Source organism: Takifugu rubripes, chromosome 17, assembly GCF_901000725.2.
Source record: "Takifugu rubripes chromosome 17, fTakRub1.2, whole genome shotgun sequence".
NCBI classification, from domain to species: Eukaryota; Metazoa; Chordata; class Actinopteri; order Tetraodontiformes; family Tetraodontidae; genus Takifugu; species Takifugu rubripes.
The window spans coordinates 16,356,033-16,425,126 of NC_042301.1; the positions used below are offsets into that span (position 1 = coordinate 16,356,033).

Below are 69,094 nucleotides of genomic sequence, written 5' to 3' on the forward strand. Positions count from 1 at the left end.
TAAATCCATACTCGTCCCCCGAGCGACTAAAACTGTGCGTTTCTGTCAGTGTTCGCTCCCTGTTTCATCTTCTCCCAATGCCTTTTCACCATCAGCTGGTCTATTAATGAGCCAACATGTCCTCCCTCTTCTGTCTTGTCCCCTCCTGTGGCCCCAGTCCATACCAGGCAGCAGGCCTGTGAGGGTCTTTCCTTGCTTTTCCATATCATTGGTAATTGACCGGCTCTGGGAATGGAGGAGTAAAATGGCAGAGCAAATGCTACCCTACTGATGCAGCTGCTCCTAGCTGCCACGGCAACTGGGGCAGAAAATTAGGCCTATCGCTTTGTCACGATGAACACCAGATCTAGTTTTTCCTTTTTTACGTGAGCCTCTCCTCAATTATTCTGTGAGCCTGATGCATAATCCAACTGGGCTTTTTTACATGCAATAGTTTGATAAAGATACGCTCAGACACCCATAAAATATAGTTCAAAAACATTCAACCCAACTGGAGATCCCTGCTTAAAATTTTGCAAACAGTGGTGCAGCAATAGCATTAGCTAACGCCTGGGAAGCTAACTGGAACTGGATATTCTTCTGCAACGTTGGTTGCTGAGTTCTAAATATTTGTGGACGGCAGCAGCTACCATTAGCTTGATGAATTAGATATCTGTTCCAATATGATGGAAGGAGGCAATTGCTAGCTCCCTCAGCATCCACCCCTCCCCCCATCAAGACTAATTTGATGTGTGTACATGGGCAGAAAACAAGCTCCACAGGGTTCTTCACCCTGAACCTCCTGTTAGCCTCTCAACCAACAGCTCAGGAGCACCTGTCAAGTCCCCACAGACCAAAGTGAGACGCGTTGACATCGTCCCATTATTACCTGCCCAGCACCTGAAAACACCAACGCATGCTCCTTGCTCTACGCAGGGGCTGCATTCGATACATCGATTTCAGAGGCGTCCGCGCGCGTCAGAATGAGGTGTAGATGACCTTTTGTTTTGCTTGTTTACTCGTCGTCTCAATATAAGGCTCAACCTCTTTTATTCTCCCGGGTTCTGAGACTGGCCTGTCAGCCACACCGGATTACCGCTGGTGGGGGAAGGATTTACAGCAGCCTTCTGCAGCAGTGCCATGCTCAACAGCACGTTGCGCTTTATGATCACTGTGCACGTGCCTGAGACGACACGCGATGGCACAGATCTGTAAATATTTGAAACCGCTGCTTTTGTGAAATATAGAACACATGAATGAGAGCGCTTTAATGATACGAAGTCCCCCCGGTCTGATGAATGACAGCCACTGAGCTTCCAGGTATTAGCTGGCGCAGGGGCACGTCGTCGGAATCCTGTCGAGTTAAATCCTGTTATGGGAAATTTACTCACTTCTGTAATTCCCTGCATTTACTTTATGGTGTGCCTGTGGCTCCAGCATCAAACACCGGCCCAGCGTTAAAGTTGGATGATACGGGGTGGGGATATTCTCTAGTATATATTTTTAGGAAGAAAGAAAGAAAGAAAGAAAGAAAAAAAGAAAGAAAGAAAGAAAGAAAGAAAGAAAGAAAGAAAGAAAGAAAGAAAGAATTTCCTCGTCCAGTTACAGCAAACACTGCAAACCTCTCTGCTGACCCCGTTGTGAACTTTTAATTAACGTGGACTGAAAATGGAATGAGACTAATTACCGAAGCCTCGCGAAGACTTTCCAGAATCTCTGTTTCCCCTCAAACGTGGCTGAAGGATTTGTGATGCGCATCTGTGTGTTCTGACTCAGATGGTACAGTTTGTTTGGGTGTTAGATAAGAGAGAGCCTGTGCCTACTCTATGTGTGTGTGTGTGCGTGCGCGCGCCTCGGCGATAACAACGCTGCGATCAGGTGTCTGATCAATGATCTGTTCGTCACGGCGCCTGTTAATGAGCAATCAAACATTTTGCATTTGTCTTCAGTGTTTCCCGCATGGCTGCAGAATGAGTCACCTTGCTCTTCTTCCTGCTAGCGTTAAATAATTACGAGGGGGGAGGGGGGAGAGAGGGGGAGAAGTGGGGGAGGTTTTGTTCGATTGGCTAAATAAATGGCACATAGCAAATAAATTGGAGCTCTTTCTGGCTCAGGCTGTTGGACCTCAGCGCCCCCATAAATCACTCTGCACCTGACATTTCCTGTCCACACCAGCCGTCATTTCAAAGCCATGTGGTGGAATAAGCCGCCCCACTAGTGTCTTTTTTGGTTTAAATCACTTTATTTTTAATAGGAAGCGACCATTTTGTGACAGTAGCTGGAGAGCCGCGATAGATCACGTGGTGCACTTGACAGTAACGGCAGGTTACGTCAATGGCGCGGCAGCGAGGGTCAACCTCACCCGTTTACCTTGAGTGACTGAAAGGCCATCATTGGGTATAATGGCGCAAGGGAACTAATAAAACAGGCACCCCCACCTTACCAGGCGCTTATGTCATCGTTCACTTTTCCCATGGCATCATAGCAGTGGGACGTGGCACCTATAGGAGGGAGAAGCGGAATGGCCCAAGCATCCAACTGCACGCTGGTGATTTACGATACCGCGCACGCTCTCCACCTATAAACCAAAGTGACGAGCCTCTGAGAGGAAACTCACAGGTCACTGCTTCCTGGAAGATGTTCCACAACCATTTTTCATGACGTACCCCATATGTAGACGTGCAGCCCAGAGGTGCAGCACGGGAGCGTGGGCACGGATCCAGACTGATTAACTGGATCGAGGATTTCCTGAGAGCCCCTGTGATGGCGTGCACGAAAGTTCAGCCACGAAGGAGAACAGTTCATCCCAGTACAGAACCAGCAGTTAGGGGTAAACGTTCGGATTCATACAGGACACGCAGAATCTCTCTGTAGGGTGAAGTTGTATTTAAAACCACATATTCTGATTGATCTTATTTGTTCTCCTGGTGTTGTACTTCGTCGGACTCGTGCAAATTTCACACTGTAAAACTCCCAGTAATAATAAAATACTTGAATTTGGTTCATACACATTGAATGAGCTGTTTGTTACAAAGCTTCTGCAGCAACGTGGTGAAAAGGTTAAAAAAAACGGTACAAAATGGTCAGAAAAAAGTCCATTTTACCCACTCGGTTCAGGGGTAGAATGCACCCACACCCTCCTGCTCCGTCCCGCCCTCACCGGCTGCACAGCGGCGCGGGCACACAAACACACGCGCACAGCCGTCCCGAAGAAGCGGCCAGAGCTAAAAGATAAGGCGGAAGTGTGAGTGTGGACGCGCCCGGCTCTGACGTCCCCCGCCCTGATCCCGGAGGTCCCGGTGAAGTGATGCAGCCCGCAGGACCCAGTGCATCTGCGTGCGCGCGCGCACGTGTGTGAGAGAATTAACAATGGTTTGATCTGAATAGAGTCGGTACCGTGGATGGGAAGAATGAAGTTTGCGGTCGCCCTGTTGTGCGTCTCCCTGGCTGCGGTGAGGGATGCCGTCCAAGGTAAGACCCGCAAACACAACACGCACGCGAACTGTTGCGGGTCCGTCGGATGTAAACAAGACCAGGGGACAGTTGGGACCGTGGAACGGGGACGCTGATCAAGTGTTGCAGTCGTTGCAGGCGGAGTTCGCGCCCGGTGGTGACAGACCGACAGGGCAGAGCTTCCTGAAGGGTTCGGGCGGGATTCGGATTTTTCGTGTGTTTGTAATTGTGGAGTAAGAAGGAGGACAAAGGGACCGGGTCAGGTGAGAAGAGCCCGGTGATGATTTATTAATGTGGGCACAGCGCCCCCATGGGGTTGTAGCAGCTCCGCGAGGAGGACCCAGGACGCGGTGAGATAAATGTGAGAATAATGGGGGTGAAACCCCCGCATAATGAATGACGCACAGGTTGTTTTCCCCCAAACACAGCAGACTTTCATCAGCCCGACTTGATGCTTGATGAATCGAATTCTTCACAAACTCCTCTGTTTGTCAGAAGTGGCTTCAGCGACAGGGCCCCAGGGCCCCGATGTCCATGTTCACACCTGTATCAGTGTCTCTGACATCCACGGACGTGGCCGGCTGCTCCATGCACGCTTGCACGCCTGCTGACGTGCAGTGATATGGCCGGAAATGCTTCGGCACGGTAAAGTCTAGTGCGTCTCAGAGCTCCCTGTCAAGTTGCATTAAGTGGAAGAAGAGCAGAGCTGCAGCCGCAGTGGCTGAATCTTCCGAGCTGGAGGCTTCTCATTACTGTGAGAAGGAGGCAAAACCAAGTTGAACTGTCCTTCACCGACACGGGCTCCCCCGGTCCTCAGCTCCTCTCTGTCCCGCCTCTTGGTCTCACGGCTCCGGGAACATCCCGCAGCCGCTCCGCCGTTAACAGATGGCAGCGGCGCCGAGGTGATCGGACCCTGGGGTGTTTGAGATCAAGAGGGGGGGGGGGGCAGGGAGGGATGTCTGAACAACTGCGAGTCATCTGCGTGTCGGTATCGCTCACGCGCGTACACACACTCACAGACGTAAAAACGCATAGATGCGCGCACATGACATAAATATATTCCCCCATTCAAACAGCTTCTGCACAAATTCACATAGGAAATCCACCCCCCCCCCCCCCCCTCCAGACAGCGTGTTAGCCCCCCCAATCAATATCTGCTCCCATCTGCTCCATCACACGCACACACACAGATCGAATAGCCTCTGTCCCAGGGAGGAAGCTGCAGTGTTTGACTTCCAGCGTCTCAGCCGTCACTTCCTGGCAGCAGAATTCATCCTTAAGCCTGGAACAAACTGAACGTTCAACATGAGCACTGACGCAACGGGAGGCAAGCGCTCGGAATCTGCATTTATTGCACAGTTTCACGTTTGGGGTGAAGGCGTTGAACACAGAGGGGGTAGAATCCTGCTCAGTCTCCATGTGGGTGTGATGAGGGTGGTGTGCATGGGGAGGGCGACCAGCAGAGTGGGTAACAGAGTAACACACAACTCGGACCGGCTCGTGCTCGAGGGGCACGGGAAGTGACTCTCCCCCCTTGCTATCTGTTTTACTGTCTGTTCCCATTCCCCTTGCCCCAGTTAGGTTCTCCTTCTGCCGGTCTCCTTGTCTCTCTCAGGCACTGGAGGGAATTGCTGGAGGTCACTTTGTCTCCCTTCTTCTCTTATCAGCACTCTCCATTCCTCCGTTCCATTCCTCTTGTTTGAAAGGCTGCTGATTTAAACCTCTTTTTTTCCCTCCTACCGGCCTTTGCCTCGTTTCGCCTCACTAGAGTCTGTGCCAAATATTGTCCTTTCATGCAGCAGGACGGCCTGATCTCCGCTCCCCCACCAGCAAATACCACATAATGCTCTGAGCTTCTGGACTGAGCTCCAAGCGTTCTTGGCTGGCAGGGAGAGCAAAACTTCAAATTCTGGCACCTTCCCTCCTGTACGGCATCGGAGTGTTGTCTGGAAGGATCTACCAAAGAGATCCTGCAGTGTCAGCAGTGGATGGTGAAGTGGACCCCCCCCCACCCCCATCCCCCATCCCCCATCCCCCATCCCCCATCCCTCCCCTCGGCCTGAGCAGGAACTCTGGGTGCCCTAATGGGGCCATGGGGAACTCTGGGAAACTCTGGGTGCCCTAGTGGGGCCATGGGGAACTCTGGGTGCCCTAGTGGGGCCATGACCAGCCGTCAGTCTGGGGTTAGCGGAGTGTGTGTGTGTGTGGGGGGGGGGGGGGGGGGGGGGGGGTCCCTGTGCTTAACAACCACCGCGCTTCAGTGTAGGTGTACACCTGATAGATGGGGGGGTAGCTCGGTCTGTTGGTACATCCAGGTGTACCCCGCCCTCGCCCATATGTGCGCCGCACCCTGACCCCAAAAGGGATAAAGGGGTCAGGAAGAGGAGCGTAGATGGGTGGGAGCAATAAAACCCCTGTGACCTGCCAGCGCCTGCTAGCTCCTGACCTCTGCGTATTTGTTTCCAGCTGAAGAAGACTTTGTGTCACTGGCCGAACTGGAGGATTCCTTGTTGAGGAACCTTTTCAAGGGATACCAGAAGTGGGTGCGGCCGGTCCAACACGCCAACGACACCATCACGGTTCGCTTCGGACTGAAAATCTCCCAGCTGGTTGATGTGGTGAGTCTTGCATTACATTATTTGTATGGGAAGGAGGACGAGGGGTTGAACCGAAAGCCGGAAGAGAAGTCAATTCAATTAGAAGGATGAGAGTCAATCTGAAAATGAAGGACATAAAATCCAGAGGACAGCGTACGAGCGCTTCTTGCGCAATCATATTAGAAATATGACATTTTAAACTGTCTCTGCTTGCCCATATCTTGAGTGCCCTTGAGCTAAGCACCACGTGCTGGAGCCAGACAGCAGTATTAAAGGGATAATTCACATAAAATGAAAATTAGCCACAACCACCTTGTTAAAGCGCTCGAGGTCAAAGGCTTAATGCCCAATCCATGTAAGTGAGTGGTGGCTAATTTTTTTAAAAGTTAGAATCCCAAAGCAACTGTGAGGTGACGGCAAGCGGGAGGATGGAGAGGACAGAAGAAGAGGAAGAGAGCGAGGTTAGAGGAGTAGAGGCTCATAACAGCGATGGGAGGAGTGAGCTCATCAGGCTGAGAGGAACCAGGTCACATTTATTATTCACACAAAGGTCGCACACCAATCTGCTGGACATGGGGTCGCTGTTCAGTCTGGGCAGTGTTTTAGGGGGCCACCTTGTGGTGTTTAATCAGAAATGGATAATATTGCCGTCATGAATTACAGGCAAGACGTCAATTACCCAGAAGCCTCCTCTCTGAACGGGTTGAATTGACCATTTTCCATCGCCAACTTCCCTTTTCCACCACCTTAATTATCTTTTTCTGTGTACAAATAGCAAATCCACTGTTCTGTTGTCCTACAGGATGAAAAGAACCAGCTGATGACGACGAATGTGTGGCTGTGGCAGGTAACAGCACCGTCCGGCACACCTGAAATGATAGGATATAAATATTCTCTAATGTACTTGAGCTGATTTACGTTGGGTTGTTCATTTTAAAGGAGTGGATTGATGTGAAGCTGAAATGGAACCCAGATGACTATGGAGGCATTACTGCCATCAGAGTTCCATCAGAGACAATATGGCTGCCCGATATCGTCTTGTATGAAAAGTGAGTTACGTGTTGCTTTTCCACCTTTCCAGTTGTGGCAATAGTACATTTTAAACTAGATAAAGTAATCATGAAGTCATTGCTAATTAGCTGCTGGATGCTAACTGTATCTGTTTACAACGGAAAGAAACAGGCACTCTGATACAATGACTTAGCAAATATTTAGGGGGATTACTTTTATAAACCTGTAACCAACAATTTTAATGTAAAATAAGAAAACAAAATCTCAAGCAGTTTTTTTTCAAAATAAAAGAAAGTCACCTGAAAATAAAAACGAGGCACTACATTGTCAGTTTAACAACTTCAGCTATTCAGAAATTAACATATTATTAATGACATTAACGTTGCCTTCGTTGAACTGAGGTGGAGACGGATGAAGCTGCTCGGTCCATAAAGTTCACCGTAGCGTTCCTGACTGAACCATCTCATCGCTCAAGTGCTGATTCAACAGTCTTAACGCCCAGCGGCGCTCTGCTCTCCTCAAACCAATCTACAAAGTGCTTCATTCCAATTTTCACTCTTGTAAAAAACTATCAGTTAGGTTAGCAATGCTTAAGCTAGGAGTTTGTAGTCATTGCAGTGAGGCAGGATGGCACAGCGGTGATATATGAACCACTCAGGTCACAGGAATTAAGCACACGTTAAATATCAAATTTGGAAAAAGGTTTTGAATTCAGCAGTACAACAGGCTAATGTTAGCATATTTAGCATTGCCATCATGTGACGTAACAGGACAGAACGTCTCCTTCACCTCATTGTCCCCTCAGCGCGGATGGTCGCTTCGAAGGCTCCCTGATGACCAAAGCCATCGTGCGCTGGGATGGAACCATAACGTGGACCCCGCCCGCAAGCTACAAATCCGCCTGCAACATGGACGTCACCTTCTTCCCCTTCGACCGTCAGAACTGCTCCATGAAATTCGGCTCCTGGACCTACGATGGAAACATGGTGGACCTGGTTCTGGTGGATCATTACGTGGACCGCAAGGACTTCTTTGATAATGGCGAGTGGGAGATCCTCAACGCCACAGGAGTGAAGGGAAGCAGGAGGGACGAGGTCTACTGGTACCCTTTTGTCACCTACTCCTTCATCCTGAAGAGGCTGCCCTTGTTCTACACCCTGTTCCTCATCATCCCGTGCCTCGGCCTCTCCTTCCTGACGGTGCTGGTCTTCTACCTGCCGTCAGATGAAGGCGAGAAACTGTCACTTTCCACATCTGTGCTGGTGTCGCTCACCGTGTTCCTCCTGGTCATAGAGGAAATCATCCCCTCCTCCTCAAAGGTGGGTTTGCTCCCAAACCTTCCACAGTTCATCTCAACTTCTAATTAATCTTAATTGATTCCAGCTTTACAGATACAAGGTGCTACAATTTCCATACACGAAACAAGTTGTTTTTTCCCCCCCAATTATGTATGTGTATATACTGTACCTATAGGTATTGATAAGTAACCAGATTATTAATGATGTGTCACCAGGTCATTCCACTGATAGGGGAATACCTGCTCTTCATCATGATCTTCGTCACCTTCTCCATCATCGTCACCGTGTTCGTCATCAACGTCCACCATCGGTCGTCGGCGACCTACCACCCCATGGCTCCGTGGGTGAAGAGCCTCTTCCTTCAGAGGCTTCCACGACTGCTGTGCATGAGGGGGCACACTGACAGGTCAGTCAAGCAGCACCACAGGAGTAGTTGATGTATTCAGGGGAAAGTCCTACGGTCGGGGATGAGCATGAACGCACCGCTGTTGTCTATAAGTACAATAACCCACAGAAGCAACCCTTGTTTTCAGGTATAACTTTCCAGATAATGAGATGCGCAGTCCAGAGCCGAAGCCCCGCAGAGCCATAGGGAGAAGGGGGGTCCAGGGCCAGCAGAAAGGCCCCCTCGTAGGGAAGGAGGATGAGAATCAAGCCTGGCTGGCCATGCTAGAGAAAGCAACCAATTCAGTCCGCTACATCAGCCAGCACATCAGGAAGGAGCACTTTATAAGAGAGGTGTGTGTGGGTTTTTAGAAGGTCTCACCTGAACTGCTCCTCACACTGTCTTCCCGAAGGCTGACTGTCATCTCACTCCCCTTGTCTTTGTCTCTTCCTCTGCTTTTTACTCAGGTTGTACAAGACTGGAAGTTTGTGGCGCAGGTGCTGGACAGAATCTTCCTGTGGGCCTTCCTCACGGTGTCGATACTGGGAACTGTTCTCATCTTCACTCCCGCTCTGAAGATGTACGTCAGCACACCCTAATGCACACACAAATGCTCCAGCCGCCGATCTGCCTCCTCAAAACTTAATATAACACCACCCTGCAGCATGGATGACAGTCTAATAACTGCTGGAACCTGTATTATCTCATAATGGAGCTTGCATGCGGTGAAAACGAATAAAAGTTCTGGACAGGTTGTGCTGTAATAATGCGCTCATTAGTTACATAAAATGTTTCATCAATGATGAAACTTGATGTGTTGAATAAAGTATCACAGCAAACAAATACCACACACCTCATGTTTAACTGCCCAGTGACTATAATAAAAATGATTTATGGTGGTTTTCAGAAGATAAATGGGTCACAGTGGAAGTAGTATGTATATTTGTGTAGTATGTTTGTTCTCAAAAAGCTCAGAAAATTGTGCATGACTTCTAGTAAATTTGGCCTGTGGATTGTGTCTGTGTATCCGGGGTGTATTGACTGTGTTTTTCAGATCAGGATCAATAAAGAATTACTCAATTTCTGCCAACCCTAGTATGCCTTATAAAACCCTTTTCTTGACTGAGGTTTAATTAATAAAAGGCACACATAACTGAGATATGGAATGTTGGAATATTTATTTGGACTTCTGCCCAGGTTTATTACACGTACATTATGTGACATTGTGTTGTAGTGACAAAATATGGCCAGTAGATGGCAGTAAATATACGGCGCTGGTGCAGTGCGCGTGTCTGTCCAGAGGGGGCGCTGTTGGAGCAGATGCACTCTGAACCATCGACCTTCCAGTTATCGGCTGTGGTGTTTGCTCACCTGGTAGAAATAGTTACAGTGGAGGTTACTGAACACATAATGCTCTGCACTTTGGCAAAGTTTGGAAAACTAGTTTGAAAACATCCCCCTGTCTAACTAAAGAGGTTGCATTATCATTTTAAAAAAAGATAATCACTTAAGCAATATTTTGGAATATCTGGTGGCCATAGCACAATTTAAACACTAAATTTACCCATTATGTCCTAGTATAACAAACAAATCCTTAGATATGTTGACCTGAAAGTCGCCGTTTTGTCACTCAGTTGTAATAGATATTAAATATTTTTGTGGGACTAAATCAATACTTGATCAGTCTTTGCTTTGTATCCTGTAAGGCAATATGGAAGGGGGGTTGACCCTGGCTCTTCATGACCTGTGCACGTGTGTTTGTGTGTGTGTAAATAATAATTATTTCTTTCGCTACCGTTACAATATTTTGACCGTATGATTTTCCTACAATTTATTTCATTTTCTGTTGGTCCAAACTGCACTGACAAAACCATTTCTGACCACCAGAGGGCAGAAAAAGCAGCTTCTGAACACAGTTCTGACGTGGTCGCCTGATATTCGGTGGACTGGTCTGAAAACTTTATCCTATCAATGTGTGTCCTCAGCAAGTCTAAAATGTCTACACCAAATGCATTTTCTGCTGCTACTATCATTATTAAAGCAATGACATGAGATCAAACAGTCAATGTTCTAAAGCATCCACGCCATAACTCAGCCCGTATATTTAGCTCGGGGTTTCTTCTTCACTATAAGAGCAACGGAGCTCCGAGTGATCAAGGCTGTGATGTTTATGTTTTGATATTTATGGCAAGGGCTTGGGGCCAAAAAGAGTGTGAAAAGGGGTGGGTGCTTTTCATTTTGACACTAACATAGTGTGCAGTCACGGAGAGGCTCAACAACCATGCATAAACCAACAGACGCATACATACTGCTGCAGGCGCGGGGGTAAAGAAGCAAAATGATGGTGACAGTCTTCATATAACGCGTTGTTGAGAACGAAGCCGGAGGGGGGCATAAAGACGGTGGGTTTTACGCACAGGCCAAAGCAGAACGTGATAGATGGTGAGCTGGAAGTCACCGCGAGCGCAGGCGTAATGTCAGGACATGGGTGCAACACAGGCAGGGGCCAAAGAAAGGAAACAAGGGAGATGAGACAGAAAACGGGAACACGGAATATGCTGAGCGATAAAAACGCTGTTGGCTGAGAGGGTATAAAAAGGACAGTTGGTGCAGAAGTCAACATTAAGAGACTGTTAAAAGTGCTTGAACTGAATTTTAAATACTTTTCGCGGCCAAAACGCGGGGATGGAGCAAATGTCCCGCGTGTAAAGGATGGACATAAGAGGTAAAGTTTAAGCGTAAGAGGTGGAAGGTGACACGTCACATCCATCCATGAGTGGGGACTTTCGTCACTGCTAGTAAAGCAGGAGAATGAGCCCGAAATGACGCAGGACCCCCCTCCAAGGCTGGATGACGAAGCGGCATCATGCAAGAGGATTCAGCTGACAGGTGGTCGGTTGTCATCATCATCATCATCATCATCAGCATCAGCATCAGCAGCAGCAGCTTCACGGTCTGGAGACGTTGGATATTTTATATAGAGCAGAAAGGGAGGGGAGAGGAGGCGCAATAGGAAGTCACTTCTGAGGAGAGAGAGAGTAGAGAAAGAGAGAGAGAGGGACGCAGATAGAAGAAGGAGGAGGACGCACCAGCGGTCTGACTGAGCTGCAAGTTTGACATGAGCAGGAACTCCTGCCCCACCGCTGTCATGGAGCCCCGGAAACGCTCTGGATCTGTCCTGATTGGAGTTTACCTGTGGGCGACGTTCTGCTCTCAAGGTGGGTCACTAACAGGAGGTTCCTTTCCTGGAGCATGTGAGGACGCAAAGAATGCACAAAAAAATTTGTTTTTCTTTTAAGATTTAGCCCCGTGATTATGTTTAGCAATAATTTAAGCTAAATAAATGACAGTTTCTGTGAAAGTGCCGGGGCTGGCTCACATATACTGCACGTGAGTTGTGATCATCTGGCCCAGAATGCGCGGCAAAGGTGCCCCAGTGTTGATACAAAGCCTTTTGGGGCTGATTATCCCTTCGGTGTAATCCCCTGACGGTGAAGGATTGTTTATTGCGTGACTTTAGCGGAGTTGGGGGGAGCGTTAAACCACTGTAATATGTGTGAATCCTCTGCTGCTTCTGCTGCTGTTGGGCAATATTTACTCCTGCAGGAGGAAGGAACACGGAAAAAAGACACATTTGCTGCAACCTCATTCATTTCATTGTTGTTGGAGGGTCAGACGTGGCGGCGTTTACAGCTGCAACAGACCTCCGTTTCAACAAAAAAATTGTCGATGAACCCCCCCCCCCCGACCTTCAAAACTTGTGTTCCACTCACATCTGGGCCCCTCCAAGGTCTCATAAATCTAAAGTGAAACAGAATCTTGGTGATTTTATTTCATTTATTTGATTACGCCTGGGTTTACCAGCGCAGTGATGCCGAGGGGCCGCATCACACAAATAAAGCAGATGTTGTCCGTGTAATCACTGGATACCAACACATCTGTGTGTGTGTGTGTGTGTGGGGGGGGGGGGGGGGGGGGGGGGGGGAGAACGCACAACAAGACAAAATGACTCGAGAATTTATTTATCACTATTGCACCTTTCATGTGTCCTTGGGTGTTGGAGGAGCAAAATTAAGAAACCCTCAACACCAATAAACAACAGTGGCAGGAAAAGCTCCCCTTTAACAGGAAGAATCCTTGAGGTGGACCAGGCTCAGGGAGGGGGGGGGGGGGGGGGGGGGGGGGGGACCTGCTGATGGCCGGCTGGGCAGAGAGCTGGGAGAAAAGGAGGGAGGACAGGTAGATGAGAGACGAGGCAAAAATCATGCAAATGCATTAATTACAAGCTGTCAGTAGAAGAGTTGAGTGGGTCAGAGGGGTCAGAGGTCGGCAGGTCAGCGCACAGCGATGAAGTCGGTGATACTTGTTGAATGTTGAACGGGGGCGCTGGTTCTTAGGAGGGGGGGCTCACTGGCTGAGTTGAAATGTCCTTAGCTGTGAATGTGAGTGTGAATGTCCATCTTGATGTGTGAGCCCTGCCATGAGCTGCAGGGGCGTCCAGGCTGTGACGGGCAGCTCTGACAGGCTGCTGCCCCCTGCTGGTGACACTGTGACAGGTCGTTGGATGGATGCTTTCAAACACAATCCAAGTTTTATTCCTCCCTGAACAAGTCTGACATTCTGTTTGAGCAGACCGCTGCAAAACATTTTGAAAAATGTATCAGTTCTTTCCATCTCGGGAGTCTTTTCTCCATCAAAATCCCTCCAATTTTAAATCCTGTCTGAAACTTTCGTGACACTGTCCTCCTGTCTCGCCCTCAAGCCTTTTGTTTTGACGGGCACATCTTTAAAGCTTTAAAATGGGCCAGACTGACATTAAAAAAAACATTCCCACATGAGGGATTTAAGAATTTATTGTATTACAGCTGTTTTCTACCATCGTGCAGCGTCCCTTTGGGTTATGTTGGCTCACTCTTAAAGAACTGTGCTAACAACAGGATAAGCATTGATCGAGATAGCCGTATTACATCCCAGAGGTTGGAATAACTGAGCTACTTTCAGTCCGAATGATGTACAAGCTAGTACAACAAATGCTGACCTGGAAATACTCTTTTCAAACCTGTGACATTGGTTAGTTACGCAGGTTCAACAGGGAAAATGAGACCAAGTCTATAGAAATCATTTTGAAGCAAAGGAACATTTTCAAGGTGAGCACGCGTGTTTCTACTGCGGCAGTAAAAGAAACCCTGTTCCCTCGACCATGTACGTGAGCTTTAATGACCAAGCATGTTATGAGGCCCCCAGTGGGCTCTGAAATGGAAATATCAGAGGACACTAATGCAGTGAAGGAGATATATGACCACCTCTGAGGCTCTGCTCTGCGTCCGTCAGTACGTTCAGCGAATCTATGGAGGTTGAAGATCTGCGAGCGCTGGATTTATGGCGGGGAAAAACAACCGTTACATCAGAGTAGCGAGCAGATAGGGCTGGCACGTTTGCATATGTAAATCAGGAAACTGAAACCACGCGGCGCAATATTGCGGAATTTTCATAAGAATTTATTCAAACAAGATGGATGAGGATGTTTACATGGAACTGAGGACTTTTAATGTTTTATGGCGTCTAGTGAGTGTACGCAGCTGTTAGAAACTCTAAAGAAAGGCTACGGGAGTCTGGGTCCACCTGAGGCCATCAGACAAACTCATTCCCAGGAATTACAATTACCAGGGATTTATTTGTCTGGACTGTGGATGTGTTTTCACCGCACCTCAAAATTCTGGAAACTTCAAATCAGGCTGCTGGAAGGTTGGGGGAGTGGTTCTTATAACCTCCCTCCCTACAACACAAAGTCCTCATGAATGTTGCTTGTTGGGTGGGTCAGGGTTCTGAGATGTTCTGTCCTCAGAATGAGTCCAAAACCAACACTTGTAACAAGCAGTTCACCTGGTCAAGAACATACAACAGTTGACGTTCGATTTGCCCCAATTCCACATTAAATACATTCATTTTCGACTCTTTGTAATTTCTTTTCTTCACAGCTAAATTTGAATTCTTATGTTGCTCATTTTCTGCCCTCCGTATTCTTGTTTGGATCCATCCCAGGCGGCCACGGCGGCCCGTTCCAGAGGAAGCTGTACCACGACCTGATGGTCAATTACAACCGTCTTGAAAGACCCGTCCTCAACGACTCCGCGCCAATCGTGGTGGAACTCGGCTTCACGCTGCGACAAATCATCGATGTGGTGAGTGTGTGTGTGAGTGTGTGTGTGTGTGTGTATGTGTGTGTGTGTGTGTGTGTGTGTGTGTGTGTGTGTGTGTGTGTGTGCGTGTGTGTGTGTGTGTGTGTGTGTAATGATTCATGGCAGATAAAAAGGTAGAAAACTGTTTTGTTATTATTTGGGGGTTTTCATGTTTAAAGATTTAGTTTGATTATGGGATGTTTCCCCCAGCTATACTAATTCACATATTTGCTGTAGCTCCTCTGAACTGAAACTGTAATTTTGCCTGTGGAGGAACTCAACCAAGTGAGAAGATTCGTCTTTGGAGGTGGAAGCTGTTTCTCCTCTCAGACCTTTGGGGCCTCAGTAACACTGTGGTCGTTCTTTTTATTTATTTATTTATTTATTTATTTTTTACAAATCAAGGTTGTCAATTGAGAGATAATTATTAGATTTCATCAAATCAAATGATTATTGCAAATGGGGGACATAATAATGGTAAATGATGTACAAATGACGGCTTTTGTTCTAATATTGTTGCCAATTCATTCAGTAGGTGAATTTAATTATAGAATCACTCCCAATATTCCATTCATTTTGTAACCATATGACTTTTAATAACAATACTCATTGCTATAGAAACATCGGTGCTCTTGATTCTTGGAAAATCTCTGCAACGCCTCACTTCCTGTCTCACAGTTCCGTCCTTTTTTCTAGCAGTGAATCTTTATTCTTACATATAAATAAAACATTCCTTGAAATGGGCTGTTTTTGCCGTGCCCGACCCAACACATGCCGAGTCCTTTTTGACTCAGCGTGGCCACATTCATCCCTCTTTTTCCCACATCAGATCTTCCAACCAACGCTCCCGCGGCTTCGCCAGCTTTTCTGTCACATCTCATCACGTCTTCAGTGCCTTGTTGACCCCTTTCCCCAACTGGACTACCTATCCTGTCTCCTACCACCTCGCCACCCTCAGATCATTCATCCAAAAAAGCTGGAGCAGACACCTCTTCCTGTCCCTGAGTCAGCCCTGTCACAAGATGTACGCGTCCTCCCGCCGCCACATGGCCGAGAGCCTTACAGCACAAGTTCCACAATCTTTTATTGATGTTGCCAAGTATACTGTGCACACAGAGCAGCATTTATATTTATCTTCAGTGCAATGACACATTAGAAGTTAGGTCCTTTTCAACATAAAGCCATAAGACCAGGTTTGCATCTTAGAGAACAGCGTTATATAAAAAGTGTCACCTGTGTCATTTACAGTATTTCTGTTAAATACAATCAGTGGGGTCACATGACCCAGTAATGTCCGAATTATTGCACTTTATAAAGTGCACGTATACGTGCAAGCTCGACTGATATCAAAGCTTCAAAAGCTGAGCTCAGATAATGAGGCAATGAAAGTCAATGTGGACGGTTCTACTGACCAGCGAGGCGGGAACGTGGCAATAGAACTCTGCAGGGAGGTGAAACAATGGACACCTGTAGTAGTGAAGACAACATGATGAAAGAATAAGTGAATTATGGGATGGAGACAGGACTCCACCATTGTAGCTCATCTAAACCGTCCATGTTAATGTAGTAATTGTAAGCATTCTCCATCCATAATGGATAAGATGGCAACAACCTGTGAACTAATGCTTACTGGGCTATTATGAATAATGTAGTGTGTGTGTGTGTGTGTGTGTGTGTGTGTGTGTGTGTGTTTCTGTGTGGGTGTGTGTGTCTGTGTGGGTGTGTGATTCCCTCCATCTGCTCTTGAATAACCCTTTAACCAGGAATCTAGGGCAAATTGATGTCCACTGAGTGGGTTCATCACTATGAATAATGACAGGCACATCACTGCTCACCTTCCCAGGTGGGGGTGGGGTGTGTGTGTGTGTGTGTGTGTGGGGGGGGGGGGGGGGTGGCCATTTTGTGCTGTATGTTACTTAATAAAGTATATCTGTTAAATTACTAAACAGGCTACAGAACTAGGCTGGCTACAGTACTTGCAAAAGGTACAATGTGGCCACCTTAGCTTGGACGTGCATGTGTGTGAAGGTTTTTTCTTCCAGCCATCACACAGAAATCTTTTGTTTGAGCAGCGGTTGCCTGATGCATGCCGCAGTGCCGCAGGGCGCCCCTGTCCACGTAATCAGGCAGGACATTTTACTGAGAGGCAAAATGTTTTCCACCTTCCACAGGTGAAGTCCAGGCATCTGCCAGCAGCAAAAATCCCCTCAAACCACACTTGGAAATGGAGAAGAACAGAGGCAGAATAGGATATGTTGCCTCTATCAGTACTACACACATCCTGATACAAACATAGAAGGTTTAACTATGGAAAACAACAATCAATAGGAATCTTTCACAAACGGTGGTCACGCACAAGATCTCAGAAACTACGCCAGCCGGGTTTTGTTTATCGTCCGTAAACATGAGAAGCTAATGTGAAAGTAATTTGCAGCATTTGAATGAGCACACAGAACAGCAGTGCTGCAGCCAGAGAGGAATCTGATCTACGGGGGAGGGCGGGGGAGGTCAGGGGCAGTGGCAGAAGGCTCTATATCCAACCAGCGTCTCCTCTTGAAACAAGTAATAAGGTTTGTGCTGCGTCTGTGTGTCGATGCAGAGCAGCTGAGCGTCCGTCTCTGTATGTGCTCAGCCACTCGGACACAAAGGCATCCAGATATGGAGATATGGATGTTAGAGCTACAGAGAAGCTGGCACAAAGAGAATCCCACTGATACATATACATTATGTATGGGTGTAAATATATATTGTTCTGTGCTGTGGATGTGAGAAGATCCACTGTAATATCTGGTTATTTCAGCTCTGCACCAGTTCATAAACACACCAGATACAACAATAATAATACAGCAGCATGATTTATTTCTCTCGATCTAAGTATCCATCACTCCCTTGATATCCTGTCTCAAAAATCAATCAGAGCAGATTTAGGAGGAGATTAGTGGGTCTAGTGGGGGTGACGAGGTTTAAAGTGCAGCGAAGTGAAATCTCACAGAGAAACGGCACGAAGCAGAAGGTCAGGGGGAGAGGTGGGGTGAAATAGAATTACACACTCACACACTCCGACACACATTCTGTTCTGAGAAGCACCCAAAAAAGGTGCGTTTGTTCCAGTAGCAGGGAAGGGAGGTTGTTTAACCTGTTTAGATGAGATGGAGACGGAGCAGTGAGGAGGTGGGTTTCAAGAGGAGGAAGGATAAAAGAGGGTGAGAGTTGTTCCAGGTGGTGGTGATGGTGCTGAGGTCGGTTATTTACAGTTGAGGGGGAAAGAAAAAAGTTCTACACTCAATCTCCAAGGTTGCTTCCTGTCAAAGGGAGATTTCCTCGGCTGCTGGAGCACCAGGCTCATGGTTTCTGTAAAGTATGAATATGCCAGCGGCAATACAAATAAAGTTGAATTAAATTTAAATGAAGAACGTTCTGGAACGGAGCTACACCAACAGGAAGCCTCAGTGGTAAATGGTTTGTTCCAGGAACGGCGCGTGAAATAATCTCGATTTCAAGAGCCTAAACAAACAGATAACAGATAACAGGCGGATGGGACGTCCTGCGAGTAGCAACACCCAAAGTTTGAGTGCTTTTAATGTCATTTAATGTTTCTACGTCCTCGTCATCTTGTTCTTTGGGCTCTTTCTCTTCTGCTCTCCTCCAGGATGAGAAGAACCAAGTGCTGATCACGAATGCCTGGCTGCAACTGGTAGGTCCCACCCCCCCCAACACTTCACGTCTGCTTTACCAGTTCATTGTCGTGTTGTGTATTTTTGGAAAGGCTGACGCGTTGTTTGTGACCTGTGGCTTCTGTCATCCACATTTTCACTCTGAAGTGACTGGAGAGCACACGCTGCGCTCCGAGAAAAATGTTCAACTTTTGAATAAAAAAGAGTTTCTTTTGAGCACGATGACACTTGAGTGTCTCTCCAGGGCCGTGTGACACGGTGAAACACAACCTGGAGACAGGACAGACGACAATGCTTGGATGTGACTGAAGTCTTCCTGAAGTGGAGCCTTTAGGTCAGGGATGTGTGCTCGTGCACTGGGATGTTAATAATACCAGGAAACAATATTAAGCATCAGCTCAAATCACAGCAGATTCATCTATCGACGCAGCTGCAAGACGTTTCTGGCACCTTGGCAGGTGTGAGCGTCGTTTTAAACTTGTTGTTTATGTCCAGAGTTGCCCAAAATGTGTGTGAGGGTGGAGGTGGTAATCCCTGAGGGACACAGTGGGGCAATAAACATCAGTTACACTTCAGAAATGCTCCTCTGTGGGTAGGAAAAACCAACAGCCATAGCAGAATTCACTATTAACGCCTTTTCCCCTGCTAAATCTGTGCTGCCACAGTGCCCATGAGCAAGGCGCATGCACTCGTTGAATGTTCTCCTATACTAATGAGGGTAAATAACTCCACTGGCATTATTGTGGTCAAGGAGGCCCAAATACAAGGGTGATGCTTTGACATTTCTTCGTGCATTTATGAAGTGCACAGTTTGAACACAAGCATCCCATCGGTATAGATTGGACATGAAGAATTGTTTGAAGTATTGTTCTTCAAAAACCGTGTTTACATTTGCAGTTTCTTCTATTGAGGAGACCACAGGTGGTTTTCTGCTCATCTGAAGGTCACCAGGTGAATGCGAAGATCCCCGCTGATGGTCTGCTGTTGAATTTATTACCTTTCTAAATATAGTTTCGGCAAACGTAGTGTAAAACAAGCGTGATCCTCCAGCTGGACCGGAGAGGATGAATTTCACAGCCTCTTTAAAAGAACCAAATTGTCTCGAATTAGTGCCACTTTCTTAAATTTCTCTTATGTAACTCCAAAGTCTATTCTTAGCCGGCCGCCTCATCCAAAGTTGCAAAGCTGGAACAATTCCTGTTCCTGTGAGCTGTGCAACAAACCCCAAACAGGAAGGCGACACCAGCAGCAAACCAACGAGGTCCACGAACATCTCGCGCATTGATGAGGCGTTCAGCTGCCCGGGAGGAGACGTACGCCAGCGGTGCTTTGGGATGCTTCGTGGGCGGGGTTTAGCAATACACACGACGGCCAGCGGCTTGGTTCTGGGGGCGCTCTCCTCGTGTATGTGGATGAACACAAACACACAAGCAGATGCCTCCAAGACCTGTGGCGACACTGGGGCCGTGTTTGCTCCCCGGAGAGTGCGCCCTGAGGCCGTAACGTCTGGGCGCCTAAATATGTCAGTAGGGTTGTATGGACCAGGCTCATACGGGAGCCCGTGGGTCAGTGACACTGGTCGTTGTTACCGCAGCGCTTGAGTGGCCTCAGGCTCCATTCTGTTCACCCGGGGGGGGGGGGGGGGGGGGGGGGGGGGGGACTAACAAATAACAGAGCTGAATGAGCGCTTGATTAAGGTTTCGGGTTTTGAAAATCATCAATGGAGGCAGGAAGATGGTTTGGAGGGGTGGACGTGGGACCAAAACTGGAATAAAAGCTGGATGAGAGGAATAGAGAGGGCTTGGATACAGACTGATTGGCTGAAAGGCTAAATTGCAGTCATCAGTGCTGCTAGCATGGATAGAGAGGCTTCCTAACTGAAATTACTCTTCATTTGCTGGGACATCAGCCTGGTGAGGGAATGTGGGCTTGATTAGCCAGGGAAATCATCGTCATCATCATTTTAACTCAAACATTTATGCACATCCATTTAAGTTCTCCTAACTGTTGTGCTTCTGTCTTGCTCTGTGTTTTGCTACAGTACTGGACAGACATTTATCTGTCATGGAATCCAGAGAGCTTCCCCGGTGTTCAGAACCTGCGCTTCCCGTCCAGTCTCATATGGATGCCTGATATCCTCCTCTACAACAGGTTGGATACATCTCATTTCCCACTATCATGTATGCTTCACTTATCTTTCTGCCAGTGAGAGGGTTTGGGTGATTTTATATATCATGGTCCATCTGAAGCAGGTGGGTGGTCCACTAGAGCCTGTTGATGCCAAGTCAATACATAGAATCCATAATAGCAAAACACTTGGAAACACTTTGCCGCCAACTAGTGGCCGAACGGCAAATGACAGACGGGCCAGAATGTCTCCAAATATTCCGAGTGCTTTACAGGAACACTGCCAGCAATAGCAATATCAGTATCAATAAAAAAGTGTATAGTTACTATTATGAACCCTGTGTTGGGGTAGAAAGACCTTAAAAAGAGAACCCAAAATGCCTCACAGCCTTGCAGCGTGTAATTATTAAATCAGAGTTAGACAGGGGTGCTTGATGTTCACTTTAATCCACGGAATGTGTCAGTCTTTTCATTTCATTCTTTCAAGTCTCCCAGCTCATTTCTTAACTGTCACACATGGACAGACATTTTAAATTTATCTGGGCTGAACTCATCCAATAACATGGTGAAATGAAACCCAGTAGCTACAGAGACGGTGGAACGTATTCCTCAGATTAAACCTCACTACTCTCCACTTTAATGGCTGAACAGATTCTCCTTTAGAGGAAATCAACTCTAACTTCTAACGAGCTTTGAAAACAAGGAAACGATAACGCTCAGAACCTCCAACAAGGTTCAGAACCGTTGTTTTAAAGAGAAGGTTTCATCTGATCCTGTTGCTTGTTATGGTTTCAGTAAAGAGCAGACATGAATAAAGCTGAAATACTGAATATGTTCTTTTTTTATTTTTATTTTAAAACTGGGTGTGTTACGGTCTGAGTGGCGAGTGTGTGGATCTGTGATCTGGCGTTTTAAATCTTGGTTTTCGAGGCTGTTATTCAGGGGTTATATCAGAGACATAGAGCGAAACTCATCTAGCAGAGATGCTGCAGAACATGAAGTCTGTTTTAGTATTGAGGCTCGGTAATCAGAGATGATCTTGATAGTAAGAGTTCTAATGCAGTAACGCACCGAATCTGACATCTTTCAGAATGCAGGCTGGAAAGATTGCGTTAATTTTTCATTTTTTTACAGCTACAAAGCACAAAGGAGTGTAAAATACGATCTTTTATACTAATTCCAGCTTGAAAATGAGGTCATTGAAGTAAAGAAAGTTTAGCTGAAGCAGAATCAGCATTGACTAGTAGCCAAAGTGTGTTTAAGGTTGGTTCTGTGGGACATTTGAGCCGTAGACTCTGACACGATCATGACGAATCAAGTCCATTTTAAGGATACATCCCTATAAATGAGGAAATATTAATCATTGTTTTCTATCCGTGTGTTTGTTTTCATCGAGCGAACATGTGAAATAGCTGAAATCCCACTGAGATTCCACGATTCCTCGCGGCCTCATCTGTTCCACCTGGAACGCGACCTTTCAGAATCGCGTCCTACATACTTGGTGATGTGTTCAAAATGTGATTACAGCATCAATAAGACTCCTCTGATGTGTTCTGTATTCACCTGATAAACAACACGCGGCTCAAGAGAGGGAAATTCGTAACACACCTCCTCTATTGTGGTATTTGGGAAACCAATTTAATGGATTTAAAATAGAATGTGGAGATCTTCAGGACCGGTGAATCTGAATTAAATCCCAAGGCTAAATGCTAATTCGTCTCGTTAACTATTCATTTGTGTGTCGTGACTCCAGTAGCCACTTTTCATTTCTGTTTTGGAAAAGTTTGGGTCTCCTGGGATCAGCCCAGCGCCGTTGGCTGAATTTATGTTTCGCCTAATTTGATTTTGGTACAAACCCAAATCAAAAAAACCCTAAAACCGCAACATTAAATTGCTCCATTTTCAGGATGTAACCCGCACATATATTCCCATTAAATATACAAATGAGCAATATTAAAATTTGCTTCCATAGACTCTGATCTGCTTCTAATCCCCACGTCTACGCGTTATCCTGACGTCCTCCTCTCTTCCCCCCCTGCAGTGCCGATGAGAGGTTTGACGCCACCTTCCACACCAACGTGCTGGTGAACGCTACCGGAGTCTGCCAGTACATCCCACCAGGTTATCATCACAGTCTCACCCATTCAGTGTCCCTTTAAGAAGGTTGATCTCTGCATCATTTTAGTCCCCACAGAGCAAATGAAACGTGCGTTTTTGGTGTCGGCCCATGAAGCTGCAGTGCAAACGTTAAAGACATCAATTGTCCGCAGGCATCCTGAAGAGCACCTGTTATATTGACGTGCGCTGGTTTCCATTCGATGTGCAGAGGTGCGATCTGAAGTTTGGCTCCTGGACTCACAACGGCTGGCTGCTGGACCTACAAATGATGGACGTGGACATCTCTACCTACATACCCAACGGGGAGTGGGACCTTGTAGGTGAGAGGACAGGAAAGGTCAGCTCAAAAATCATGCGAGTGGAGTCGGAGGATCCAGGAACCTTGTCAAGCATCCACCCCGATACGCTGTTGGGTTTCTAGACAGCAGCCTGTTCTCCACTTAATCTGGGCACCTGCTGATCAAACGCACTGGCTGGCTGCAGCGTTGTTAGCGTGAGAAGACCGACAAAAAAGTTTGTTTTTAAATGCCGATTTCTCTATCATATACTTTAAAAAAACCTCCTTTACATTATGGATTGTGGACATTTGGTAAAAGGTAAATTTGCTGAATGGTGAGAAAGACAAAACACTCACTAGTAAGATCTCTAACTCTATTTGTTAAAGATGTAGAAAATGACTAAAATGATAATAGTGGCTATTTCAGCCTTGTGATTGACAAAAACGTGCATGTCATTCATTGTGAATGATTAGAATATTAATAATATACATTTCAGTGTGGTCACTGAACAGATTAAAAGCAGAAAAATATAAATTGACTGTTAAATTACGATCCAAGAAAAATCTGTATACAATATTGAAATCCTTTAGACTTAAAAAAGAAATATATCTACAAGCTGCAAAGAAGAATTTGCCAATACAACCAGTTTGAATCATTACGTGTATTATTTAAAAATATGTCAGTCATCAAACCACAAGGCCGTCAGAGAAGAGCAAAGACCAACGCACCCGTGGGCATACTTGTACATTATAAATCTCTTTACAAGGCCTTTGTAAATATTCAGGCAGGAAGCTGTATTTGTTAATCTGGCCTCTCACTCCAGCATCTGACGTCCTCCACAGGTGTGCCAGCGAAGCGGAATGAGCTGTACTACGACTGCTGTAAAGAACCCTACCCCGATGTGACGTTCACTGTCACCATACGCCGCAGGACGCTTTATTATGGCCTCAACCTGCTCGTTCCCTGTGTGCTCATATCTGGTCTGGCGCTGCTGGTCTTCCTGCTTCCTGCTGACTCTGGGGAGAAGATTTCACTGGGTAGAGATTCGGCTCACACACACACACACACACACACACACACACACACACACACACACACACACACACACACACACACACACAGATAATTCACGATTAGAATCACATGTTCAGACAAAAGTCTCTCTCAGCTCACAAGGATCAGACGTGGTCGCTAACCCATTTATTTGTCATTGCTCTATGCTAATGTTGACATTATGGCCGTGGATTAGCATTCATGTCGGATTGTACTCATTGGCAATTGAATCAAAGCTCCTATATAAATGCAGGCGATAACTCAGACCTGAAAATGCCAGTTTGTGTGAAAATGTCACAGCCGGTGAGACGAACACACAGATGTAAGAATTCCCTCCAGGCTCAGAGCTGCTGAAAATGATGACCGAATATCTTTTCTTTGTTTTTAATCCTGGTTTTCTAATGGTCGTTTTCTCCAGGCATCACCGTGCTGCTGTCACTAACAGTCTTCATGTTGCTGGTAGCAGAGATCATGCCTGCCACTTCAGACTCAGTTCCTCTAATTGGTAAGAACCCTTTTCTTTCTTTTTTCGGGGGTTTTAAGGCTGTAACTGTTATCACTCAATGAAATGGCTTTAAAAGTGTGAATGAAAATAAAAAATAAGTTAGGATAGCTATCAGCCACGTTATGCTGTGTGCTGACATCTCCTCACCTTAATGTTTAATACATATGGACATTTTTCAGGGTATAAATTGGTCCCTACCAGCAGCCAATTTGTTCATTTTAGACGGACGAAAGCAAAACCAGTTCACTGATAAAAAGGGTTTGGGCACGATCCAGGGCCCCTGCAGTGCGCACGTCAAAGTGTCTGTGAATAGACATGGAAGCATAAAATACCTCTGGAATAAGCCTGATTTGTTATTCTTAACAAGCACAATTACTGTAGCAGATGGGCTCATTGCATGAAGTCGCGCTGATAAGAAACAATGTATCCAATCATGAAATGGGAGGGGGCACAGCTGAGGATCGTCTGGCAACCCAGCACATCCAAGCCCGCTAACATCTCAGCCCTTGGATGCAGCTCCGTCTTTACAGGATAGAAACTGCCCATAAGTGCTTTTGGCTGAAGGTGCTTTTACAGAACATTTTTTGTAATTGTCTTCGTGTTCTTGCTTCTGTTTAGCTCAGTACTTCGCTAGCACCATGATGATCGTTGGCCTGTCTGTGGTCGTCACGGTCCTTGTGCTTCAGTTCCACCACCACGATCCACATGGCGGGAAGATGCCTAAATGGGTATGTGTACTGTCAACATCCGCTAGATACAGGTGAAAAGGCAAAACAGTGCAGTGCACAGGGATCTGGAAGCTAGGACATTGTGACAAACGCACCCCTGTTAAGGTATTTCCTGTGTTTAGCATAGTTTTGGATCAAAATGGGATTCGGTTTGGAAACATGATGTAAAAAGGCCAATCCCATCAGAAGGCAGATTAGTTTTGGGCCTCATCCTGTTCCATTGTGTTTCAAGGTCAACCCAGTCAACATGCAACCACACACCCACATTTCCCCACAGAAATCCCTGATGAACGAAGACACGAGTGGCTTTTTTTAATACCCTCAGGTGGCCAGATGTCATAAATTGCTTGAAATATAAAGAGTTGCGAGGATGGCAGATCTGGTTCAAGATTGTCGTCTTTTATTTTAGGTCACATACCCACAAATATTTAATTAAAAGCATCTCATGGTGACATACTTATCTAAAATCACTGTGTCTATAATTAACGCAGGTATTTAAAACAAATACCTGCGTTAATTATAGACACGATCAGGAAAAATCAATAAGGTTAAACACCTTATGTGTTATACGAACAATTGGATCTAAAAATATGAACCCAATGACAGACGCAGGTGCTCAGCAGGGTGCTGCAGTGGTTGCTGATGTCACCTCTTGGATTGTGGTTTTGGTCCCCAGGAGGCTGCTTGACTTTGACATAATATGCATTTATATATATGCAGCTTTGGTGTCCCCCTCAATCACTGCAGTTAATAAACGTCCTGTTTAATGTCTCGCCCCAGGTTGAAATGTAACACCTGCCCAGGTGACCTATCTTCCATGAGCTTTCCTGTTTTATGCTTCTTGCCCTCCAGGTTCGGGTTGTTCTACTCAACTGGTGCGCTTGGTTCCTCCGCATGAAGAAGCCGGGCGAGGATAAACAAGCTGTGGCTTCCAGTCGGCCTCCTGACCACAAATACTCTCACCCCTCTCCCCACGCCAGTGCCAGCACCATCCAGGTGGCCACTATCCCGGGACAGGCTCCAGCCCCGACAGCCAATGGGAACATGAACCTGTACTTCAGCTACCACGCGCTGGCCTTAGATAACCCCACCCTCCCACCGGCCTCTGACCCAAGCGTCATCCGCTCGGAACAGACACGTTCGCTGCTGCTGGAGCAGCTCCCGGAAATTTCCCAGATCCTTGAGGAAGTGCAATACATAGCCAGGCGCTTCCGGGAGCAGGACGAGGGCGAGGCCATCTGCAGCGAGTGGAAGTTTGCGGCGGCGGTGGTGGATCGGCTGTGCCTGGTGGCCTTCTCCCTTTTCTCCATCATCTGCACCTTCACCATCCTCATGTCCGCTCCCAACTTTATCGAAGCCGTGTTCAAAGATTTCACCTAAGCTGACCTTTGCCCTCTGTTAGCTCCACGAGACTGCCGGCTGCGTCCCCGTGAAAGTTGCAGGATTGTTGTGATTCCTTATGTTGCCAAATGGGAGCGCAAGACTCCTTCCAGTGGTCGTTATCTATGTTACCCTCTTCTTTTACCATCCAGAACTTCTAGAACCAACGTTATGTCCCGAGCAGTCACATTCAGAAGCCTTTGCTTTCAGTGTTATTCTTGCAATGTAGTTTTTTTTGTACATAAATTAACACCGAATTGAAGTTGATGCATTTTTAATATGTTGGTGAGAGGGCGTGGCCTGTGAAGCCGCAACACTGTGTAATCCCTTCTGGAATTTAATAGTTCCGATCCGAGGCAACTGGACCTCTTTAGACCTGTTTAGAGAGGTTTGACTTCTCGCCTGGAAGACCTGAATCTTCTTCTTCTTTCCGCTGGTTGATATTCTTGCTGTTAGCTTAAGCCAGCGAGCACCAGCGGGCTGTGCAGACATGTAGCGATACAAACAGCTGCTGATGATGTGAGATGAAGCAGGGTCGCTGACCCGGGCTGGTTGTTCTGCTGCACAGCGGGTGGTCCCGGCTGCTCCACAAACAGAGGCGATACCTCAGGAGTCAGGAGGCTTTTGTAGATATGTTGTGAGATAACGGGATTTTTACTTTTCTTTTCTTTTCTTCATAACTTTAAGATTTTCACACTCATTTTTTAATGGTAAAAGACGTTCCATATGGATGCTAAATAGCAGACATGCATGTGAAACTATGGGACACTGAGATATACAGATAAGAAGGGGCTTGACCTTATGACATTTCTCTTCAGTCTTGCGTTTTGTCACTCTTGCTTTGTGCCTCTGCTCACTGTGACTCGTATTTGTGGAACATTTGCTACCTGTAAATGCAGTTTTGAGAGAAATAAAGGAGAAATGTGAACACTTGCACCATTTGACTGGCTGCCATGCTGCCATTTTCATAAACCACATTTACTCAGCAGCCGCTTTTGCTGATTCTTACTGATGCATGATAGAATATCTGCAAATTCTGTGTCCACATATTACTGCGTGACTAACACTGAACCAAAAATTAGTCCCTTTAGCCATGTGTCAGCTGCATTTAGAATCACCTGGTACCCCTGTGTTGGGTGTATTCTGAGCTCCCTTTTCCCTGAATGCTTTATGGTAGAGTGGCTACATTGGTGCCGGCATACAGGCAGGAATGTTTATGTCGGCCTTTGAAGCTAAAACACATCCGAGAACGTTTCAGCTGTTCAGAGATGCTGAGAAATTGAACTGCACAGCTGCTGAGACCTTGGGCATGTTCCACATCTCAGGTGTGGCACAATAACGCCACCTGCCAGGACCGGAAGAGGCCCAGAACCAGGCGGTCCAAGTTTATTCCTTGATGTTAGTTATAAATCTAATGGGTCTGTTGGACCCATCTGTTTCAACCCCGTTCTTTCAGATTTAATCCATAGAGATGAAGATGCGTGTTCATCTATGTGTGATGGCAGACCCCTGTTAATCTGGAGTAATCTGGTAGAGTGGTCGGGGTGTGTAGTATTATACCCTCCTCCAATTCAATGCCTTCCACTCTTTTTAAAAAACACATTTTATCCTAATAAAATGGTTTTAAAGGGCTGTATTCAGTGGAACTAAATATGTTCAAGAACTCCAGCCAAAAAATAATCCATAATCAAATATCTAAAGCCCCAATTGAATAAAAGCCACACTGTTGTGTTTATGATAGCATGATCCCTTCAATAGCCTTGCAGTGATTCTAATTTGCATGATGGATAATTTTAAGAAATCATTAAGACTTGCTTGTGCTGAATTTCCAAATCAAAGAATTTCATTCCTGGCAAAGATGCTGAAAGGAACCTGGACCTCTCACTTGTCTTCCTCTTCTCTGACCTCTCTGGCTGTAAGTTGCTTTGGACAAAAGCATTAATTAAATCACCTAAATGTAAATATTTTTCATCTCACACACCTTGTGTGAGGCTGAAGCACACCTGTAGGCAGGAAGCAATAATGACACTCTTCCTGGAGAGGCCACGCAGCTGAACGGGCAACCGTGTCATCGCTATTGTTCGCTCTGCATCGCTGTTGTGGCTCATTCGGCACACGGAAGACATGCTGCTGCTGCTGCTGAAGGAAGCTTGGAGGGAAAAGGAATCGAGACATCCAGAGAGATTTAGGGTGACCGTGTGTGACCCAGCAGCAAGGCAGAGACTGGGAGAGATTTCATTATTGCATCGTTCCAGCTTTACTGTGCTGGTGCTTCAGATATAACAAGCCTGGGTGTATCTTATAGGACTAGGAACGTTCCATTCCCACCAGCCATTTCTCTAGCCGAGCCAACACAGGCTGCACTGATTGGCTTTATGGACCACTGGACCTTTTCCAGAGTGAGGCCAAGGTGTGCCAGCTCAAACAGACAGAGACAAGCTCCAAGTGATCAGAACTCCAGCCGTGGCTTCACACAGATGCTGGAAATATGTGGGATTACCTGAAAATTGAAAAAATATATTTCAATATTCCTCCACCGTGTCTTTTCCTGAGGCATAAATACATAAACCAAAAGAAGACAAACAATTGTCTAAAAACTGTGACCAAATTAACATGCACTTCTTGAGTACTGTAATTTCCAATGTGTCTGTCCATTTTGGCTCTAAAGAGAGAAGAGGGAGAAAGATGATGGGGAAAAGAAACTATGTGTTAGGCTCCAGGGTTTGGGGTGTGAAGGTTTTCAGAATGTTCCTGAGCCAACATTGTGTGATCGGACCTGTGGAGACAATCAGGGGTTCCTGCATCAGCTACTCCAAAGGAAACTGAATAACCAGCTTAGATCTGAAACAGACTCTCTGAATAAGACATAATAGACTCATGAAACTGAAATTTGAACGAAGACACGTCTTTCTGCCCCACGGCTACAGAGGGCCCGGGGTTAACATCACTATGGCAACATTGAGAAAGAACAGGCGATTATAGATCAATGAATCACGACAAGCTTTCAGTCCTATCGATGCAGAAATACAGACAGCAAAGATGTCACACAGTCTACAAGCTTCTGACTGACTAACTGGGTCAGACAGAAGCAGCAGAGCCACTCAGCAGGTCTCTACGGTCACGTTGAGGTTAGACGACGACATGAAGGTGAGACATAACATGGCAGATAGCGGACACGCCCCGCTGAAGCCGCTCAGCAGCTGCAGGCCTGGGAACGCTGGCAGATGGGTTTTCTGCTCCACACTCGCAGAAGAAAAGCTGCTCCCACAATCGGAGAGACAAATCCGTGCTTGGTTTGGGGCCAAATTCTTACGCTCAAAGAGTGCGCAGCCCTGGCGCCCATGGACCGCGAGAAGGGCCGCGTTAGCAATGCGCACCAACAAGCTGTTTACAGATGTTCAAATGAAGCTCCTGGGGAAAGAAACCCCCTCCCAGAAGTGAAACGTGAGGGAGAATCCATCACATTTGGGACTGCTTTGCTGCATCTGTACAGGAAAGGCCTCCTTGTGCCTGCTACACTGGGATCATGGCTGAGGAACTCAGCTCCAAGGATTCCATGGCCACAGTTTGATTCCATTCTCCGCTGCCCGGCGTGCTGCTGTGCATGGGAGCATCTGCTCCGACAGACGGCTCACTGAGTCGAATAAACACCGGAGCGCAGATGCCGAACCATGTGAAAGTGCGTTGCCCTGATTCTCTGAAGTCAGCACACGTTTGCTTCACATGAGGATAAAGGAAAATGAGAATGTGGAAGCTCTCGGGTTGGTTCCCAGGTCTGTTTCCTCTACGTGGCTGCTCACCGTTTATAGATGCGACCTTCAACACTGCGGCGTGAACGGTTTGAGGCCCCAATGTGACCCTCGTGCGCACTAGAGGCACACGAGCGTGAAGGTGAGGTCCTTTAATAGCTGTCTTCATGACTGCCTGTCCTAACGTCTGTGGTCTTTCCCGTGTGGACAAGAGCAAGTCAAGATGATTCTTTCATAGTTTGCTAAGATGTTGATAGATTTGTATCGTTGGAGGATGATTGACTTTGAGGTTCACGTTCCCTTTGTTTTTTTAAGCAGTTGTCTCTTCATAAGGATGAGTTTCTGGAAGCTCCTCAGCTCCTCTCGGAAGAGACGAGACGAGTCAAAAAGAGTTATTGATGTCCTTGAAAATGTGAGGAGAATAGTGATAAAAACGTCAAGAGAAGAAGATACAGTCGTGAAGCATTAGGAAGGGAAGCGCGTGTGATTGATGCGGGAGAGGAGAGAGTAGACAGGTGAGTAGGGTTTAAAAAAGACAGGAGGGTGTGGTTAGCATGATGAGTTCTGCCTTCTCAGCTCTTGAAACTTATATTATATATTATTGCCTGGCATTAGCGTTGTTGCCTCACAGCAAGTACATCTTGGGTTCGAATCCCCCCCATTCTTCCCTCAGGCTACTGAAGCCTCCTCCCACTGTCCATAGACAGGAACTTTGGGGATATTGGAATTGGCTCTTCTAAATTCACATGAATGAGAGCCCGAATGGTTGTCAAGGTCAGGCAGCTTTGGTCGCTCATTCAAGCTTTATTACGTTACAGCTCGAATCCTCGAACGGTGGAGTGTTTCTCGACATTTAGGACCTCGTGGTGAGATGGAGATCCCCTCTTCAGGGTCTCTTCGTCCCTGGACTTCACATCTCCATCAGGCAGACTTTCTTCTCAACCCCAACCTGCAGTGAAACACTGATCAATGAATGTTACTTTCTTCCATTAAAAAAGGCGTTGAAAAAGATCCAAATGTAACAGGAAGAGTCACAAAAACACACAAATGTACTATAACTATACTGAAACTATACTTAATATGACTGTGGTGATATGAGGGCTATGTAGAAGCACAAATGGTGCAAAAGTTCAAGATCTTGGCCTCAGTCATTTTAAAATATTTCCTTTTAAAAAAAAACCCACATAATATAGACAATAAGTGCAGCGAATTGTGGAGAGCAACTCATGTATGTCTTTATAGTGATACCAGGTGGACAATGGAAAAGGAGTGTGTGTGTGTGTGTGTGTGTGTGTGTGTGCAGGAGGAGCAGCTTTAAACACTCTTTTTGGTGTGGAGGAAAACTGCAGCATGTGAGTTCATGTCCAAATGCATTTTAATTCGAGGTTTTCCACCCTCTCGAGCCACGATCGGTTTCAACAACACGGGTGTGAAACGGCCTGAAAGAAGTGACCTCACGTGTGTCACAGTGGAGACGATGGGAGAATCCCAGAGACTGAAGGCGCGGCGAGACTAAACTAGAGTGGGCAGCAAATCTACGCTTAAACGGCCGTAAATCTCAGCTGAATGTGAAATCCTTCACCTCCTGGGAAAACTCATTCTAACCCTAACCCTGATTGGAAAGAAACGAGGTGCAGTGACAGAGCAGAAAGAAGATGAAAACTAAGGCTCAACATAGTGTGTTGCAGTAGATGAAATAAGATAAAGATAAAATAAGTTCTTAATACGCATCACGATGCAGGATGGGCTCGTCAGCCAATGCTTGCCTCACTGCGAGGAAGAAATCGTAAAAACATAATTATATCTACTCTGAAAGTGCTGTTCAGGTTTAGAGAAAAGAGAATGTCAATATTAGAGCGGAAAGACAAAGAGAAGACATTGAAAAGCTAAGGAGAGACGATGCCCTCTCCATTCTGAGCAGCAAGAGCTCCCATTTAAATGCATGATACAGAAGAAGCCTGGGCCATGTGCTAAGATCACGTCCTCCCCTTTGAGAAGTAATTGATCCATGTCTGGATATAGAGTCTCCATTTGAGTTCAGTCAATTATAATAAAGCGTGTTTCTTCTGAAAGCGCGATCGCTCAGTGTGGTGAGAGGTGATTAATGATGAATATAAATTGGATTAAAAACAGGACTATGGCTCTGTAAAAGGATTCAAAGAAAGGAAAATGCAAGAAACTAAAAGAATGGAAATGTGGATAAAACTTTAACTTTGGGCTTAATGAAAACTATAAGCATGTTTTCAATCATTCACCCATGCAACTGAACCAGCATTCAAAAAAAGGTTAAGTAATTAGAAATGAACACGTTATTAAAACGTTCTTACAAAGAGTATTGGTGTAAACTACACTGCAAATATTTAGATTTGAAGCTATAGAATTATCTTGTTGAATATAACCCAAAGATGATTTTCAGAAAACATTTTTAAGAAAGAAGGAAAGAGTAAAGGCTGAAATCTAGTAATGATTTAATAAACTTCAGCTGTTCTAAAACCTGTGTGGAATTTATTGGCGAGGTCGGACGTGATGCTGAGTTCCTCGTCAATACCTCCCTCTAGTGGCGATAAAGTGTAGCTACAGCCAGAGAGAAAATAGACTCAAGACCTTTGGAGGGAGAGAGCTTCTATATTCAATTCAGGGGAAATTAGATTTTAACATTATTTTGTTCTCATTAAGTCCTTCCTCCATCCCATTAATACCAGTTTGTAATATGAGCACATGAGGTCACTGTTCAACTGTGCAAATGGTTCACGTGTTTACCCAGGAGATTCTATTTAATCGAGGTTTGTATAGTCTGGATCACTTCTCAAACATGCAAAGAAAAATCTATAAACTGCATCAAATCAACTTATTCCCAACGAAGAAGTTCCCCGGGACGTCATCAGTGACCAGCAGCATCCTCGTTGATAATCCCAGAATAAGAGACATTCACCTGCGTTCATTAAAGATGAGTCTCCTGAATCATCAGCCAAACACCATTTTAGGTTCCTTAAACAAAAGGCCGCATCATTTATCCTTAGTTTCACTCTTCCTCTCAGTCTGCTGCCATGACGCTACCCTGCGATGACGACATCGAGAAGCCCCTGGCTGCGGTATACAAACGGGGCGGGGCTCAACGTGGGCGGGGCTCAACCATTCGAGCCCGCCCCCACACTCGCACACATTGAGCCGTAGAAGAAGAAAAGCAGTAGAGCGAAGAAGAAGTTGTTTACATATGTCGATATGAAGGTAAGCAAGTCTTTCATTTTTGGTTCTCCTGTTCTATTTTAACATTTGTGATTGAAGGATAAGGGCGCAAGTGGCATGATAAAGCAATTTAATTTATGAGAAAGCAATTTAATTTTATGATAAAGCAATTTTACACCGTGTCGGTAGTAGATGGACTTCGATGGTTTTGCTACATTTGCTGTGTTGGTGGAGGAAAACATTGCTGGTGTTTTTGTCTTTCCGGTGCCTAATTGCCATGCCTTTAACCTATATTAACCTATATATTCATATGTAGAGACACATCAGCGTGCTCGCTGACGGTGACATTCCAACAGCCAAGAAATTCAGTGGACTTTTCCACTGTCCGTACTGTAAGTACAAGGGTGCAAAATATATAATCGACTACCATATCAAAGGACACTCTTCAGTCAAACACAGAGGTGCTTATCGTCCACATTACTCATTTCTTTTGTACATTATCTATATGTTTTTAAAGTGAGCATTTTATTTCTTTCATTTGTCTCTTTCAGAATTCACAGTGATCAAGTGTGGCTTAAGTTGCCGTAGCGTATCACATTTTCATTGCTGCTATTGTGCAGCAACAATAGTCAACAGATCGCAGTTTGTCAAGCATTTAGCCTTCCATCAGGAGCAGGAGCACGCTGTAGCTGATGTGGAGCACCCAGAGGGCCCCATGAAGCATCCAGTGGCTCCTATGAAGCATCCTGAAGCTCCTATGGAGCATCCTGAAGCTCCTATGGAGCATCCTAAAGCTCCTATGAAGCATCTTGAAGCTCCTATGGAGCATCCTGAAGCTCCTATGGAGCATCCTGAAGCTCCTATGGAGGTACCTGAGGTCCCTGTGGTGCATCCCGAGGCTCCACCAGAGCACCCACAGACCCCCATAGAGCATGCACAGGTCCTGGGAAAGTACTCAGAGATCCCTCACACATCACCAGCATGCCACACTATACAGTTAAATCCGAGTAAATTCTTAATCACTTGTCCTCACTGCCGAGTGAAACTATACAAAAAAAACTTCAAGACACACTGCAAGAGGAAACACACATTTCACTTTGAGACAGTGTCCAAAGACAGATTTTTGAACTGCGAGTGTGTGGATGCCACAAATGGTGTGTTTGCAGTCGAGGAATCGTTCTGTGGTTCAGGAACACCCATTCATGTAGTAAAGAACAGCAGGGGGGCGACGCAGAAGGTAATGTGTGAAGTGGAGCAGTGTCGTCTCAACAGTGACCTGGCTCTAAGGAGTGGGATGCTGCTTTATGAGTGCCACCATATAGGCTCTTTATTCTACTGCCCATGTCCTCACAATCAAATTGTCACACTGACAGAAGGGACATTAGAAACAATGGTGGAGAATAAATGGTTTGGTGAGGAGTCCAAGGCCAGTCTGCTGCGTTGTCAACAAAAGGCAGATGCAGAGGGCGTGCCCCTGTCTGTGCAGCTGACTGTTGGGGGGCCGCCATCACATATACACATTTCTGTTTATGAGCCAATTATTACGTACTACAGTAGGCTGGGAAGAGTGATTGTATCCTATGACACACAAGAGAACAGCTGGCATTGTCCCTGCTGTGTAGAAAGACAGCCATGCAAACACAAAGGTGTTGCCAAATGGCATCTCTTTGCCACAAAGAGGGAGCTTTTTCAGAAGGCGAGGTGCCCGGAGACAACCAACCCACCCCGGAACGCCACCGCTGGAAATCCAAGTGAATGTAAAGAAGACGCTTATCCACCAGACGATAAAACTATTGGGAGGATGCTGAACTATCTGCTCACCAATAAAACGCTCCCAGCAGAACTACCTCAGGCTCTCATCGAGCTGTCAAGAGAGGGAAAAACACAGGACAGCTTTCCCAAGCACCTGATCCCGAAGGAAACCAACTGTGCGGAATGTGAATACACGCTGAGTGACCAACAGCTGGTCACGTCAGAAGGGAAGATCCTGACAAGCACGGGCGCGGTGGAAGGTTGGTACCACCACGGTCCTTTCTGTCCTGTAAGTGAGCTCATCTTCAATGACATGCAGGCGATGACCATGTTTGGGCTGTTTTTAGGGATATCGACGTACAGGAGGTCGTGTCTGAACTGTGGCCTGATGTACAGGTATCAGGAGTGGGAGGATGGCTTCCATAACTTTGACGACCACATACTCCTGTCGCTGCACTTGTGCCTGATATTTAGGAACGCTTTACAGGTGACAGCATGTCATTCAAAAGGGCTTGTTCTACATTAGGCAGGAGTTTGCTCAAAAAAGGATGACGTTAAGTCGTTATTGAGCATTCCTGTAAAACAACAAGTGTGACTTACATTTTGAAATAACAGGTTGCTCCCGTTTCTGATCATTTTTTCAGACAGGTGTGGAGATCAGTAAAATCATCCAAATCATCGAGGCAACAGAGGGGGTGTCCTTTCCACCAGAGGAGAGGGTTCTTCAGGCCTATCTTCACTTCGAGGCCCTTAGCAACCACGACTACACGTATAGTTGTGTATCATGTGGATACAGCCCAGCTGTTGTTGTCATGGATGTTCACAAGAACGGCGTCTTCGATGTGCCGGGTGAGTTGACAGGTCATTCAAACGTGAACATAATCTTAACCCTGCTTAGTTATTTTGTTGTTTTCAATTTAAAAAGTTGTGCAATGAACGACCAGCTATTCTTTTACCAGTGTGCGACCTTCAGAGCGCTCCCGAGGACTACGATGGTCGCGTGGACATTGTCACTTTTTGGGGTGCTGTGGCCACAGAAATGATCAGTCACGGTTTCATTGCGTGTAAGTGATTTAAAAACAAACGAGCAGTTGGAACGAGTGATTTTGAGAGTGAAAACTATCCATGTCTGATGGTCACATCTGCTCACCAAGCTGGTCGGAAGAACCCTTTTGTTGTGCCGCTCAGCTACCACCACTGGTCCCCGTGGATCGGCTCACACACCAGACGGTCAAATTTAGTCTTGAACACCGAGTTTGAAAAAAATAAACTCCCCGGCGGTTCAGAGGAAGATGAGCCTGTTGATGAAGAGCGGCTAACTGATGCGCTTGGGAACCTGAAGGTGAATTAGTTGATGCAAAATCCACTGACTAAAAACACACCTAGGCTTTATTAGCAATATGATCATCGACAGCACTGACCTTAATGTTTGTCCACAACAGGTAGAGGAAGTCAGGACACTGTGCGAACAGTGTGGCGTGGATAACCACGGCTCCAAGATGGAGCTCGTGGTCAGGCTGTGGAAGAAGATGTCAAATAGAGCCATCTACAACAAACTGTTGGAGAAGGTGTGGGGGGCCTCCGGTAAGTGACACAGTGGTTAGTTAGGGTAGTTAAAGGTGGTTTTACCTCAATACATTCCGTTGTGTTGCAATTGTGACAGCATCTTTTCGTAGCTATACAGGTTCAACATAAATGCTAAAAATGTCAATATAATCTTATTCATGCTAAGATGTTCTCTGTTGTCTTCCAGGTAATTGGGCTGTGATCACGTGTCCATGTGGGATTGTGTATTCATTGAAATTCAACCTTAGAACAGAGAGTCCGCGCGACTTTGTTGATCTTTTACTGTCATGGAAACACTTCCCCAACGTAACGGTCTGTGACTATGCGGGCGCTCTGGCTCTGCACGCCAACCGCAGGCAGCCTGGAATCTTTGGGCTTTTCCAAGGAAGGTTACTGGATCCGACCCCACAGAACATCAAGCAGGTCTCAGACGGCAGCGTTCATGTAAACTTGCCTTGGCTGAAGAGTCCTAAGATGCCGTCTGACACGGCCGGCCACCCACTCACTGGGTGCTCGCAGCATTTGTCCTTGAGCGGCACGAGCGAGGCCCAAATGGACCTTCTGAGACAGCTGGAGCTCGTGCCCGAGCTGGTGGGTTCTGTCAGCAGCCGGCGTGTGGAGCAGCTGTTTTTGTGGGTGAGAGAAAAGAACAACTCTCTGAAGACGATGACGCCCTCAACGCATTTATTTCTACAAAGAAATCTTCTTCACCACCACAATATGGAAAAGAACAAAAGCGCCGTGGAGCGGTACAGCGAGATTGTGCCTGCGGACGTGGAGATGCAGTGGGACGACCATGGGCGGCTGGTCTTGGGTATGCTCTTCTTTTACTTGATGTTTGTGCCCATTTACTGTCTTGATCCACTTTAGACATGTTTACATTTTTCCATAGGTCATTCCCTTTTTCCTGGGAAGCCAAGCAGACGAAACGGAAAAGTGCATCAGGCTCCAGCCAAGAAGAGCCTCAAGGGTGTGAGTCTTCGCTAGGCTTTGTACGGCCTGATGATCTGATCTCAAAGACCCACATTAAGACCTTTTCTTTGTCTTCCACCAGCTGCAGTCGCAGATCTTGGATGAGACCGAGAGTCCGGCCGAGCACGTAGCCGTGGCGGGCAACACCAAGCTGACTCGCTCGGGAGTTTTGAGCCAACTACCTGCCGGTAATCCTTTTAAACAGTTTTGCTTTTGTCAATGAGGTTTGAGCAGTTTATATTTAGCGTATTAATGTCTTATTACAGGGCAATGCAACGATCCAGCGGTGCATCGTTCTGCCTGTGCTCGTCCCCGGACACCAGATCCTCTCTGTAAATACTTTCCCGTTTTTCTTTGTTCGGATTCAGCCCATTTTAAAAACGGAATCCTTCCATATTCAGCTTCTGGGCGTTTCTGCGTGCAGATGCTGAAGTTTTATGTGCTTGTTCTTCCTCTTTGTCCAGACACTTTGCTCTTATCCTCTCCTCTGGACCCGGGAGGACGCTTGGCGTGAATGATCGGCTGGTTCGATACGTTTTCACCTGCTGACTGTCTCTACTGGATGTCTCTCTGTTACGCACTGAAAGGAATAAAAAACCAAACATTTCTGAGCTGCGTTTCTGTCTGAATACAGCTGGAGGTCCACTTGTCCAGTTTTGAGTCCGTGTTTCACTGCCCTCACATCTCGGCAGCTTCCCTGAGGTTGTTAAACACCTACACACACGGTGGAGCTGAAGCACCATGAGAGCAGCTGTGAAGGCTCACAAACATCAAAGCATCATTCCTAAGTCATTCACAGGGGGTTTAAATAAAAGACAAACCTGTTTTCTCAAAAGAAATTCATTTTGCTACCAGACCTTGTCCAGAATCGATGTGAATGTTGATGTGAAGTTTTTTATAAAGCATATAAAGTCAATGAGAGTACGCAATATTTAAGGGCTCCATACGAAACCCAAATTCTCTAAAATTCTCTTTTGAGGCAGGTAAATCTGATTGGCTCAACATAGACACGCGCATACTTCCTCTATGTATGTGTAGATATTTACATTACAATAATATAGTGTGGAGAATTTGTGAACATTTAAACCAAGAGAAAATGTGCGATGAAATCTATTGGTTTAAGAGTTAGTAGTCAGACAAGCTTTACCCCTGACAGACCATAATTCAGCACAAACCTACATCTAAACACTGTCAGTTCAGGTGTGTCAGCGAGGTTTGTGGTATTAAATGCTGCTGAGCCGGTGGACTCTAAAAAAGGAAATGTGTTTATAGTTTCTACTTCCCTCACTGCTCTGTCTTCAAGAGGATGTAAAACGTATTAAGAAAACAGAGAGAGAGAGAGAGAGAGCAGGTCCTGGCTGCCGGGCGCTCTTTCACTCCAACCATTCAGTCGTTTTCTGTCAAAGATGCAGCTTGTGGGGACGGAACATTGGCTGTGGATCTCTACCCTCCTGCTGACCTCTGTGCGCCTGCGGGGTACGTATCGGTCCACTTCAATACTCGCTGATTTCAGAAGTGGCTAAAAAAAAAAAGGGGATTAACAGCTGCGTCTGTGTGGCAAACACAACAGGAGAGGAAATGTCATCATGGGTGAAGCAGCGTTTTTTGTGTGGAAATGTAACACACATTGAAGTTTTTGCTTTTTAACGCTGTGTTCTGCTTCAGGAGTGTGTGAGGCTCCATTCAACACCTTTGTCTGTCTTGGCCAGGAGGACTATCGGCTTCCACTTCCTCTCCTGCGCTTCCAGCACCTGAACTCAGCATCTATTCGAGGTCAGAGGATGCGGTGGTGCTGGCCTGCAGGGCCCCACAGGGACAGCAGGGGGTCCTCTTCATGTTGTACCGATATGATGCGAAGGTATCCTCAACCGTGCGTGACTTTCTCCGTGTGTGTATCCCTCACGGCGATTCGGACCCCAGACTTTGACTTCTTTGTGTCTCGTTCCTTCCATTTCCACTCAGGTGGACTCCCAGGAGCTGCAGTCCGGGGCGGAAAAGGTCTACTTCTCTGTGAGGCTTTTGCAAGGGGATTCAGCCCAGTTTGAACTCTTCTGCTGTCTGTACAAGAGCAAAGACGGTCGCTACAGCGCCTTTAGTCCATATTTGCAGCCAGAGCGGCAAAAAGGTGCCTATAATATTTTATTTGTATCCTCTAAACCTCTTGGATAAAAATCAGTCTGTCTGAATGTTACATGCAGACAGAGAGATGCTGCCGTCTGTTGCTCCACGAGTGACTCAAAGCGTCACAAAGCTTTTGTTACGTTAATCTGTTAACCAGTCGTTCTCCGTCTGGGGTAAAATAATAAACACACCCTTCCGCTTCTCTCAGCCTAAAAATGACACCACAGCTTGTAGGTGCGCTCTGTGGTCTCCTTTTGTCCTCCGCTCAGTGTGTGTGTGTGTGTGTGTGTGTGTGTGCAGGGGTAGCCACATCCTGCCCTGCATGAAACACGCACACATATTCCTATCTTTGTGGGGACTTTCATTGATATAATACATTCCCCAGCTCCCAACCCTAATCCTTACAATTGACTGCCTAACCCATAAACCTGATTCAACCCTCCAAGTTCAAACCATGGCTCAACCCTCTAACAGTCTTTTGAAGTTGCTGGACCCAGGGAAATTGTCTCGAATGAGGATTTTTGGTACTTCATTTGTTGTATATGTGAGGACACACACACACACACACACACACACACACACACACACACACACAGGTGTGAACTCACCACTTCCATATTTGTCGCAGCGAGTTCAACCACGAAAATGGTAGACTGTGGTAGAAAGTGACAAGAACAAGGTTTGGTGGTGTCGATGTCCTAACAGACGAGACATGAAGCTAAACCCTTTTTTCCCCTCATTTTCTCCAGACCCCACCCGGTTCACCCCCGTTCTCCCTGCCCCGGTCCTGTCGGTGCAGCCCTCCTCCAGTGTAGTAGCACATGGAGATGTGCTCTCCTTCCGCTGCTCCATGCCCTCCCCCCCTCCACAGTCCCAACAGCAGTCTCGGAATTACAACAAACCCATTACCTTCTTTCTGCTGCGGACTGAGGAGAGAACCGGACTGACATCCGCTGTCCCCCAACCTCCGGCCGGTCAGGTGTCCTCTCCTCATCTCCAGCCGGGGGTCTTCAGCGTGGGGCCAGTGGAGGGGCAGGAGGGGGGCGAGTACGCCTGCCTCTACCAGGTCACTAAAAAGCAGGGTTTGGTTAATTCAACCGTCAGTAACAAGATTTGGATCGTCGTTAAAGGTGAGAGCAAAGATCCCTTTTCCTGCCTCGTTAGTGTGCACATCACCGTGACAGCTGCACTGTCCACAGACCCGTTGCCCACGCCGACGCTCGTCCTCCAGCGGCAGAAAGAGGTGTGGCGTTTGCTGTGTGCTGGCTCTCCCTCGTACCCTGGTGCAGTGTTCTCTCTGTACCTGGGCAACGACCAGCCTCCCGTTGCCACGCACAGCGCTGAGCGTATCCACCATCAGGTCTCCTTCTCTATTCCAGTGCAGGACATGTCTGAAGGCTTATACTGGTGCCAGTACAGAGTGCTACTGGGAAAGACCTGGAGCCACTCTGGCCGCAGTGTTCCGTTGGTTATAACCAGAGGTAAACCATGAAAGCATGTGTATTGTCCCCATAAATGGAGTGCAACTAGTATTCAGAATTGGATTATTTTAATGTGCTTTCAGGATTTCCCCCCCGGTCGCCCTCAGGTACTGTCCCGTAGCGTTAGAGCCGGGTTCCATCATGGCTGTCTGACCACATGCTTGTCTGCCTGTCACCTGTGTGCAGATGAGTCTGCCGTGGACTGGCCCCTTGTCCTGGGCTCTTTCTCTGCTGTCACGTTGATCCTCTGCTCAGTGCTAGTTGTGGCTATGGTCGTGCACAGAAAAGGTATCAGGGAGCTTCGGCTTTAACGTTTTGATGCCATCGTGATGTCCTTCCTGTGACATACGTCATTTTCTCTCCTGTCCCTTTCAAAGCTAAAGCAGCGGCAAAGGAAAAGAAGCAAAGGTACTATTTTCTTTCTCTTTTCCTTGTTTTAAAACGTTCACTGAAATCATTGGATGAAGACAGTCATTGTAACCTTGAGTCTCCTCCTCTCATATGGTGCTCCTGCCATGGCACGTCACCTAAGCCGCCATCTTAATGAGCTAACGGTAGCTACGGTAGCATGTTGAAATACAGAAGGAAGACTTGATGTTATCCCAGCAGTTGACCTGAGCAGCACAAGTCAACCGTGTCAGAGTCAGTTTAGTCAGGAGGGATGATGGAGGGGGGAGGAAAGAGACTTAGTGAACGTTCATTGGTTAGCGAGGTGCATGAGCTGCTATCGGACAACAAGCCAGACGGTGAAGCTAACTGCAGTGAGAAGAATCAGAGGAGGAGAGGAGTCACTGACAGAACAAGCAGACTTGAATATCTTCAAAAGAATTTGGCTCTGGTCAAACAGTTCAGTCAAACTGACGGATTGAAATTCAGATCATGTTTTGTGCTTCTGTTTCAGACAAGATGCAAAGTTTTGGTCTCGTCTTCATGGCCGGGACAACGTTGTTGGTACGTCTCTTCTATTTATTGTTGGCTGCGTAAAGACAGCAAAGCTGCGAGTGACTCACGCCACATCTGTGCTTGCAGACCTTCCAGGCAGGCGAGAAAGTTTCACATCTCAGGTAAACGTCTTTCTTTAGAATTCTTTAAAACGGAAACTTTGAGGTTGAGGTTGTTCTTCCTGTCCTCTTCTCCCTCCTCTTCTCTCACCCTGGTGTTTCTCCTGTACGTGAGGAACTATGTAAACATTCCTCTTCCTCTGCTGTAAACACACCTACACAAATATGCACGCTGATATGAACACTATGCACCCTGCCCCCACCAAATGAAGCCGCCTGCTGCTGATGCTCAAAGCGCCTCATTAGCGGTGTTGCGCGTGCGACGGCGCGGATGATGCGTTCACTTCTCGGCGTTCGCTCAGCAGCTTGAAGGGGCGCTCGCCGTGGTGAGAAGTCTCCCCTCTCTGTTGTAGGCAGCTGCTAGGAGGACAGGAACGACAGATGGTGGGGGGGGTTAAAGCAGCCATGGTGAAGGTGCGACAGCATCAAACACACATTTGATCAGAGGGGTTCCAGGCTTCGCAGTGTTCTGCCGTCATTTCCATTTATCTGTCCCAGAATAATGTTTGTTCTGGACAAAACTGCCCAAAAGCAGGTTTTCCTCTCGTTTTTGGCAAATGGTAGAACTTTTTTTTTTAACCTGCGAACTAACCTCCAGCAGCCTCAGTTCCTCAGAGAAGAGAACTAATCTTCATTATCACGAGTGACTCTTGCTCTCATGGAGACTTTTAAAGCCCATATCTAATGTTTTCTATTATTTTTATCTCATGAATTATTTCTCGCAGTAGCATCTTTACTACCTTTTTTTTTGCAGGAATGGGCCACAGAAGCAGCACCCAGATCTCCTTTATGGAACTCTCTAACCACGTTCACGACCCCAATCCAGCCTGTCCATTGATCCTCTCTCTATCACCCTCTCTCTCTTTGTGTTTGTACTTTATTGAAGTTTATCAGTGGATCAAAAGGACAGGAAAGAGAATTTCCTCACTTCCTTTTGTATGTAACAGTGAAATTTTACTGATTTAAAGGATCGCTGAGCCAGTGAGGCACATTCTTCTGCCTTTTTTTCTTTTAAATTCATTTTTAATTGTGACTAAACAGACATTAGTTTCTTTTTTGTTACAGTTAATGCTCTACTAAAAGCTCTTCGTTGCACATTTTTTTGCAGCCACAATAAATGATGACGTAAATAATGAAGACTGATCATTAGTGATGAGCTCTGGGGACTATTGTCACTATGTGTGATAATACCTGCTAATAAGGGGCAGGAAAAGACAAAGAAATCGACTTGACTTTATTAGTTCTGCCTCAAACTTTTCTATTTTTGTTTTTTCCATCTGTTTGCTGTTTCTTGGCTGAACTTTTGAATGTGTGACGCTTAGATTTTACTACTCATGGTCATCTGCAAAGACAACATATTTACTTCATTTACTTTAACATCTGTAAAGAAAAAATAGCATCTTGTTTGTGGTCTGTTGGGGTCTGGCTTTGGGTTTCTGAAAAGTGCCTACAGACAATTTTGTCACTAATAACAGACACTATATAAATAAACATTATTAGATTTGATATAGATGTAAAATATAGTAATATAGATGTATTGCAGAAGTCAAACCTCAATCAGTACCAGTTTGTGTGCATATACGCGCGCGCACACGCACACACACACGCACACAAACACACACGGATACAGTGACGTTCACGTGGTAGAATCGGTATGCTGTAGTTCGCCTTTATAGCCTGCAGAGGGCGCTGTTAATATAAAATTTGAGTGGCGTCCACGCTCCAGACTTAAACCTAAAACAAAAAGCCCATCTAGCATCTAATCTCAACTATCCAATATATGCAGATTATTTCAGCATTTGTATATTCACATTTTCTCTGTACGTTGTTGGTGGCAGTGCTGAAGACTTCTCTAAGTAAAGGTGGCACGGTGGCACCTCTCACCTGGTTATCTGGTTTTATGGTTCAATAACTCTGGCAGAGAAGCACCCTCATTGAACTTTAGAAAGAGGGTGGGTTATTACATTTGAGGACTTTATATTTGTATCTCTATACACCCAGAGGCTCGTGCACAATGAAATGCAAAGCAGACCAGACCAGCGAGCGTTCCAAAGTCTACCTCAGATTCACATCTGAGTCATAGTTTAATGTTCCTTGGAAAACTGATAAGGAATATTCAGCTGCAGATGACATCACAATTAACTGTTTGAACAAGAAGCAGAATAATGATGATGACGGCTGAGCAATGTGAGTTCAGCATGCTGATGAAGCCGACCGACACCCCTGTGAGTCAGCCCATCCCCACACGGAAGTTCATTTAAATGATATTTGGAGTCATGAGAGTCCAGATATTCCTCCTTTCTTGTAAATGATGAAGGGTATTCATCTTCGCCTCGAATTTAGGGTAATTTTTTCCCCCATAACTTTAACCGTGATCTGTACTACTCACATATTCATGCAGCAAATCATTGCAAACATGCGCGTTAAAGTTGCAAATTACCTTTTATACCTACCTTTTATAAATAATCTTCAACTTTGAAGTAGTCTGGATTTAACTTAATGCCTAACGGTGAAGCATGTATAAGAAAAAATCAACATTACTTACATGGATTTATTTTAAAAGAAGGTCATAAACTCACAAACTGAGCCCAAAAAACTATTTTTCTTTTAAATTTGGTGATAATGCTGATTCAAAATATCTTAAGCAAGTGCCAAGATACAGTAGCGTGAATATTCTATGAATATTGAATGAAAGCAGCCCTGGAACGTGCACGACGTGCCACAGCTGGATGTGGAACATGGATCTACTGTAGACGTCGGGGCTGCGGCTGCTCTCCAGGGGATTCTTGATCGTTTGTGATGATAGTTTATTTCAGAGGGTTTTAACTTTTAAACCATCGATGTCAGCTGAAGTGCTGATTGAATGCAGACCCCCCCCCCCCCCCCCCCCCCCCCCGTGCACGATATCAGTTGTAACTCTGCAAACGTTGACACGGTGCTGCTTTGATGTTTTGCTGCCAGCAGGACTTTGGATGAAGACGATCATAAAGTATGAAAGTGAGTCTTGTTGGTGAGAAGAAGACCACCGTGGAGAAGATTGCTGTGAGGAACGGCCTCCAGATTAAGTAGAGGAGCCAGAATTTGAAGTTACAAAGGATTGAGACAGGTTATATTAATATTAAAATATATACGGTCTTCCATCTGATCTCTGAGATTAGAGAACGTTAATAGAACCCAAGAGACGTCCCCAGTGTCCCCACTCAGAACCCAAGCCTTGATTTGGCAGATGCTGGATTTCTTTTGCTTCCCACTTACAAATAAGATTTCGAAGATCACAAAGATCACAAACAAGCGAGGCCGTTGGGTGGCATTGAGGCAACGTGGCTAAACGAAGGAGCAGCGATGCTCATTAATGACGTCGGACAGCTCAGACGTGGTCGTGTGTGATGTCCCTGAGCTCCGTCCAATCAGGAAGAGGCAATAAATTATTCACAGAAGACCAGGAGGTCACTAAAGCGTGGCCTGTTAATTTAACCTCTCACACACACACACACACACACACACACACACACACACACACACACACACACACACACACACACACACACACACACACACACACACAGAATGTCTTGAAGGCTGGATGAATCCTTTCACTCTGATGACTGAAAACAGAGCCGTTTGACCAGGGATGTGAACCCGCTTCCTTCTGGAGAGAAAGTTGGAGTAACACCGTTATTGTGCAAAATAGTGCGTCAAAATCAAAAAGGAAACTAGTAAAACTCCAACTGCATTACAGAAAACAGGTCAAACGGGGCAGCTATTATTTGAGATTTGTGTTCTTTGTTTTGATGAAGGAATCAGCATTAACTCCAGATGAATGCTGATCGTGTGAGAAGATGTTTGCTAAAATACAAATCCAAAAATAATTCCGCTTCTACTCAGTCGGACGGGAAATAACAAAACACGGAGCCACAGAATTCCTTGATTGTTGCTCAAACAACAATAATCCTGCTGTATTAACAAGTTTATTAGTATCAGTCTTCTGCTCATGCTATCTGATAATGCCGCAGTATTTGTAATTATTAAATATTCTAATACAGCTCCACCATTCATTCGTTTATTATACAACCACAACTTTGAGTCAGTTGTCATGGAAACAGTGTCTAGAAAAGGTTAACCACTGTCAGACTTGGTCATCAGCTGGATTATTTTACAGTAGTTGTTCGGACTGCTTGATGTTATTTTCTGTACCATAATGTGCATTAACATTGTTATTTCTCTTTTTCCTTTGTGCTGATTTAATACATTTTACATACGTATTTAGTTATTTATTTAACAGTCATTAGTTTGAGAGAGGCCAAGTGCACTAATTCACTACTGGGCGAGGGATTTTTCCCCTCTTTCCTGACTGAAACCTTCGAACCCGCTCCGTGCCCTCCATCCTTGCCCTCTTTCTCTCTTCTCTTGGTCACTCAGGGCCGACCTCTTCTTTTTTCCGGTCGTGCTTTCAGTCGTCGCAGTCGTCGCCGTCCTCGTGTCCATTGATCAGTCCGGATTCCCAGCGTTGCACCAGAGGGGTCTTTTGCCTGGGCGTCCGGGGGCTGAAGCCCTGTTTAAAAAATACGGCGTACCGTAAGTGGTGGCGGCATGATAAAACGGGCAGGAAGGGATGAGAAAAAAAAAGAAAGAAAGAAGGAGAGAGAGAGAATACCAGAGTGGAAACATCAAATGCAAGTGGAGAGCCAACATGGGAAAAGATAAAAAGAAAAGGATGAGTCTGTTTCCTCTAGAGGCATGTCTTTGGATGAGCATCATTAGCTCAGTGAGGCAGAGGGAGGTTAATGTCACTGTGATCTAAGGCCGTGTTCAGTATGACTAAGTCAAAAATGGAGGCCAATTTCTCCCGCGGTCCTCCATTTATTCCTGCGCGCCGATCATTAATCGTGTCCTGGCGCTGAGCAGATTAGCAGCGGGCGAGGAGAGGGGGACGGGAAAGGGTGAAGCATGCAAAACGTGGTACGTGGCTAAAAAGCTGCACCCCGACGCCAAACTGAATTAAGAGGACAAGCAGCGCATGATCAGAGATGCCGCCATTTTAAAGAGATACAAGAGCCACGAGGCAGGTGACAGAAAGTCCCAGTTGTCTCTTTCCTATTGACAACACATGCAGCCCACCCACCCACACGCACACCCACACACACTCATGCACCTTCCCACACACACTCAACCGCGTCTCTGTCTCCCACTCAGTCTCAGGGCCGTTTGCCTTCTTCTCTTATCTCTGTAGATAAGCTCTTTAGTGTTTGTTCAGTGTTTTATCAGATGTTTGTGGCCCATATTCCATGCAAAAGAGATGCTGACATCCTCCCAAGGGCCCTTCCTTATTGGATCGTTTAGAATCCACAGCATTTTAAAGCGCGCCTACATATTCGCACTGTCGACTCGAGCCCAAAGCTACATTTTAACACACACACAAAGGCTCTGGCATCTTCTCAGCTTTGAGTGTAGGTAATTTGTACGCAGTTTTTGCTGCTTCCTTCACACACGGTTGCGTTTAGCAAGCATTAATAAGCTGAGAATCCTCTGGCCTTCGCGGCTGGGGGACGACTTGCATCGCTAACTCACCTCTTGATATTTGGCCACATCTTCAGGTAGGTCCGGCGGCCACCTGCCCAACTTGCCAACTGACTGGTGCGCTGTGAGACAACAGAGAGGAATTGATCCTAGATTCTGCCAGCAATCCACTCTGGAGGACGAATAATGACTAAAGCATAAATAATAAATACAGGCAAGTGCAGCAGCCAATCACGGAGCTCCTTGATCTCATGAATATTTGTGAAATTCACCGCCATTACCTAGGGAGAAAATTGCATTGCAACCTGGAGCACAAGCTGTTCCTGTTTATTCTGAGCCTCTTAGATATCCAGAAAATAACAGAAAATCATTAGAATACCTTTCGTATTCAGGGGCGAACCTTGGTGAAAAGATCACTGATTGAGGCGGCTGATTATGGACCAAGATTATGATTAGAAAATCAAGGCACATGGAGAAAGAAGGCTGAGCCGTCATCCTTTAATGGAAGTTGTTCACCTTAAAAATACCTGTACGCGTTAACTGGTTCCAGACCCCACACTTGTCGACAGCGTGGACAGTGATATCTCGTCTGCTTTGATTTCATTTGTGTAATTGGGTAGAAATTGGGCAGTGATGGGCCTTTAGCTGGCCAAGGGTGGAGTACCTCTACAGAGAAAGGCAGTAAAGATCGCATCAATCCTTCAGAAATAAATGCAAATAAGTAAATAATGTACACAAATAACTGATATAAACTGTCCATTGATCACAATGCATGGTCCATATGCTCACACTGTCGGCAACAAATTAGTCAGAAAGTGAAGGTTTAGTGTCTTGGAACTTACGCGGTACTTCCTGGTTCAATTTATTGCCCAGGTAACTTCAGGTAATTCAGTTGTGTGTTTCAGATGGATTCAGTTAGAAGGTCCCTTCTTTCTTTCCTCGTTTACACTTTTGCAAGGACCCTTAAACATTCTAAACTATGAACACATAATAATGATACACTGAAGTCTCGGTCATGAATCATTTTTCATTCAGTTCCCTTCTTGCAAAGATATCAGGCTAAAGTTTTATATACTGCCATTCCAGATTTTTATTTCCTATCAAGTCTATGGTGCAGAATGATTCCTCCTAATTACTATGATATCGTTAGCTGCTCTCTTCTGACCAAGAGAAGAATCCAGCACTTTTCAGGGGGTTTTCATCATCTCAACACAACTATTTCTTTCTTTTAAAAAAAAAAAAATCATGCACATATGCAGTGATTTGAAAGAGACAAACACACAGACACATGAAAACACTATGTCTTGTCACACCCTTGTTACGCTTCTACACCAACCTTCAGTGGGTGGTTTCAGTGGAGATAAAGTGAAACTCTTCTTTTCTTCTCCATCTTCTTTTCCATCTTCTGGGCCTCCTCCTACTCCTTCTTTTGGACCCTCCTTGCTCCCGTACAGGCTGATCCGCTGCCTGTAAAGCTCCTGCTCCCTGTCTTGAGCCTCACGGATGTCCTGCTCCACTCTTAACACTGTGTTTGAGGAGCGCAGCTTGAAAAAGGGGTTCTCCCTGGGTGAGGACTCCACCCCTGCTGCCCCCTGTTCCTGCTCCCTCCTTTTAATCCCATGATGTCCTCCCCCTCTGGATGACGCATCAGGAAAATCAACTTCTGTGATTAACTCTGGGTCTGGTGTGTGTTGGTAGAGGATCTGTGGCGGCGAAGCGTATTTCTTCTCTTGCATGACATCCTGGTCGATATCAGGAGAGCTTTGATCCTGAGGAATGGGAGAGGCAGGCTCACTTCTATATACTGAAATTGAACCTGCTGCATTGGAGGAAATCGTTGTATTTAAAATGTCACTGCTCACTGAGGCTTTGACCTTTGTCACGGCCAATGATGAGTCCTTGGGTTTCTGAAAAGCCTCAAAAATCTCTTTTCTGTCCTTCAGCTCTTGTGTCGTACCTTTGTCATAAACTCCTGGAATTTTGCCGAGCTTGACCAGATCCTGCTCCCTCTGTACCTCCTCGTGGATTTCCAGTTGCATCTTTTTGCCCGCGTACTGTCTGTCTTTGCCTTGATACTTCTCAGACCTGGAGATTATCGGCGGGCTGAGGACCGACTTCCTCAGAGGGATCTCCACATACTCTGGTGCTGTGGGCGGACTGGAAAGTCCTCTGGATCTCCTCAAACTGTGCTCGCGCTCTATAGATCTTCGGATCTCCCTCTCGATAGGAGTTTCTTTGAGCGGTGTTGCCAGAGTTCCTGCGGAGATGCTGGCGTTGCCCTCCAAAGTGTTGCACGGGGACAGGTCCGTGGAGACACCGCTGTCACTTTGGCTGTCATCACTCGAGTCGCTCTCCATTCTGATATCTCTGGAAGACACAAACTGATTTTCTCTTTCCGCGGATTCGAACAGTCCTTCACTATCTTGCTGTCTGGCGACCTTTTCTCTATCGAGTGCGCCGTCTTCCTGCCCTTCCTCTCCACCCGTTTGCTCGCTTTTGCCCTCTCTTCTTTCCACCGCCCTCTTGTGCCTTTCTGTCAGAGCCAGAACACAGCCTGAGCCTTGAGAGCCTGCCCCGCCCTGATTGGACAGTTCCATGGCAACAGTCGACAAAGGTGGAGTGCTCTGGCTGCACACCTGTTGTGTGGCTTCCTGGTTGGATCCTCTGTGCGCCGGCTCACATTGGCTCTGGCTGAACAGCTCATTCTGCTGCCTGTCTGAGGGAACCACAGGCGGGGGGACACCTTTTGTATCTTGCTCTGTTTCCTCGCTACTGTCAGCAAACTTGGGGGAGCACATGTCATCCGTGCAGTTTTCTGCAGAGGGAGAGTGTTGAGATACCTCTGCGGCTGGTATTGTTGTCACAGTTTCGCTGTCGCTCAGCTGTGAGGAATTCTTCCCTTTTGTCACTTTATTTCCTGCCACTTCCCCCAGTGTTGCTATTAGCTCTTTCCCAAGCAGAGGAGGTATCTCTGGTTGCTCTAGAACATCCTGAGAATCGGAGCTGAGCTTTTCTTTGGGGTCTTTGACGGTTTCCTGATCACTGCTCCACTCAGCTACCTCATCTTGTAGACAGGAACCTCCACCCATTTCCATAGCAGCGAAGGACGGCGGAGGTGTGGACACATCCGCTATTGGATCGATAAACTCATCAGAATCCTCCTGATGCTTAAATGCTTCTAAAATCTGGACAACCTGTTTTAAGTCTGCCATCTTCTCTTCCACCAGGGATTCGGCCCCGTGGGTATTTCTTGCCGAATCCTCCGTCAGCTCGGGTGCATCAGCTGTTGAGAATGTTTGGCTCTCCAGCAGAGCATCTTCAGCCCCGGGCCTCAGGACATCTATGTCCTCTTCAGGTTCTGAAGAGGACATAGGAGCCTTTTTATCCAGCTGAGGGGAGGTGCAACTCATGATTTCTCCATCCTCACTGATGACCCAGGATGTGACTGGCTGAGTATGTGAGTTTGGAGGTTCGGCTCCTGCGGGGACACAACGTTTGAAACCACAGAGATTCCTTAGCCATTAAATCTTAGAAATAAGTAAGTAAATCGGTAAAACCAAAACTGTACACTATATACAAGGACTTCTCTTTTTTGCCTCCATTTACAGCATTTACATTTGCCAACTGCCTAGTTTTTTAAATATAGTTTAGTCTCCTCCACTCATGTGGAGGAGAGCTGTTTATGAGATGAGACATACTGTATATATTAGCCATTAGCATATATAATACATGTAGCAGCAAAGCTATGTAATGTAAAGTTGATTTACAGCCTGATTGCAGGCTGACAGGCAGCTTATCACAGGGCCTGGATTTGGCAGGAAGGTACAAGCTGCCCTGTTTCATCGAGCAGTGTGCAAAGTTTTCTGCTGAACACACCTTTCTTTAATCAGCTTATAGGTGGAGGGATACTTGCGTGCGTGCACACACACACACACACCCACACACACACACACACACACACGCACACACAATGTCTAAAGTAACAATAGGAATTTTCCACCACTGTATACTGAACAAAAGGAACAAAGGGCAGGCCAGCTTATATTAGATCTCCTCACTGAAATACTGGTGCACTCTCAGTCTCTTTGGCCTTTCAAAGTTGCCCTGTACTGTAAATATAAAAGTTCCCTGACATTGTCGCTTCACTTCGCTCCCAGCCCTGCCGATTCCTGGCAAAGCGGAGAGACTGAAGTCCAACAGTGCCGTGATTAAGGGAAGTATAGATGGCAACGCGGGGAGGATTACTCTCTGATTAACTAGGATGAATATAGATGATAAAGAAAGAGTTCCATTAAATGCTCCCATCATTGAGAGATAATGAGGACTGACGCCCTGGCGGGGTTGGCAGAGTAGCCAGAGCAGTAAAGCGCCACCTAAAGGTGTGGTGATAGTATTGAGGGAATGGAGAGTCAGCGGCTCCTTAACAACCATAAAGCTGTAAATTTGTTGTTGACTTGCGTAATGGGCTAAGGAATGGAATAGGGAATGCTGTGTTCTTCCTATCTGGTAACAGGAACACAGTTGTACCATGTAAAGAGAACCTCCTGGCTGAATTCAGATTGATGTAACGCGTTTAGCCTTTTTTAATTGCGGCTCCATTTATTCCATCTTTGTTGCTGGAGTCACTCGCTGCATGTCATCCTGGAGGTAGTCTGTCCCACTTGATAAAGGATTGTTATATTTATTTAAATATTAGATTAAAAAGCATTTTTGCTCAACCCAAACAAGTTCATACAATTATTTTGTTTGTGGCGATGGTACATAAGCTTCCAGTGTCATTTCACACAGTTAATGTGATTATTCCATTTATTCGTGTTATTTCCTATGAAGCCGTGACAAAGTTGGCAGAATCTAGAGTAGAGCTTCCACAACTCTGCTTTTACTTCTATTTTGAATTGCATGGTTGCACGAGATTGCAGATTATAGTGTGCTCATTATCTGCAAAGACCTACAAAGAACACCATGATCATCATTAAAAATACATCAGCGGTGGGCCTCAAAAACAGACTTGCCCTCTTTTTCAGGGGTCAGGAGCCTCCTAAGGTGCTTTAAGAAGCAGAGGTACAAAAATGCAAATTAATTTGAATAAACACATCCAAGATCACTACTAATTAGGACGGCTGTAGCTGCAATGCTCTCTAATCGCCGTTGACGTCCTCTATGCACATTTTCTCACTCCCTCACTTTGATATGCATGAGCCTGGTCTCTGCAGGCTTGTTTTCGAAAATTATTTGCCTGATTGAGGCATTATGGATTCAGGCCTACCACAAAAGACCAGAAGAATACACAGCTGAACGTACCTGTTAACGTGGGAAGATGACCTCCTAATGAATCACGGGTCTCAGTTCAGTTTATGGTCATTACATACAGGAAGAGTTCCCTCTGCTCACAGCTCTGCTGCCTCTCTTTCCCTCCTTCGCTGTGCTCATGAACACCCCCAGTCTTCTCTTTGTGCCCACCCACATTTGCATACTCACAATGGCAGACATTTACAGGGTGAAACAAACCTATGAGCACGTGCATGCACACAAACACATGTGCTTAAGGCTTAACTCATTGTTGTGGATTTAGGAATATATAGAACTAATCCAATTAGGGACCAAACACATTATTACAACATGCAATTGAATTAGGAATGTGCCAGAGGGATAAATAGAGGGATTATATCATAACGGGCTTTGATTTTGTGCTTAAATTTATTTGTAAGAAGTTGTTGGGCATTTAAACCTTTGCTGTGTGATACATTTTCTATGAGAGATATCACTTTCCATCCTACTTTTTCATTTCCATGTGTAAATATTTGGACGCGATAGCAGAAACAAGCTTGTAAACAACAAAATCCCATCATGCTATGCTGCGATGCACAAGGCCATACTATGTTTCGGTCAGTGTCTATAAAATATTGATTCTCTTTATGGACCTCCTATTTAAATTGCTACATTCATGATGCACAAAGCATTCAGGCATGGTTTCTGCACCACACATGGGCATCTGGTGCAGCACTCTTGCTCCCGTGCACAACTTAAAACAAATCTGGAGTATTTTGAATTCGCTTGAATTATTCCGGCACGCATATAATAATAGCTAAAAATGTATTTACGTACCCAGCTAAAGGTAAAGGGGTACACGGTGGCCTAGTTCTAAGTGACACTAGAATATTTATGTGCAAAAATAAGAGTTTGTGTAGACAAAACAGCATTTCTGTAGCTAAAATAAATAGAGATTGGATTAATAATGGTGGGGAAGCAGCTCATCTGGAAAAGTGGCTACATGGATGAAAATCCATCCCTCCGTCCATGCATCCATCCATCATTAGTGGGTGGTACCATTCGTATCTCTGCAGTGGAGGACAGAGCTGGTGTCCCTGACCACATGTGGAGAACATGTAAACATGCACTGAAGAACCACGCTGCCTCAAACTGTCTTTGAGAAATATTTCTTTATTCTAATGGCTGTTATCGTTCCTAAATATTACATTTGAAATCAATTCGCTGTGGTTTTCGGCCCTTCACATCTTGTATAAATAATAAACACATTTTCGTTGCACAAGCCTCTCATTGGTCCTGTTTCTCTGCCAACCCCTGGGCTAGTGTTGTTGTGTTCTGGGGTTCTTTGGGACAGAGCTCCTTGGTTGGGTCCATCACAACTGGTGGCAGCAGCTTGTAACACCACAGCTGATCTAAAAACTCCTCCATCTCCTTCTCCTCCACCTGTCTTCTCCTGCTCAGAAGGTAAAGTTCCAGAGATCGCCTCTTCTCTGAGTTAACAAGCCACTGCATCACAACGCAGTCCGGACAGGATGTGTAACGGAAGGACGCTTCGAGTTGGAAGCGATTGGCCACATCGAAGTTGAAGGTGGTGCCCTCCATGGTGATGTTGTAGGGCAGGTGCTGGCATTGATCACCGAAGCGGTTGATCTGAGTGTAGGTGGTTCTGGAAGCATCAGTGGAGTTGGAGAAGTACACCGTGATGCTGTCCCTCTGTTTCAGGGCATCCAAAGATGGCTGGTGGTTAAGGCTGCCTGCCACAAAAGCCAGCCCCCCCTGGAAAATCTGAGGGTCCACTTGCTCCAACGGATGCAGCAGTTTTTCACAGACAGGACGCAAATGGCTCACGGACATCAGGCAGAACAAGGCCACGGCAAACACAGGAAACGCACGTCTGAAAATCATGATGATTCTGTGTGGAGTCTCAGTCGTCGCTGTTGTCCAGAGTTTGTTAGGAGACTGGCAGGTTTTATAGAGGAAATAGTAGCAATCCTGTCCAGTATTGCGACATGGCTGTTGTCGCTTTATCTGAATGTGGATTTTAAAATTTTGCAATGGAAGGAGGAGCCATAGATCGTGTTGATCATAACAGGAGCAAAACCAACAAATGACACAACTGTGTGTGAGTTCACGGGACAGCCCCAACAGGACTGGCATGGCTCAACCACTGATGGGAAATGTGCCTGTTTAAAGCGCCAAATTGGAGAAACATTAAGGTTTTGATTTTCTGTGTCAACGTTTTCAGCAGCAGATAAAGTCTGTCAAGCTGAAGCCAGCAAGCTGGTGCTGTTTTCATTTTAACTCTGCGGGAAACTTCTGTCATTAATAACAGTCAATAACAGCTGTCATATTAAAGCAATATAACAATGCATAATTCATAATTTTAATCCTGGTTGGCCCCCATAAAAATGATCAACTAATAGCTTATTTTATTTATTCGTCACCACATGTCAGCTGAAAACCGACATTCATATTTGTCATGAGATTATGTTTTAAAAACCCTCATCAGCAAGGTTAGTTCATTGGCTAAAACAAAATCACAAACAAAAATCACTGGAAATTCCAAACTGGCTCTCACCGGGAGGCACTGGAGAGAGAGAAAATGGGGGGAATGGGCGCACGGACGCTCACTAGAAACACACGTGAAAGCGGCGCATTGAATGTTTACCAAAGAGCACCAGGATTTGCTGCCTCAGGTTCATCAAGACATTTTGCAGGAGAATTGAAGACCAGCTGAAGCTCAAGATGATGGACGATGCAACAAAGGTTCCTCCGGATGGTTGTGCTGCTCTGATCTGCAACTGCTAGAATCCAAAGGTGCGCTGTGTATGTTGACATTGCATGTTCAATAAAAACATGAACACGTGTCATCGTTTGTGGTGCGTTTTCCTGTTGTTGCACTTGGACGAAGATAAGAACACTTTGTATGAAATCCAGGAAACTCCGAAGGATTCACTGGGCACATACAGGCGAAGGCTGGGTCCACCCCTCGATGAGTCGCCAGTTCATCGCCAGGCCCTCTGTGATCATTTTTGGGTTTGGTTCCTTGCTTAAGGGTACATCTGCAGTGGTCTGAAGGTGTTGTAGCTACCAGAACACCTTCCATGTTTTGTCTACACTGAGGCTCGAACCAACAACTCCCACTTCTCAGCCCAGTCCCCAACAGACTGAACTACCACCACCCACATGATGGCTCCTTCCTCATATCTGGTTTCTGGTTTCTGGAACATGACAATGGGTTCACTCTCCTCCAATGGCCTCCACAGGGACCAGATCTCATTCCATTAAAGCACCTTTGGGATGTGGGAGAACCTGAGATTCACATCACAGATGTGCAGCCGACAAATCTGCAGCAACTGTGTGATGCTATCATGTCCACATGGGTCAAAATCTCTGACAAGTGATTCCATGAACAATAAAGGCAGTTCTGAAGGCAAGAGGTCCAGCATGAAATCGCAATTGAGTAAATACGGTAAATCTCACTTATGTAACCAAGTGTTCATTCAGTGTTCATTGCAAAACATCAATATTTACTGAATAAAGAGCCAGAGAAGATAAACCCACATGTGTCACCACATGAGAACAGTCCAAAGTCAACATAGCTAATTTCACAAGAAAGACATCCAGCCATGACTCATTCTTCTTGTATCTTCAGTATGGTGATATTGGACAAATTTACGGCTATAAAACCACAAAGTGACAGCACGATTCAACAGACCGCTCCAGTGCAGATATGTTTGCAGTGCACGTCCTGTTGCTCTTCAGCCTGGCCCACCTGAGCCATTCAGCTCTCCAGACCTGTGGAGATTTGCTCCGGCCTTTGAATCAGCTGCATCCTCGCTCTTTGGAAGGGGACTGGGCTCTTGTAGCAGGAACCCTGAGTCAGCTTTCACTTATGGAGCCTTTCAGCCAGAGAGAAAGCGCCACCGCCTCCTTCAGCAACAACACCGATTCGAGCACCATCACCTTGAAACGCAGCATGCGCTCCAAAAATAACTGCTACTACCAGTCCTACAACATCTCCCTGGAGGGCAGCAGCTTCACCTTCGATGACGGCCGTGTGAACGCAACCTTCGTCCATGCGTCCTGTCCTGACTGCATCCTGATTAGCTTTAACGTGGAGTCAGGGAAGCGAATCCATTTCTACCTGTTCAGTAGGAGGAGGCAGCTGGAGGAGAGGGAGATGGAAGAGTTCAGGCGTCAGGTGGGCTGTCTGAAGATGCCCCCACCTGTTGTGATGGATCCAGCCAATGAACTCTGTCCAGAGGAGGGCACCAGTGAGGCAGCGGTGGAATAGAAAGCAGAGAAGCGAAGACAGCGGGAAGATTAAAGGCCACGCAACTCCTCATAACTAACACTCAACCATGAAACAAAGAAAGTTGCCAAGGTTTACAATGAATGGCGTTGTTCTAGATTCAATGAAGAAACGAGGCTACTGTCCGATGACTGTAACAAAGTGATTGTTTGGTTCAAAGAAATACTTAAAATTGAATAAAATCAGTTACAACTCCAAAATATTGAACACCAGAGTCATATCCTTTTTAACTGTGTTTGAGGGACATTAGGGATTTTCTTGCTTTACAAAATTACTTTCTACAAAAGCACTTCTGGTCAGTTTCATCAGGGAAGAATATTTTTCCATTTTTCGACACCATCCGAGACTGGACTCTTCTGTTGTCACAGCGACGGGACTGCAGCATTTCACAATAATTCCACAGATGTTACACAACTGGTGGCCGACCCACCACTCCGTCTTCTACCTGGAGTGTGTGGTCAGTCGCTCTGGGCTGCTCGGTAAGAGCACCAGGATTTGCTTCCTCAGGTTTATCAAGACATTTTGCAGGAGAATTGAAGACCAGCTGATCTGCAACTGCTGGAATCCAAAGGTGCGCTGTGTATGTTGACTTTGCATGTTCAATAAAAACACGAACACGTGTCATTGTTTGTGGTGCGTTTTTCTCTTGTTGCACTTAGACGAAGATAAGAACACTTTGTATGAAATCCAGGAAATTCCGAAGGATTCACGGGTTAAAAAATGTGAATATTCTGGGAAACCGGGTTAACAGAGGTACAAGCAGATGAAGGAAAGTAAAAGTCCACAGTGGATTTAAAATCACTGACTTTGCAGCAATTCCTTTTTGTAACAGAAAATTAAGAGAAGAGGATTCAAAACTTTACTGCAGCTCAAATCTGAATTTATTAGTGTGGGGAAAGTAAATGTGATGAAACAGACTTTTCATCGCTTTCAAATTTTATTAGCATGCTCTTCAAATTGACATGAGGAGACTTAATGAGTTAGGACGTGGCACAGAACTACACGGACACGAAAGCAGACATGATCCATTTGATTAAACAGATTTCAATGGCTCAACATCAATGATATGAATGTGATGAAAAGCCATCGGAAAAGTTCCCAGGTGTGCCCCGGTGTTTTATCCTTCTTTCATTGATGTGTTTTGTGATTAAGCACTTTTTTGTGAGCAACAGCCGCGTTTCTCCTCTCTGATGAAGCTCAGCAAGATTCATCACAGCAGCTGGAAGCGCGCTCAGACACTCCAGGTGAGGGTTGCATCAAAGACAAGAACGCTGCCTTTCAGGGAGATATTCAAAGTGACATTTTCCACCAAAATGGACACGGCGAGAGACGTCGATGCTGGAGCGGTTTCTGAAATTCAAGCTCCCAGGATGGTTGAAACCTGCTGGCAGTCAGAGCCCACCAGCCCTCTAAACAACCACGTTGGAGCTCATCCAAAGGGCGGACCGAGCAGCCCAGAGCGACTGACCACACACTCCAGGTAGAAGACGGAGTTGCGTAACACCGGGAGCATCAGAGAGCAGTGTGGCACAGCCCAACACCATTGAGAAACTTTCATTTGAATTTCACACAAACACATAAATGATGACAGTTTATACATAACCGAGTGATTTCACCCGAGATGGACAAGAGCTGACTACTACATTACCATTTACACGTTGTTTTAAGGAATTTACAGCCTCAATGAAAAGTGATTGTAACAAACAGATGATCACAAGTGGTTGTGTCCTGCACTTTAGATCTCATCAGGGCAAAGCTCTTTAGTGGGATCTGCCCAGACCAGCAGGGGAATGTTGAAACACTTCACCTGCGACTCAAACTCCTCCATCTCGTCCTTCTTCAGGTCCCTCCTGCGGCTGAACAGGTACACGTGCTGATGGTCGTTGGACTTCCTGTGAGAGTGGATCACCAGACAGTCTGCACAGGAAGTGCGTAGGATGCTCAGAGTGATGTTGTGCGGCATGTAGGTCAAGCTGCTGCCTTCGAGTGTCAGGTCTGAATCCGTGTATTGACAACCGCCTTCAAACCGGACGGTGCGCGTCAGGTGCAGGCCAGAGGTCCGGTTGACTAAGAAGAAGCTGGCGCTGTCTCGGCTTTTGAATTTCATCTCATGAATGGAATTGTTGAGTCCGGCTGCAACAAAAGCCCACCTCCCCAAAATAGGCTCGGGATCAAGTTGATCCACAGGCCGGACCAAGTCCTCACACGGCAGAGAGGACGAGTGGCTGACAGACGCCAAACCGAGGAGAAGGGTCGCACACAAAGTGAACATTTTAGATGAATGCAAGCAATATTTACTGTAAATAGGTGACTCACGCTGCGCTGCTAAGAGTCTGGCTGGCTTTATAGTTGGTTCCAAAGTCAAAGAGCAAAGTTGTGTTTACCATCTGTGGAATTATTGTGAAATGCTGCAGTCCCGTCGCTGTGACAACAGAAGAGTCCAGTCTCGGATGGTGTCAAAACATGGAAAAATATTCTTCCCTGGTGAAACTGACCAGAAGTGCTTTTGTAGAAAGTAATTTTGTAAAGCAAGAAAATTCCTAATGTCCCTCAAACACAGTTAAAAAGGATATCACTCTGGTGTTCAATATTTTGGAGTCGGAACTGATTTTATTCAATTTTAAGTATTTCTTTGAACCAAACAATCACTTTGTTACAGTCATCGGACAGTAGCCTCGTTTCTTCATTGAATCTAGAACAGGGGTCGGCAACCCAAAATGTTGGAAGAGCCATATTGGACCATAAAAACAAGATACAAATCTGCCTGGAGCCGCAAAAAATTAAAAGCCTTATATAGGGCTTATAATAAAGGCAACACATGCTGTAAGTGTCTATATTAGCCATTTTAGCTTACTATCAATATGAGAAGTAGGCTACAAATACATAATGAGCGTTCATAATGAAATGTTTATTTTCCCTGCAGCATCCTGCAGAGAATGACGCTCCACGTGGCCACTCTGCTGTACGATGGCGCTTTAAGTTTAACTTCCATTATAATAAGATGTTGAAATTAAATATTTATTATACACAGCATGTATACAGCATTGGAAAACATATAGAATAGAATATTTGTCACGTTTTTCCTCCTACAGAAATTATATTAAAACAATTTCCATTTTCATATTTTTGAAAAAGCTCCATGGAGTCACTAGGGCGGCGCCAAAGAGCCGCATGTGGCTCCAGAGCCGCGGGTTGCCGACCCCTGATCTAGAACAACGCCATTCATTGTAAACCTTGCCAACTTTCTTTGTTTCATGGTTGAGTGTTAGTTATGAGGCGTTGCGTGGCCTTTAATCCTCCCGCTGTCTTCGCTTCTCTGCTTTCTATTCCACCGCTGCCTCACTGGTGCCCTCCTCTGGACAGAGTTCATTGGCTGGATTCATCACAAAAGGTGGGGGCATCTTCAGACAGCCCACCTGACGCCTGAACTCTTCCATCTCCTTCTCCTCCAGCTGCCTCCTCCTACTGAACAGGTAGAAATAGAGTAGGTCCCCTGACTCCCCGTTAAAGCTAATCAGGATGCAGTCAGGACAGGACGTATGGATGAAGGTGGCGTTCGAACTGCCGTCATCGAAGGTGAAGCTGCTGCCCTCCAGGGAGATGTTGTAGGACTGGTAGTAGCAGTTATTTTTGGAGTTTATGCTGCGCTTGAAGGTGACGGTGATCGAATCGGTGTTGTTGCTGAAGGAGACGGTGGCGCCGCCTCTCTGGCTGAAATCCTCCATCAGTGAAAGCTGACTCACGCTTCCTGCTACAAGAGCCCAGTCCCCTTCCAAAGAGCGAGGATGCAGCTGATCCAAAGGCCGGAGCGAATCTCCACAGGTCTGGAGAGCTGAATGGCTCAGGTGGGCCAGGCTGAAGAGCAACAGGACGTGCACTGCAAACATATCTGCACTGGAGTGGTCTGTTGAATTGTGCTGTCACTTTGTGGTTTTATAGCCGTAAATTTGTCCAATATCACCATACTGAAGTTACCAGAAGGATGAGTCAAGGCTGGATGTCTTTCTTGTGAAATTAGCTATGTTGACTTTGGACTGTTCTCATGTGGTGACACGTGGGTTTATCTTCTCTGGCTCTTTATTTAGTAAATATTGATGTTTTGCAATGAACACTGAATGAACACTTGGTTACATAAGTGAGATTTACCGTATTTACTCAATTGCGATTTCATGCTGGACCTCTTGCCTTCAGAACTGCCTTTATTGTTCATGGAATCACTTGTCAGAGATTTTGACCCATGTGGACATGATAGCATCACACAGTTGCTGCAGATTTGTCGGCTGCACATCTGTGATGTGAATCTCAGGTTCTCCCACATCCCAAAGGTGCTTTAATGGAATGAGATCTGGTCCCTGTGGAGGCCATTGGAGGACAGTGAACCCATTGTCATGTTCCAGAAACCAGATATGAGGAAGGAGCCATCATGTGGGTGGTGGTAGTTCAGTCTGTTGGGGACTGGGCTGTGAAGTGGGAGTTGTTGGTTCGAGCCTCAATGTAGACAAAACATGGAAGGTGTTCTGGTAGCTACAACACCTTCAGAGCACTTCAGATGTACCCTTAAGCAAGGAACCAAACCCAAAAATGATCACAGAGGGCCTGGCGATGAACTGGGGACTCATCGAGGGGTGGACCCACCCTTCGCCCGTATGTGCCCCCTCCTCATGACCCCAAAAGGGACAAGGAGGTAAAGAAGACAACAACGACATCCAGTAGCCATCAGATCATTGATCATCACTGTGGTCATAAAGGGATGGACCTGCTCAGCAACAACACTCCTGCAGGCTGTGGTATTTAAATGATACTCTGTTGGTCCTAAGGGACCCAAAGTGTTGCCAAGAATATAAACCCCACACATCATATTACTTCAAGTTCTGACTCCATTTATGTGGTTAGGGTGAGTGTGTGAAAATCCCAGTAGATCAGCAGCTTCTAAAACAGCCCATCTGGCACAAACTGGCGTTACATCTCCCTTCTTCCCCTTACTGATGCTTGGATTGAATTCCAACAAGTTGTCTTGTCCACGTCTACATGGCTAAATGCTACTTTGGCTACTTGTGTTAGCAAGCAAGAAGGTTGCTGGAGTCCATCCGACAGTCACCAGGGCATCAGCAGGTGAGGTCACCAGGTCATCATCCCTATATTAACATCCCCAAGGTATATTAGACAAGGTCAGCCCTACTAGCAACACATTTGGAGGATTTAATGGTGCTATGCATCTCGGTTTATGTATTGGTCAGGATGTTATATGTGTCACATACAGCTTTTAGCATTACTCTGAATTAAAGAGCTTTATATTAGTTTTAACATCTTTTTACCTGTTTCTTATGCTGATTTTCTTTTTTTGAAGCACAATTCTAATTTTAAATGTAAATCTTTGAAACCACTGCCGAGAATTGTTGAAACAAATAAACTTTATTGATGAAGATACATAAAAATCTCAAGAAAAACTAAATTCTTGGATCAGTTTCGATGGTAATTCTGTTGTCTCTAGTTTGGGGCTTCTGGATCCTCGTCTGCTTCCTCCAGACAAAGTTTCTTCTCCGGATCCATCACAACGGGTGGAGGCATGTTCAGACACTGCACCTGAGCCTTGAACTCCTCCATCTCCTCCTGCTCCAGCTGCCTCCTCCTGCTGAACAGGTAGAAGTGGATCCTCTTCCCGGACTGCACGTCCATGTGCATCAGCAGGCAGTCGCGACAAGACGTGTGGACAAAGCTGGAGCTGACGGTGCTCTTGTCTGTCCCATCGTAGGTGAAGCTGCTGCCTTCCAGGGTGATGTTAAATAAAGTATGCAGGCTCTTGTTTCCTACACAGATGCTGCGAGTGTAAGAAAGGCTGGTCGCGTTGCTGTTGCTAGGAAAGTGTATTGAAGCACTGTCTCTTTGTCTGAATCTCTCCAAAGATGGAAGGTGGCTAAGACCTCCTGCCACTAAAGCCCATCTCCCCACCAAACGGTGCGGATGGAGTTGATCCAAAGGTCGCATTAAATCTTCGCAGGCCAGAGGAGCTGCGAGGCTCATGCTGATCCAGCAGAGGAGGACGGCGCTGGCAACAAGACAGCCCATAATTTGGAATCATTCAGCCTCACAGGAGAAGAGCGAAAACTGCTGCTTTGAAGAGATGGAGCCTTTTATATATTTATTTCAAAGGATCCCGTTTCGCAATGTCGGAACAACCCGGATCACCTGAGTTACGAATGAATGAGTCAATATTTGCAAATGGGCAAATCTAGAAACAGTTCACTTTCCCGGATTTAGAAAAACATGTTTAAGAAAACAGATTTCCAACTAAAACCTTGACTTCTCGTCACAACAGCACATGTGGGGGAAGGTTAATGTACAGCTGAAGGTCTCCTGGAGTCATCCTGTTGTCACACTGTCCCATGTCCCACAGTGCTCATACTTGACTTAGGCTTTGTAATACAGTTGATCAGGCAAATATGGAGTTGGAGCAGGGATGATATATAAAGTCTATGATTAATAGCATAAGAAAACTGGTCCCTCAGATTTAAGCACTTTAATCTGCTCTCTAATTTTAAAAGAAAGGTCTACTGATCCATCTTTTATATTACAATTGCCACAGCGGTTGGTAACACTGTGTGTCCTCACGCTGGTTAACGCAGGCTGCAGCCGAGCGAAAGCCTTGAAGCTCATTATCTGGCACAACGTGAACAGGCCAGCAGATCGTGTTTCAGCAGATCCAAAGAGAGGTGCAGAAATGAACTGGAGCACAGTCGAGAATGAGACAGAAGCTCAAACAATGACTTGTGTTTCTTTTAAATGAGGCAATGCTGCACTTTCAGGATGAATGTAACATGTGAGGAAAAGGGGCTGGAGGAAAGACACAACGGAAATTGTGACCAATGTCAGTTTAATCAGGTCATTTATTCATCCAAAGGTGACGTTCACACTCACTTATTGCTGTTTCTGAAAGCAAAACCATTATCAAATATATAGTTGCTTATAAATGAGTTAAAAAATTATATATATATATATATATATTAGTCTTATTAGTGTTGTCAAAATTTTCATTGCAAAAAGATGGAAAAGAAAATTATGCTATAAACAGAATTACGACAATAATTTAGCTTTAGCTCTAGATCTGAAATGACTGAATAATAAAGGAATCGCCTACAAAAAACAGGCTGTTTAAATGAGGGTGCAGCACAGGCCGGTTCTGTTCTTGGACATCTTGTTCTGCTCTTCGTGGCTTCTGGGTTCTGACTGGGCCGATGTGTCGGCTGCTGCTGGTTCGGTGGGAGATTTGGGGGTTTTAGCCTGAGACAGAAGGGAATCCTGCTCTCCCGGCATTCCTTCTGTCCGCTTGTTGTTCTGAGGATCAACCAAGAACACTTCCTGGAACTGACCAGGTGGAGGAGGAGGTTCCTGGGATTCTAAAGCGATGTCAGCTCCCTCCTGTATCACTGCAGTCCCTCGCTCAGAGATGGAATTAGACCGAGAGTAGACTGGCCCAGTAGACACTACAGTGGCCCCTAGAGGAGCAGGGACAGGCTGTTTCATCTCTTCACCTGCAGGCGCTGCCTCATGCTTTTCTTCTGCCTCTCTTTTAATTTCTTCCTCCTCAACTTCCTGTTTTTGTAGGTCTGTTTCTGACTGTGTCCCCTTAATTTCACCTTCATTAACTTTAGGTTCCTCATCCTCTCCATCCGCGCCGATCGCACATTCTTCTACCATCAGCGCTAGCTCTTCTTCCTCCACGCTGTCCTTTGGATTTGGTGCCGCCCCCCCCCTCTGAAACGCTCGTCCTCAGACCATCTCTGCTCACTGGAGCAGCAACAGTTCCACTGCTGGAGGACTGGCTGCTATCTAGAGAGTCGCTACTTGCCTCTGCCTCTCCTCTATGATCTGTTAAAAGCGTTGCCGACTCCTCCGGTAACGGTCTTTGGTTTGCAAAAACTCCATCTCCAGATTCTACAGCAGCAAAAGAACAAACAACTCTGCTGTGAGGAGGATCACAGATGACTGCATAGACATGACCTCAATGTCAGCAACAGCCAGTGACTGCAGTTGCCATCCCAACATATGGCGGCTGATTAATGTGCACAATGACCTAAACAGAACTCACCATCACAGTGAGATAAATGTGTGAAATGCACACAAAATACTAAAAACTAAATGCTGAATTTGACATATACAGTTTCTACTTGTACAACTTTGCATGTGCGCCGACCTTTTCATGTCCTCTGAGAAGGCAAGTATAGCACATGAGCTTATATTAACATAAATATGCAAACATTATTCACCATGTGAATATTTATCACAGCAGGTGGGTATAAAATGTCTACACACCCCTTTAAACATGCCAAGTTCTTTGTGAGGCAAGTAAAGAGACATTATGTCCACCATCAATGTGACCCGCAATGTGAACAATAGAAATAAAATAAATACTGTAACCTGACTGCATACATGGACACACCATTAAATTAGTGCTGTTACTGTGGCACTCAAGCTCTTGGGTGGGAGGCTATTAGCATAGCATATTTTGGCTTTGCAACATTTGCAAACTGCTCTTTACTAAAGTGCTCTAAATGTGTCAGATTGCATTTCCTGTGTGCAGCTCTCCTCCCATGACGGCAGGAAATCCTGCAGCTCTCTCAAAGTTGCTCTTTGCCTCTGGGAAGCTTCTCTGATCAGTTTTCTTCTCCCATTTTCATTGATTTCAGAGGGTCGTCCATTTCTGGGTAAGGTCCTGCTCCATGGTACACCTAATTTGTACCAGTCTCTCCCAACATTTCTTTATTTATCTATTTCCCCCCTGGAGGTTTTCTGTTTCATGCTAAATCCCGAGATGATTTCTCCTGCCCTCTGTTTAAATTACAACTGAGCATTTTATCTCGGGTGTGTAGACTCTTTAAACGCACTGCATGTGAAACTTTTATATTTTATATTTCTTTATCAGTAAAGGCTGCTTGCAGTAAGTCAAAATAGAGAACAGAATGCAGAATAAAGGCATAAAGCATGTTCACCATAGCTTTATTACATACATGGGACTATACTTACCCACGTTGTTTTCTATATTCTGCAGGAGAGCATAACTTCCTGAGGAAGACAGTGATTTTTATTACTGTATTAGCAATAGCAACAACTGATAATTAATTAATAATAGCAATTGATAATTAAAACCTGCTTACAAGTATTCAACTCAATCAAATACTGAATTACATCTACATGTGTAAAAGTGATCCAGTGATCCATATCTGGCATCTAATGGCCCAGAACACGCTCTCAGAAGTGTTCTTCTGCTCCCTCTGACAGGCAGAAGGAGCTTTTACGACCTTACAGTGTGACATATGTGCACGCAATCATCGGTTTCTCTTTGTGAGATAATGAAAAAGTTACTTTCAAATATGTCAATTTTAATGTGTGGAGAAAGAAATAAGCAAAGGTTTATTTGATCTGGCTTACCTGCGTCAGCCTCTCCCATTTCTGCTGCCTCCTGCTGGGCAAGAGGGACAAGAGAGGAATTAAATCTACTGTGGCTCAACTGGTGAGCTCGTTTGTGCTGTGGTGGTGGAAACGCTGCTGGATTTTAAAGAGAATATGAAAAGGCAACAAATAAAATGCAAATGCTGGAACATCAAACAAGCATCATGAAAGCAAACGCAAAGATTTCTATTAAAATATTTTCCCCTGTGCTGAAGACCTGCATGAAAACCAGTACAGTAGTTTCTAATCTCTGCTGCAGACAGAACTGTCAGGGGGCCACAAGAGGGAGCGGATGTGCTGGAAACAGTCACTTTTGGATAAAAAGTCCAATCGTCTTAAAGCCCAAAGCTCGTCACGTAAATGCACATTCAGTTTAGGAAAATAAAACTTTACATCACAGTCCTATCGTACATTTAAAGTAGGGCTGTCAAATTTAACTCACTAACGCTGAGTAATCCATCATCAGGATTTATCCGATTCAAATTTGGCCAATCGAGCAGGTCTTTCCAGCATTGTTACTGTCACACGTGAACCCTGTGACTTGTTTGACTAAAAATTGTAAAGGAATCATAAAATGGCCCTGATATGCCAGCAGATATTGAGATACACAAGTAACGATGAGTGTTGGCCTCCATTCCAGCCATCTAATCACACAGTAAGTGGTGTTTCTGCATCCTCGTCGCCAGTTACCCCTGAGCTACGAACATTTTGGATCATGCTCTCCAGTATTTGGAATATGATTGCAGAGCCAGTTTGGGTCCTTTACACTCAATCTGGCTCAAAATACCCGATTTTGCGTGGAAGAATTGCTGATTGAAGATTATGGACTATGATTCTGATTGGAGAATTGAGCAACTTGGAGAGATCTTGTTTCCTTCAGAGGACTTTTCTGAACTTTAGGAAATAACGTTTGTGTGTGTGAAGAGGGGGGTTACCTCTTTGGGGGGGGGGGTAAACTATGATTGCTGCTCCAAAGTATAAGAAGTGTGCATATGCAGTAATACAAGGTTACATAAGATGGTAGGAGGCTTTATGATCCAAGCCCTTTGGCCTTGATGTTTGGGAGATTATTGGGTCAAAGTCTCATTCTTTGATCATCTCATTTGTTTTCTGATCTTCTGTGCGGAAGTTCAGACGTGTCCTGAGTTGTTCAGGGAGTTCTTTCAAATGCGTTTCTCTTTGCTCCGGTAGGTGGCGTTGCTGGGCTCTAACCTGAAGGACTTTCTCAGAAAATATCAGGTGAAACACATAAATCAACAAAATCAGCTTTACGATGACTGTCGGAAGACTCCTAAATCCAGGGAGAAGGATACAAGACCATGATGAAATATTCAAGAGAAGAAAACTCTTGTTTGTCAAGAACCTGAGTGAGTTGGAAGCAGCAGAGTGGATTAAGTGCTGAATTGTTCATGTAACAGAGGTCCAAATTCAGTTCCTGCTACAGAACAAGGTTCTACATCAAAGGCACATTAGGGAGGTAATACAATATTCATGGGAAAAACCCCAGACGTGCAAGCTGGAAGATAAAGCAAGAGTGTTCAACACAGTTTCAGCCGCTTTCTTGTCCAAAGAACAAGAACAAGTGTGTGTTCTTGTGCTTCTGTGCGAGTTCCTCACCGTTTGCCTGTTCTCCATTGGGTTATTGTCCTCTTCCTCGGTCAATCGCTGACTCTCTGACTGCAGCCTGAGACACACACACACACAACCACCACACACACAATGTGAACTGTCACATTTATAACGGTTATGAAACACTCGATGGTGGGTGCCAGTGAGAAAAACACCCACCCACAATTGCACTGATCATCCCGCTCTTCCATTTCCTGGGCCTCAGAGCCCCACGGTGGGGAGCGTGGGTTGTTCTGAGTGTCCGGGGAAGCTGGGGACAGGGGAG

The 69,094-nt window shown here is 45.7% G+C and overlaps 6 protein-coding genes across 13 annotated transcripts in view; 4 read left to right on the forward strand and 2 right to left on the reverse strand.

Annotated features, from left to right (window-relative positions):
* The first annotated feature begins 3,122 nt into the window (after positions 1-3,122).
* Positions 3,123-9,818, forward strand: chrnb3a (cholinergic receptor nicotinic beta 3 subunit a). The gene is made up of 8 exons (XM_003972587.3): positions 3,123-3,450; positions 5,899-6,050; positions 6,832-6,876; positions 6,969-7,078; positions 7,846-8,359; positions 8,554-8,744; positions 8,872-9,076; positions 9,191-9,818. The coding sequence occupies exons 1-8, from the start codon at positions 3,381-3,383 to the stop codon at positions 9,320-9,322; spliced, it is 1,419 nt and encodes a 472-aa protein (XP_003972636.1). The 5' UTR covers positions 3,123-3,380; the 3' UTR covers positions 9,323-9,818.
* A 1,661-nt stretch (positions 9,819-11,479) lies between these two features.
* LOC446024 (neuronal acetylcholine receptor subunit alpha-7) lies at positions 11,480-27,718 on the forward strand. Of its 2 annotated transcripts, XM_029851181.1 has the most exons (11): positions 11,480-11,941; positions 14,766-14,905; positions 15,732-15,926; positions 18,552-18,596; positions 20,618-20,727; positions 22,745-22,824; positions 22,974-23,141; positions 23,942-24,136; positions 24,571-24,657; positions 25,276-25,385; positions 26,238-27,718. In XM_029851181.1, exons 1-11 carry the CDS (start codon positions 11,842-11,844, stop codon positions 26,763-26,765), a joined length of 1,758 nt encoding a protein of 585 aa, XP_029707041.1. In that variant the 5' UTR covers positions 11,480-11,841; the 3' UTR covers positions 26,766-27,718. The 2 variants fall into 2 exon arrangements, with proteins under 2 accessions (XP_029707041.1, XP_011611414.2); XM_011613112.2 differs by lacking the exon at positions 15,732-15,926 and having other exon boundaries at positions 11,507-11,941.
* A 5,949-nt stretch (positions 27,719-33,667) lies between these two features.
* On the forward strand, positions 33,668-38,601 carry LOC101075033 (uncharacterized). 2 transcript variants are annotated; one of them, XM_011613106.2, is made up of 13 exons: positions 33,668-33,742; positions 34,017-34,161; positions 34,252-35,712; positions 35,800-35,939; positions 36,097-36,301; positions 36,412-36,516; positions 36,607-36,794; positions 36,895-37,036; positions 37,206-37,832; positions 37,911-37,990; positions 38,073-38,178; positions 38,257-38,322; positions 38,455-38,601. In XM_011613106.2, exons 1-13 carry the CDS (start codon positions 33,737-33,739, stop codon positions 38,502-38,504), a joined length of 3,321 nt encoding a protein of 1,106 aa, XP_011611408.2. In that variant the 5' UTR covers positions 33,668-33,736; the 3' UTR covers positions 38,505-38,601. The 2 variants fall into 2 exon arrangements, 1 of the variants encoding a protein (XP_011611408.2); XR_003891645.1 differs by lacking the exon at positions 38,455-38,601 and having other exon boundaries at positions 37,911-37,988.
* A 147-nt stretch (positions 38,602-38,748) lies between these two features.
* On the forward strand, positions 38,749-43,786 carry LOC105416211 (uncharacterized). Of its 2 annotated transcripts, XM_029851074.1 has the most exons (11): positions 38,749-39,466; positions 39,700-39,848; positions 39,953-40,115; positions 40,861-41,241; positions 41,311-41,592; positions 41,676-41,699; positions 41,779-41,880; positions 41,970-42,000; positions 42,494-42,543; positions 42,622-42,656; positions 43,408-43,786. In XM_029851074.1, the coding sequence occupies exons 1-11, from the start codon at positions 39,397-39,399 to the stop codon at positions 43,489-43,491; spliced, it is 1,371 nt and encodes a 456-aa protein (XP_029706934.1). In that variant the 5' UTR covers positions 38,749-39,396; the 3' UTR covers positions 43,492-43,786. The 2 variants fall into 2 exon arrangements, with proteins under 2 accessions (XP_029706934.1, XP_029706935.1); XM_029851075.1 differs by lacking the exon at positions 41,676-41,699.
* Positions 43,787-46,573: 2,787 nt separating this feature from the next.
* On the reverse strand, positions 46,574-56,982 carry misp3 (MISP family member 3). The gene is made up of 4 exons (XM_011613105.2): positions 53,472-56,982; positions 49,507-51,648; positions 48,222-48,292; positions 46,574-47,205 (listed from the first exon to the last, which is right to left on the reverse strand). The coding sequence occupies exons 2-4, from the start codon at positions 51,578-51,580 to the stop codon at positions 47,104-47,106; spliced, it is 2,247 nt and encodes a 748-aa protein (XP_011611407.2). The 5' UTR covers positions 51,581-51,648; positions 53,472-56,982; the 3' UTR covers positions 46,574-47,103.
* Positions 56,983-64,607: 7,625 nt separating this feature from the next.
* The window catches only part of palm3 (paralemmin 3), a 15,851-nt gene continuing 11,364 nt past the window's right edge, over positions 64,608-69,094 (reverse strand). For 3 of the 5 annotated variants that reach the window (XM_011613103.2, XM_011613101.2, XM_011613102.2), the window contains 5 exons: positions 68,989-69,094; positions 68,818-68,884; positions 67,180-67,213; positions 66,775-66,813; positions 64,608-65,685 (listed from right to left, as the gene is read on the reverse strand). The exon at positions 68,989-69,094 is cut by the window's right edge and continues 37 nt beyond it. In XM_011613103.2, coding sequence (XP_011611405.2) covers positions 65,408-65,685; positions 66,775-66,813; positions 67,180-67,213; positions 68,818-68,884; positions 68,989-69,094 — 524 coding nt within the window. In that variant the 3' untranslated portion in view covers positions 64,608-65,407. Of the gene's footprint in view, positions 65,686-66,774; positions 66,814-66,933; positions 67,089-67,179; positions 67,214-68,817; positions 68,885-68,988 lie in introns of those variants that run through there. The other 2 variants (XM_029851280.1, XM_029851281.1) reach the window with 2 other exon arrangements.

Excerpts from the sequence above, each read along its gene's own strand:
- chrnb3a (XM_003972587.3), top strand. The coding sequence starts at position 3,381 with ATGGGAAGAATGAAGTTTGCGGTCGCCCTGTTGTGCGTCTCCCTGGCT. Across the intron at positions 6,051-6,831 it reads TCTCCCAGCTGGTTGATGTG|GATGAAAAGAACCAGCTGAT; the intron begins GTGAGTCTTGCA and ends GTTGTCCTACAG. Across the intron at positions 8,360-8,553 it reads TCATCCCCTCCTCCTCAAAG|GTCATTCCACTGATAGGGGA; the intron begins GTGGGTTTGCTC and ends ATGTGTCACCAG.
- LOC446024 (XM_029851181.1), top strand. The coding sequence starts at position 11,842 with ATGAGCAGGAACTCCTGCCCCACCGCTGTCATGGAGCCCCGGAAACGC. Across the intron at positions 24,137-24,570 it reads TGGGGAGAAGATTTCACTGG|GCATCACCGTGCTGCTGTCA; the intron begins GTAGAGATTCGG and ends CGTTTTCTCCAG. Across the intron at positions 25,386-26,237 it reads GCGGGAAGATGCCTAAATGG|GTTCGGGTTGTTCTACTCAA; the intron begins GTATGTGTACTG and ends CTTGCCCTCCAG.
- LOC101075033 (XM_011613106.2), top strand. Across the intron at positions 36,517-36,606 it reads CAGTCACGGTTTCATTGCGT|CTGGTCGGAAGAACCCTTTT; the intron begins GTAAGTGATTTA and ends CTGCTCACCAAG. Across the intron at positions 38,179-38,256 it reads TTTGAGCCAACTACCTGCCG|GGCAATGCAACGATCCAGCG; the intron begins GTAATCCTTTTA and ends GTCTTATTACAG.
- LOC105416211 (XM_029851074.1), top strand. The coding sequence starts at position 39,397 with ATGCAGCTTGTGGGGACGGAACATTGGCTGTGGATCTCTACCCTCCTG. Across the intron at positions 41,242-41,310 it reads GATTTGGATCGTCGTTAAAG|ACCCGTTGCCCACGCCGACG; the intron begins GTGAGAGCAAAG and ends CACTGTCCACAG. Across the intron at positions 42,544-42,621 it reads TGGCCGGGACAACGTTGTTG|ACCTTCCAGGCAGGCGAGAA; the intron begins GTACGTCTCTTC and ends CTGTGCTTGCAG.
- misp3 (XM_011613105.2), bottom strand. The coding sequence starts at position 51,580 with ATGAGTTGCACCTCCCCTCAGCTGGATAAAAAGGCTCCTATGTCCTCT. Across the intron at positions 48,293-49,506 it reads ACTGAAACCACCCACTGAAG|CGCACCAGTCAGTTGGCAAG; the intron begins GTTGGTGTAGAA and ends GTTGTCTCACAG. Across the intron at positions 47,206-48,221 it reads ATGTGGCCAAATATCAAGAG|GGCTTCAGCCCCCGGACGCC; the intron begins GTGAGTTAGCGA and ends TTTTTTAAACAG.